We start from the raw sequence: 72,089 nt of genomic DNA, 5'->3' as shown, positions 1-72,089 counted from the left end.
CAAACGTCAAGTTCCAATACACTATCCTCGGAGGGGTGTGGTCTGCGTGCGGAGCGCCTGTGTGTCTCTCTAGCTCTGAGCAGACAAATAGACGCAAGGCATTCTGGAACTTGTATTTCTACCAACTAATGTGACGGTGGACGTAAATAATAGTATCTCTTGGCTTTAATGTAATGTAAACAATAATCGATATTAACATATAAAATATAATTCATTAATCTGGCCTATTAAGTTACAACCAATAGAAGCACAACTTTGATGGGTGGATTGATTGATTGAGTATTGACTGCTGACTTGATGAATGGGGTGTCTGATTGATAAATGGATGAGTGGGTGACAATTGAGTGACAGAAAGTAATTGAGTATATTTTTAGATCAACTGTGAGTAAGTAGTGCATTGCGAATAAGTGATTTACATCATAATTTATATATTGACGGCTTCCTGTTGTACTGATTAGATGCTGTCATTCTTTGCATAGTTACATCTCATTATGAAGTGTTCAACCTGGTTGACACGGAATGACAGCTCTGGGGGACTATTGATAAGGGATGTATGAATATGATGGACTACAATGGAAGTAGTCAGTTGTTGTCCTGCCTCTCTCTCGCTTGCCCTGCATGTTCAAACCATCTCAGGGATGGACGCGTTATGTTGTCAGACAGTACCGCTTTGGTTCAACATTTTCTTTCTACCAAAAAACGAATGTCCTTTCAAGGGAACAATTATCAAGACGTTTTGTCTGGACGAGTCCAAAAATTCAACGCAATGACTACAGTGGAGCTAGGATTTTCTGGTGAAAAGATGGCCGCCGGCAACCAAATTCAAGTTAAAGGGGCGTGTTTAGCCTCTATTCTGGCCGGAAAAGATCCAAACTAACCTACCTGTACTGGTTCATCAAAAACTCTCCTACCTATACTGGCCCATCCTAACTTACCTATACTGGTCCAATTGTTCATAAAACAACAGGGTAAAAGAGGGGTTCTGATTAGGGGGTAAATACTGTAAGTCAACATTAGCATAGGTGTTTGTGTTTAAGGCTGGTTGACAACAGCAGCTGACCAGTGTCCAGGGACCTGGTCTCCTTTAGATTAGACCATTCTGGTAGTCATGGCACAATCGATGTCACTCTCTTTTGGGGAAAAGGTATACTGCAGTTGAATTTAGGGTTTTCATGGATCGGGTAATCAATCAAAAAGTGCATCCTATCATCCTGTCCTATAATTCCATATCTTAAGACTTGGTTCCGATACAAATTAGAAGACAGATAAAATAATTGATATTACCTAATTTTGGCCAAAATTAAGTTATTTTAATTAAAACCGGTATTGCGATGCTTGGAAAGACAATACATTTAAAATAAGATAAAACCACAGGGATAATTTGGAATGAATAAATAGCTTAAGTATCTTTCATTTAGGTTTAAATAATAAGGTCATCACGAAAGGGGGGTAAACCCTGAATTACCTTATTGTGCTCCGTTTTGTCTGTCTGTTTGTTTCTTTAAGTGAGTCATTAATAAGTGTTTCAATGTGTATCTTATTTGTTTTGTTCCTTCTGCTTTTGAAAAATTGAGGAAGCTTGAAAGTAAAGAGTGTGAGGAGAGTATTGTAGGAATATAGAAACCTTTGTAGCACCTTTTTACATTTGTTTATTGATAGGTTCAAGGAGGAGAACGATTAGAATAATATTAACAATAATAATTTGACATGGTTGTTCCGTTACCGCGCAGTTTAGATTAAATTCTCGGGTTACTGTGTTCAGTGGGAGTAAATTTAAGGTAAATTTAAAGGGGGGGGGGATTCCAGGGACAGATACTAAATTAGATTAATTTAGAAAATTAAGACTATATTTACTAGACTTATAGATTGGTTTAGTACTCAACAAAATAATGAACAAGTTCAGAGGTCAATCCTGAAATGGTTCTAGAATATAATCAAATTAGCTGAGGAGCCACCTGCCCAGAGGAAAAGGACCAAGAAACGTTTGGTTGCTCCATTGCTAGTGTCATCACACATCTAGAACATTTGGCTCACCGGAGGGAGAAGAATCCGATACATGTTACAGCCACAGCCAGGCTCTCTCTCTCTCTCCCCTGTCTGGCAGCAGTCTCCACGCCCTTATATGGGCAGCTTCCTGTCCCTCCTTCTCCACGCCATCTACCTGGTCAACCTACACACCTGAGGCTCATCAGATCATCACCGAGGCTGGATATGAGGCCTGTGCCCCTGCCACTCCCCATCCGAGGGAGGCTTCACCACCGTGGATCACACAACCCCGGACTACTCTTCACTCGTGGACGTCTCCAGCCTGGACACAGCCCGGTGTCACATGGAGCGACCTCCTTGCTATACATTCAGCATGAAGCAGCGGAGAATACATGAAGGGGGAAAATATGTTGTCTCCCGCAGATTGCAGACTTGGGAAAAGAGTATGGTGTGAGTAAGAGCGGCCACAACACATGCTAGACTGTGAAAAGAACAATGTTGACCACTTTTGATATAGACAATTCATCACCAGTGACCCTTGGACCCTTCATCACCAGTGACCTTGGACCCTCAACTACATTGCAGGAGTTACATACAGTATATATGTTATCAACAGCAGCAGACATACTATAACAAGAAGGAGATCATAGGATTTATTTCATTTATAAAAATGTCTCTGCCCCTGGAATCCGATATAAGGTTTGATATGTTATATGAATTAAACTGACGCAACCAGTTATGATATGAGTTATATACGTTATATTATCAGTACATAGGTAAGCAGATGTAGTCTATTTATGCCTTTTCATTTAAATTTGGAAACAGATATCACTGTTGCATACAAAGGTTTACATCGATTGAAAGTAAGTATGAAAGTGAACCAGATGGGAAGTCAATAAAGACTCCGGAACATTTTTCCACCCCAGGCTTGCCCTACTGGTAAAATGAAAGACATTTTTGAGTGAATGAAAGTTCTCCTCATATTGATTGTCATTGCTATATTTTGATTCACCACGCAAAAGGGGGGTGGTATTTTATTTCAATACATAACTATGAGGGTCCCCGTTTTTCCATTCCCTTTTCCTTGATGATTTATAGAGCCAGTGTTTATTTCCTTGTATTATGGATGTGTTATACAACTGTACTATTGATGCTCTTATTGTGTACTATTGATGCTCTTATTGTTCAGTTCTATGCCTTATGTTCTACTGCTTATGCAGTCTCACCCTTTGTGTATTCTGAGGAATACGATCGCTAAGGCCAGTGGGATGGTGAGTAAGAGTTTCCCCTGCAAAAGTAACAACTGGTCGCAGGGGTTTTCGCGCTCATACAAAGGGTTGGAGGTTTTTTCCATATCATTATGGTTGGTGTTCTGAGAGTTTTGGTCATTTTGTTTTATATCTTTAGGTTGTTCACATCATTAATGATGTGAAAGGGGGGATTGTGGGATAAAATCAATATATTTATGTCCCTAGATACATGTATGTTATGTCTTCCTATTCTGTGGCCAAACTGAGGTGTCACAATCTATTTGTTACCGGAAGGGTCAGTGCAGCTGTTGGTAAAAAGCCACACAGCCCCCAAGAACTGATGAGGTGACGGTTTTGGCTGACCACTGACAGGGAGCATTGTCAGGATCTAGAATAATGTATAATACCTATGAATCAATCCATTTATCAATCATAATAACCATAAGATATCTACAAATGTGTGTACCATTAAAATGTGTTATTATGATATGGTATTAAAACAGGCCTATGTGTCACCATGACCCCAGCTGTCTGAAACTACCAGGAGACAGATGTAATTCTAGACCCTTGTCATTTCAACTGTTTACCTTATATAGACATTGTTTAAAGTCCAGAACCTTTCTTCATGCTATTTTGGAAGAAAGCCACCTCATTCGCTCAGAACACCAACCAGCTGACTATAAAAATGACAATGTGATTCGGATCGGGAGACTTCTGCTCGGCCTTCACCAAAGCTAAGTTGGAACTCTCCACTCTCAGCTGTTTGTGTAAATACTCTGTAATATTGAATATTCACTCTGTAATAAATATTTGATTGCTAACACCCTCTCCTCATCTTTCAAGGTCAATAAAAGAATATGCCTTATCAATAGCGAATAAAATAAATAACGATCACAACAACGACGGCAATAACGAACTACCGGTAGTTTTTGGTGCAGAAACGGTTAATTGTGGAAAAAAAATTAACATGCATTGTATGAGAACATTTTAAATATCTTATCTTAACCCGGCTGACATTTCTCCTGTTTCTAGACTTGCTTTCTCCAATCACAGAAACATCGGAAAAGCGATTATTACTTTTACGATTGACGAGGAGCACTAACTCCGAGGAGCTGGGAGCTCTCATCACAGAAATGCTCGCTTTGAAGGTTAGAAAGACATCGTTTCACTTACATTTTTCTATATTTAAAGGGTAACGTCACCAAAAAAAGAAAACTGATGATTTTCTTTTGCACATAATCTCACACACATCCAAAAACTTGAAACAGTTTTGCACACATTCATTAATTTAGTTTAGTTTGACAGCTATTGAGTGTAGATCAGTTTGAATATGGCCCCATCTTATAGGGACTGGCTACCTCATCTCATTGAGCTGTAATTAACACAACACCTTGTCTTATAGGGCCTGCTGCCTTATAATTTCACTGAGCTGTAATTAACACAACACCTTGTTTTATAGGACTGTTAGGGTTAACATCACCTCCATCAACACGGATGCATATCTAGCGGTGACGGGGCATTTCATAGATGCAAGCACCACTTTGCATTCGGTTGTTTTGGGGGTTCTGCATTTCCCTGAGACACATACTGCTGTCAACATGGCTAGAGTGAAAGCAGAAATGATGTCGGAGTGGGGCATTACTGAGAGAGTGCATTGCATTTGTGACTGATGGTGCAGCAGATATGGGTGCCTGTGTGACATTGCTTAATTTGCGTCACGGACATTGTGTGGCGCATTCTTTAAATTTAATAATTAAAAAGTCTCTTGACCAGAACCCTGTGCTGGCTGAGATCCGGGCCAAAGGAAGGAAGATGGTGGGCTATTTCAAGAGCAGCACCACTGCAGAGGTGAGCTCCTTTATTTCATTGCAATATTCTAAATTGTGCTGTTTTAAGTTGCTGCTGCAGTGACACTTGAATTATTGTTGGCTAATTTTATAGGAGAGACTGACGCAGGTGCAGAACCAAATGGGCCGGCTGACACTGAAGCTCATCCAAGAGGTGGATACCCGCTGGAACAGCACCTACCACATAACAAACAAACAAAACAGGTTAGGTGAGCTGAGAGTTGAGAGATTGCAAGATAGCATTACTTGATTATTACTTGATTATTACTTGATTATTATTATTATTATTGATAATGGCTCTGGCTGACGCTGCCATTGTTATGTTAGAAGATGGACGATATACGGTACTTGAGGTCCAGGATAAGTCTTTGCCGGGCTTCAAGATTCAGAGAATACAGGACACCACCATGGACCCCACGGACAAGTCTACGGTAAGTTTTCGGCGGTAAACGCATCATAATTTATTATCAATCATTTATCCCATTGTAATTTGATTGTATGGCGCTGAGCAGTGTTGACAAAGTTCACTTTCTACATGAACTAGTTAAGTTCACAAAGTATACTGGCACACAGACTGTCATTTCCATAACGCCTTGCTGCTGCCCATTCAGTCCACACGTTTCATGTCTAGAGTATATTTTCAAAAACATGAGGAAAAACGTGCTGCTTGAATGGATATTAAGTATAATAATCTAAATATACTTAAAGTACCAAAAGTGAAAGTAGTCATTGGGCAAATATTTATGTGCCGACATAACTCTGTACAACACGCGGTAGGAACCAGGCTGAGGTATGAAACTAATTATTACCTCAACGTTCAATATTCAAAGTGCAAAACATTTACTAACTTTAACTAAAACTCTTACTAGTAGTTACACTGCTGGACAGTATGACTACTACCATAGTGTCTTTATACCTGTACATATTAATACTACAACTCTGTACATACATCTGATTAGCACTACACTCAGTAGTACTAATTTATATTATGTTATACCCAGTTGAATCACCTGTACATTGTATATTACTATTGCACGTTACTGTTACATTTGCACTCTGGTTGGATGCCAAACTTATTTTCGTTGTACTGTACTTGTGCAGTGCTGTATGGTGACAATACATTTTAATCAAATCTAAATCAGAAAACGTGACTCCCTGGTCCCTGCAAATTAATGTGGTATCTCGTGTATAAACCAACCTATGGATTGAGCCCTAGTACCCACCGTAACCACTCATTGGACGCAGTGCATGTGATTGATTGAATTGAATTAAAACGTTATTAACAGATTGCAGAATGGGTACAATACAGTACAGCTCAATACATACAGTTGTTAAGGGGATGCAGACCAGAGAAAGACTTTCGTCTTGTTTACATCAGGGTCCCCCAGTTTCAATTCATCATTTTGAAGCCTGTTTACGGTGTGTTTTAACTGGGTTTTCGGCTGAAAGGCATATGAAATCTGGCACACGTTTGAACGCCGTTATAATATAGTGCTGAGAATGAACGCATTTTTGAACGCCGTTATACAGCGCTGAGAAAGAACGCGTTCTCAATTACGTTCATTTAGGGGGGGAAACATCCGTTCAGTTCCCGTTCGCCCAAAATACGAACTCGTTCACTGCCGCTGAGACACATCATGTCCCTTATTTTTAGATGAAAATGAGGTTGTTCAATCATAATATACTAAATGTGAAACCGATAATGTTTTCTGACTATAATAGAACTATATTAGAATATAACTTCTGAAATAAAATTTAGTATATTTATTATTATTTTATTGATTGGGGATCAATAAGGGAATCATGTCTCCTCTTAACTCTCAGCCCCTGGTCTGGAAGATCTTGGACTACTCCAAGGACGAGGATAAAAAAGCTGCGAAGAATGTGGTGGCGATCCTCAGAGAATTGAAGGACGTGAATATAGTTCAATTTCACGACGCTTTCCTATATGAGAATAACTGTTTTTTGATCATGGACTACTGTGAGGATGGCGACCTCCACGTCTTCATCAAGAAACAAAAAACGTGAGTTCTTGGTATGGTATGTATGTTACCGTTCAACCTCAATGAAGATGTTTTTAATGTGAAACTTGCTTTTGTCTTGACCGGTGGTAATAATAATAATAATAACTTTATTTGTATAGCACTTTTCATACAGAGGTTGCAGTTCAAAGTGCTAGAAAGTGGTACTCTTCCTGGCTAAATAAAGGATAAATAAAAACATTCTGATTGACTTTACAATTACATACACTTACATGAAAGAACGCACCAACATTATGGGAAATGCACTTACTGTCTTCTCCAGAATGATACCCAAAAACCACGTGGAGGAGAGCATGGTCCTGGCTATGATGGAGCAGCTCACCAAGGCTCTGCAGGCGTGCCACAAGCCAAACAAGCATACAGGCTACTACATAGTACACAGGGACCTGAAGCCGGCCAACGTGTTCCTGGACGCCCAGAAGAACAATGTAAGGCTAGGCGATTTTGGCGAGGCCAGGTTCCGCAAAGCGGACGACAAGATAAAGGGTGACGCTAAAATCGGGACGGCTAGGTACAGATCCCCGGTGAGTTATTGATCTGTTTCCCTTTGTCATTTTTAAAAGAAAACTATAATCTTCAGGGAAATTGTTTTGGTTTGCTTAAAAGAACACGTCAACATTTTGGGAAATGAGCTTACCGTCTTCTCCAGAGAGAGACCAGAAGATAGATAGATTGATTGATTGAAAACTTTATTAACAGATTGCAGAACGGGTACAATACAGTACGGCTCAATACATACAATTGTTAAGGGGATGCAGACCAGAGCAAGACTTTCGTCTTGTTTACATCAGGGTCCCCCATTTTACATTCATCAGGACATTATGACATACAGATAGACAGTCCTGCTACATCTATACATTTATGACATACCAGATTTACAAATACAGTACTGTTTGTGATACAAAAAGAGTTTAAAAAAGAGTGTATATACATTTGACGTAGAAACTGTACATTGGAGGAGGTTGGGTAGGTGGGGGGGGGGGGTACTGTACATTGGAGGTGGTTGGGTGGGTGGGTGGGGGGGAGGTTGGGTACATTGGGATATTGACAACCATACTGGGTAATTTACATTAGAGGTGGTTGGGGGGGGGGGGGTAAACACTGTATAAACAAGCAAAACTGTACATTGGGGGGGGGACACACTGTACAAACAAGCTAAACTGTACATTGGAATATTGACAAAACCATACTAGGTAAATTACTGTACATTGGGGGGGGTTGGGTTAGGACATTTACAGGGGCCAGTTTCGAATTGCAGTCTCCCGTAGGTGTCCCTTGAGAGTGGTTTTGAAAGTGGGTAGTGATTCACATTCCTTTACAGTTTTGGGTAGGGCGTTCCACATTGATGTGGCATAATTGCGAAACGTGTGTAGTCCCTTGTTTGAGCCGAATCTGGGTTTAACATGATTTGTGGAGCTCCCTCTTGTGTAGTGATCATGGTATTCACTGACCTTTGGGAAGTATTTTGACATGTACATGGGTACCTTGGTCGTGTAGTGTATCTTGTAGACCAGGCCCATTGCAAGTTGCTGTACTCTGTCGTCTACTCTAAGCCATCCTAGGTTGTCAAAGTGGGCAGGGGTGAGGTGGGTTCTAGGAGTAAGGTCAAGCAGTAGTCTGACCAGTTTGTTTTGAGATGTTTGTAATTTTGTTTTTAGCGCCTTTGAGGTGCTTTGGTACCATGAGGTGCAAGCATAGTCGTAGTACCCTTGAATGAGTGCTCCTGCCAGAGTCTTCAGGGTATTCTTGTTTACCAGAAAGGAGATCCGGTACAAGAATCTAGTTCGTTGGTTGACTTTTTTTATTACATTGGATGCCATTTTGTCACAGGAAAGATTAGCCTCTAGGATGGAACCCAGGTAGGTAATTTCATCTTTCCTTGTGACAATATTGTCACCCACTGTAACTGAGAAGCCGTCGGTCTTGCTGAGTTTGTTATTTGAACCGAAGAGAATGGACTCTGTTTTGCCCATGTGTAATGATAGTTTGTTATCAGCGAGCCATATGCAGATTTTGCCTAGTTCCGTGCTGAGGGTTTTTTCAACCTGTAACTTGTTCTTGTCAGAGACCAGCAGGGCTGAGTCGTCCGCAAACAGGAACAAGTTGCAGTCACAAGCTGACGACATGTCATTTGCATAAATTAGGAAGAGTAGTGGTCCTAGTATGCTTCCTTGTGGAACACCACAGCTCACTGTGAGGGGGGGGGATAGGGTACCGTTTACCTCCACCATCTGTTCCCTCCCCTCAAGGTAGGATTGCATCCAGCTCACTGATAGACTATCAAAACCAATTGCTTTTAGCTTGTCAATCAGAATGGAGTGATTGACAGTGTCGAAGGCCTTTTGTAGGTCCAGCATGACCATGCCGCAGTATTTGCCTGCGTCCACCTCTTGTTTGATGTGGTCGTTCAAATAGAGAAGGCATGTGTCAGTGGAGTGGGATGTTCTGAAGCCAGATTGGAATTCGTAGATTAGATTTTTTTTCCGCCAGGTACTTTTCGACCTGTTCGTAGACTATTTTTTCCATGACTTTCGAGATGGAGGTGAGAATAGAAACAGGGCGGTAGTTGCCTGGGTCTAATTTCCTGCCCTTTTTGTGCAGAGGGGTCACCCTCGCAATTTTGAAGTCCTTGGGGACGTGTCCCTGTTTTATGGAGAGGTTTATTGTGTGTGTGATGACACAGTTTCCTCTCTGTGCATTCAGTAGAAAGCTATCTGGCTGCACATTAGCCTAGCTTAGCACAATGAATGGAAGCAGACATGACCGGTTAGCCTTCGGGAGAGGTGTTAGTTGGACAATGCCTAGGCTAACCGGCCATGTCCCCTTCCATTTATTGTGCTAAGCTAGGCTAACATGCAGCCAGATAGAAAAACTCACTAAAAACCTAGCAATAGGAAAAAAGCACCACAGGCAATGTGGAGGAGAGAAACCTTAGAAGGGCCGTTCAAGGGGGGATCCCCCTTCTTGGATATCGGTGATATGATACATTTATTTATATTGCGGCCCTCAACCAATAGTTACAAGACAGGAACGATACCAAAACAGAAAAAAACACCAGTCATACTACAATACAAACTAGCTCATGGATTGTTTATGGTGAAAAGGTGGGTTTTGAGCATGTCCTTAAAGGTCCGTAGTGCTTGCAGATTTCAGGTTGAGTGGGAGCTTGTTCTGTACATCTATACATTTCACATCTATCTATACACTTCACAACATACTTCGGTTTTTTTCTTTCACTGCTCAACCCAGTCCAACCCAGCATCTTTCACTGCCCAGTTCAGCCCAACCCAGTCCAGAATAGATCCCTCTTTCATGTTAATATGTTTTATGCTAATATTGTGAAGAGTAGAGACACTGTTATTAATGTTTTATGCTAATAAATATTTTAAAGAGTAGAGACACGGTGTGATTATTACTATGATTGAAAATCAATTTAGACGAAGACATACAAAGAAGTAATTATCACAATTAGCTATTTAGTTTTTGGCTGGTAAAAAATCTGTTTGGCTGGTAAAAAAAATCAGCTACTCACTCGCCAGTTGGCTGGTAAGCCAAAAAGTTAGTTTCCTCCCCTGCATGCAGTATGCCCATCTTTACCACTCTCTGCCAGTGCTGTAAGCATATGGAGTGGCTCACCTTCTTTGCAGGGCTATAACCTTTTAAATATTATAGCTATATCGACATTACTATGGCCCATTCAACATCGGGTATCTATTGTTCCGGATGTGGGAACGTTATATTTTTCCATTCATACATTGTCGTGTTAGTACCGTCGAGAATATAAGTATGTTTTTCCAAGTGATTCTTTTTTTGTCAAGACAATCCTTAACTTTTCATTCACGGTACTCCTCTTTATCAACTGTTTTCTCCAGGAATTATACAAGAATGAATTGTTTGATGAGTCATCGGACATCTGGGCTCTGGGGTGTGTCATGCATGAACTCTGTGCACTAGAGTAAGTTTCCCTAATGTTGGTGTTTGAGTTGAATTGTCCTGCGGTCTGTGCATTTACAGTGTTATTGTTGTCTCACTGTCCTGTCCTGTCTGGCACTTTACTTTATTTTAGGGATGCACCGAATATTCGGTGGCCGAAAACTTTCGGCCGAAAATGGCAAAAAATTGCCTTTTGGCCGAAAGAGTTTTTTCACCGAAAATATATCACCGAATGTCAAAGAACATAAACAACCTGTAACCCAACGCGTGTTGTTGTGATGATGTAATCAAAACGCGGCTTCAGTCATTACATGCGCGACGTGAGCTCTTCAGTCCTGCGTTCTAGCAGCCTGTGATAACTCCTCTTGGGACTCGGGAGTTGCGCTGTTTCTATGTAAACTCTGCGCGCAACGCGTCCAATAAATGCGTCTTTAACATGCCTAATGTTAGCGTTAAGCTAGCTAACAGCGCTTCAGTTCCTCTTTCAATCGTCTTTCTTAAGCTACGTCATGAGAGTCACGGGAGATGTAGTAAATACAAGTCCTTCCATGTAGGCTAGAACGCAGTGAATTATGACAGTAGTTCAAGTTTCTTTATTAGTTGTCATACAAAAATACAGAGTACTTTTATATAAAATGCTTACTGTAGCCACTACAGTAACATCATTAAGTCTGCTATAAGCTATTCTCCCTCTTGTGTGTGCAGATCTTTATGCAGTTTTAAAGCACCTTGGCTTTGTTCTGAATGCACAAAAGAAAATGCACTTGACTTTTATTAATATTATTTAAGTTAAGTTTTGCCATAATCATGTCTTTTGTCATAATCAGGTAGCTGAACAAAAAAAAATACATTATATATATATATATTTCTATTAATCATTTTCGGCATTCGGCCAACTGTTTCCTATTTTCGGTATCGGTTTCGGCCAAGAACTTCCCATTCGGTGTATCCCTACTTTATTTATAATTATTTATTTACTGTTGTATTGTTCTTAACACAATATCTGCCACGCAATATCAGCATCTTATAGCTCTACCGCCAAAACGCTGTAAACGGTGGGAGTCGCTCACCTTGTTTGCAGGGCTATAACTTTAAATATTATAGCTATATCTGCAATACTATGGCCCATTTGACATCGGGTATCTATCGTTCAAGATGTGGGAAAGTTATATTTTTTCCATTCATACATTGTCGTTTTATACCGTGGTGAATATAAGTATAGTTTTAGAGTGGTCTGGGGTAATTCCTAGAACACTAGTAATAGAGCCGCGATGCATATTATACTTAATCCATTGGCATTTCGTCCCTATACACGCTACAATAAAAAAATTCAAATGCATATGATCGGTATTATGTTCCATCATGCATGCAGGAAATGGGGGGGGGGGGGTCGTTTATGATTAATTGATTGTCAACAACGGCTTTCTTTAGTACAACTACATACGTTGATCAGATGGATTGCAATGATAGAAATGGACAATCAAGCTGGAATTAACCTTAGATTGCTCTTACCTCCGGCCGATGACACTGAAGAAAGAATATTCCAATTATTTGATTGCCATCTGCTAGATCGTATTTCCGTTTGGCCGACGCCATATACTCCAAAAGCATATTGATTCTTGCGTCTCGAAGGCGATTCAATGCACTCGACTGTTCATCTGGATCCACGTTACAAGATAACTGCGCCCGGACGACATTCACTGACGCACAGAGCCATGCTTCCTGCAGAAAGTAAGTGCAACATCGGCCGAATACCACCAGGCGGCGGTATCGAGGCGTTGCGATCTCAGACAGAGTGCCAGAGTTTCCCAGAGCCTTGCTGGATGAATTATGAATGGAAATAGCGAATAAAATAAATAACGATCACAACAACGGCACTCAACGATTGGACGGCAATAACGAGTTAACTTGTTTTTGGTGCAGAAACGGTTAATTGTGAAAGAAAATGAACATGCATTGTATGAGAAAATGTAAAATATCTTATCTTAACCCGGCTGACATTTCTCCTGTTTCTAGACCTGCTTTCACCAATCTCGTCCTCATCGCAACAGCCAATTTTACTCCTATTGACGAGGCCAAGTACTCCAAGAAGCTGAGAGATCTCATCGACAAAGACATGCTCGCTTTGAAGGTTAGAAAGACATCGCTTCACTTAAATTTTTCTATATTTAAAGGGTAACGTCACCAAAAAAAGAAAACTGATGATTTTATTTTGCACATAATCTCACACACATCCAAAAACTTGAAACTGTTTTGCACACATTCATTAATTTAGTTTAGTTTGACAGCTATTGAGTGTAGATCAGTTTGAATATGGCCCCATCTTACAGGGCCTGTTACCTTATCATCTCACTGAGCTGTAATTAACACAACACCTTGTCTTATAGGGCCTGTTACCTTATCATCTCACTGAGCTGTAATTAACACAACACAAGAATTCAATGTCCACGACGACATCACTGGTGGCCACATTCAAACTCATTTACTCTCAAACTAGACTAAATGAATGAATGTGTGCAAAACTGTTTAGAGTTTTTGGATGCATGGTGGGATTATGTGCAAAATAAATCTGCATTGTTTTTTGGTGAAATGTACCTTTTTCCAGGGATGTGATTTTTCCGTTTTAACCGGATTTCCGGTTCTTCTGGACCTAAAATCATGATAAATAATAATTAAAAAAAATATTCATAAAAAATATATATATATATATATATATTTTTAATATGTTTTGATTATTTTCCCACCTGGTCTAAGTGGAACGCGAAAGCAACATTTATCAGACCTGCTAACAGATTTTCATATGGCTATCGATAATGTTAGCAGTTTTGTTGAGTGGCGCGAGATGCTGTAAAGGAAACACTAACACTGGATTGCTTTTGTAAAACTGACCAACCAGGGAAGGTTACTTGCAAGCAGTGCCGCAGTCTGCCACTCAACACTACTCAAGGGAGAGCAAGCATTGTCCAGTTAATGTGAAGCTCTGTAGAAACATCAAACTCTCAAGCATGAGGCACAGAAGCCAACCTAGACATAACCAAGAAGCTGAGATGGAGAAATGTCACCACCTTCATTCTCAAAATCCACCTGAGAGCAAAAGAAAAGCAAAAGAGTCCATTAGTCCAACTGCAGCCCTTCGCAGTAGGCAAGACTTCCAGAGGAGCCGGTTACAGGTGTTGCACAATCTGGTTGCAAAGAAGAAAAGATAAGGTCCTAACGTTAGTGTTTGAGCCAGGATGACCTGGGAGGGGTCAAGATGACCCCCTTCAAAATCTTTAGCGGGACACTGATATATTTGATTCATTTTCTTTGTCCCTTTCCTCTCCCACCTTCCTCTTCCCTGTGAACAGTTCAATATATACAAATAAAATGTGTTCATTCATTCAAATGGAGTGTTTATAACAATTTAAAAAAAGTAGTTTAGAAAATGTTCAGGTTTTTTCTTAAGGCGCAATCACATCCCTGTTTTTTAACTTGTTATCTGATCAGGGCAAAATGTCAGTTTATTTTTTAAACTTGCCCAACTGCCTGTGGTTTCCTTTCCTAACCCTACCCCCAACTGCCTGTTAGTATTAACCCTTAACCCTGTGTGGAGTCCATCCTTCAGCGTTTATTGTCCCTCTCTGTTGCCAGATGACTGACAGGCCCACGGCGAACACCCTCCTGTGTAAAGTACAGGATTGCCAGGTAAGACTAGAAGAGAAAAGTTAAATAAACGTGGGCCACGACAGTTTAAAGTAGGGAAGTAGAGCGGCAGTCTGGTAATCTGAAGTTTCCTGGTTCGATTCCCGCTCCTCCCGGGCAGCGTGTCAAAGTGTCCTTGAGCAACACACTTAACCCCTTAATTGCTCCTGATGAGCAGGTTGGCACATTGCCTGTGAATGTGAGGCCTAATTCAGATTCAGATTATTTTATTGTCACAGCTTTATCTTTAAAATGTACATACAGAAAAACATGAGATGCTTTTCCTCAACCGTAGTAATAGTATATACAAAGATCTATACAATACAAGGTATATGTCTTTTTTTTATTTTTACAATGTAAAAAACCCAGCGGATATAACAAAATATAAAAAAACGTTATTTAAATATTGTAAAACCGTTTTGGATAAGGGGCGGCTACGTGGCGTAGTGGGCAAGGCGCTCACCACAAATACTGGAGACGCTGGGCTCGCCTGTTCGAGCCCAGCGCTCCACATTGCTTTCAGTTTAGCTGGTCGTCCGTACTAATACACATTGGCCGTATTAGGGGGAGGGAAACTGATGGGTGGGGATCGGGCGTTGTGGACAGCGACTCCTACAGGTCGGTTGGTGCGCCTGCGCAGTAGAATCAGGAAGTGTCGGGGGCAGCGTGAGCCTCCCACGCGTTACTCCTCGCCACTGAGAGATCGAGCTGCGCAGGTGAAAAGATGCGACTGCTGTTACCTCAAGTACCGGAGGGGACTTGTGCTATGTATGACTTAGTCCACATTGCAGCCGGCTTGTGGGAGGCAAGAAACAGCGTTCGTGACAGGGGAGGGTTGAATTGGATGATACGAAATTAGGATGGGAGAAAAATATAGAAAATGGAGAAAAAGTGGATAAAAAAAAAAAAGCGTTTTGGATAAAGCACTATATATATCGGGGTTCGCACAAGGTCCTTGAAGTGCTTAAAGTGCTTGATTTTTGAAAAAAATAAGTCGAGGCCTGGAATTCCTTAAACGGCCAATTTTTTAACAAGGTGCTTAACCCTTTACCGGTCACTTCTTGAAATACCTCTAGAATGTTATTTTGGTGCTATTTCAAAAGTTATCTAAAATTTTAAAGAAAAAAAATTGATTTCCCCCCTGTAAATTAAGGTTAACCGAAGTGTCCGTGAACAGGCCCTCGACCGGTACCCTAAAAATGTGGGGGCCATGGGGCATATTTTTGCTTAGGGGGCATATCTATGAAACTTGGCAGGCTGATTCATAACATAAAATAAATAATAAAATGTATTGGGAGTTTTCTTGAATTTGCGTTGCCATGGCAACAATAGCCGATAAAGGCCCAAAGAAGAATATCGGACCAAACTAGATAACTACAGGGTACTACATGGTACTACAGGGTACTACATGGTACTACAGGGTACTACACAGGGTAATACAGGGTACTACATGGTACTACAGGGTACTACATGGTAGGGGTGGACGGTATAAACGGTATAAACGGTATTAATTTGCTCTACGGTATGGATTTTGACTATACCGTTTAACCGGTAGAGCAGCTCTAAAATAGCAATGACGTCATGTAACCACAGCGCGACTATTTCAATCGCATTTGCCCCTAAAAATAGATAGAATTAGTCATAGATAATAGATATGTGCAAACTGGAAAAAGTTATTTAGGAGGCTTCGCGCAGTGGGCGTGTCAACACGCAATTGTCATTTCATAATAAACACATATCACCGCGGCGCACAGCAAGTTTCAATTTCAGTTCTTGGCATTTTTAACCAGTGGAGAAAGGTAAGATATTTCCCTATCGTTTTTCTTATATGAATTATTCTACGTTAATAAAACATACCTGGTGATCAACTACAGTTTGCTGTAAACATTACGATATGTGTGTAGTGTTATGATAACGACGGCAGCAGCGGGAGCCGGGAGGAAGGCGTACTACACTCAGTAGTACTAATTTATATTATGTTATACCCAGTTGAATCACCTGTACATTGTATATTACTATTGCACGTTACTGTTACATTTGCACTCTGGTTGGATGCCAAACTTATTTTCGTTGTACTGTACTTGTGCAGTGCTGTATGGTGACAATACATTTTAATCGAATCTAAATCAGAAAACGTGACTCCCTGGTCCCTGCAAATTAATGTGGTATCTCGTGTATAAACCAACCTATGGATTGAGCCCTAGTACCCACCGTAACCACTCATTGGACGCAGTGCATGTGATTGATTGAATTGAATTAAAACGTTATTAACAGATTGCAGAATGGGTACAATACAGTACAGCTCAATACATACAGTTGTTAAGGGGATGCAGACCAGAGAAAGACTTTCGTCTTGTTTACATCAGGGTCCCCCAGTTTCAATTCATCATTTTGAAGCCTGTTTACGGTGTGTTTTAACTGGGTTTTCGGCTGAAAGGCATATGAAATCTGGCACACGTTTGAACGCCGTTATAATATAGTGCTGAGAATGAACGCATTTTTGAACGCCGTTATACAGCGCTGAGAAAGAACGCGTTCTCAATTACGTTCATTTAGGGGGGGAAACATCCGTTCAGTTCCCGTTCGCCCAAAATACGAACTCGTTCACTGCCGCTGAGACACATCATGTCCCTTATTTTTAGATGAAAATGAGGTTGTTCAATCATAATATACTAAATGTGAAACCGATAATGTTTTCTGACTATAATAGAACTATATTAGAATATAACTTCTGAAATAAAATTTAGTATATTTATTATTATTTTATTGATTGGGGATCAATAAGGGAATCATGTCTCCTCTTAACTCTCAGCCCCTGGTCTGGAAGATCTTGGACTACTCCAAGGACGAGGATAAAAAAGCTGCGAAGAATGTGGTGGCGATCCTCAGAGAATTGAAGGACGTGAATATAGTTCAATTTCACGACGCTTTCCTATATGAGAATAACTGTTTTTTGATCATGGACTACTGTGAGGATGGCGACCTCCACGTCTTCATCAAGAAACAAAAAACGTGAGTTCTTGGTATGGTATGTATGTTACCGTTCAACCTCAATGAAGATGTTTTTAATGTGAAACTTGCTTTTGTCTTGACCGGTGGTAATAATAATAATAATAACTTTATTTGTATAGCACTTTTCATACAGAGGTTGCAGTTCAAAGTGCTAGAAAGTGGTACTCTTCCTGGCTAAATAAAGGATAAATAAAAACATTCTGATTGACTTTACAATTACATACACTTACATGAAAGAACGCACCAACATTATGGGAAATGCACTTACTGTCTTCTCCAGAATGATACCCAAAAACCACGTGGAGGAGAGCATGGTCCTGGCTATGATGGAGCAGCTCACCAAGGCTCTGCAGGCGTGCCACAAGCCAAACAAGCATACAGGCTACTACATAGTACACAGGGACCTGAAGCCGGCCAACGTGTTCCTGGACGCCCAGAAGAACAATGTAAGGCTAGGCGATTTTGGCGAGGCCAGGTTCCGCAAAGCGGACGACAAGATAAAGGGTGACGCTAAAATCGGGACGGCTAGGTACAGATCCCCGGTGAGTTATTGATCTGTTTCCCTTTGTCGTTTTTAAAAGAAAACTATAATCTTCAGGGAAATTGTTTTGGTTTGCTTAAAAGAACACGTCAACATTTTGGGAAATGAGCTTACCGTCTTCTCCAGAGAGAGACCAGAAGATAGATAGATTGATTGATTGAAAACTTTATTAACAGATTGCAGAACGGGTACAATACAGTACGGCTCAATACATACAATTGTTAAGGGGATGCAGACCAGAGCAAGACTTTCGTCTTGTTTACATCAGGGTCCCCCATTTTACATTCATCAGGACATTATGACATACAGATAGACAGTCCTGCTACATCTATACATTTATGACATACCAGATTTACAAATACAGTACTGTTTGTGATACAAAAAGAGTTTAAAAAAGAGTGTATATACATTTGACGTAGAAACTGTACATTGGAGGAGGTTGGGTAGGTGGGGGGGGGGGGGGTACTGTACATTGGAGGTGGTTGGGTGGGTGGGTGGGGGGGAGGTTGGGTACATTGGGATATTGACAACCATACTGGGTAATTTACATTAGAGGTGGTTGGGGGGGGGGGGGGGTAAACACTGTATAAACAAGCAAAACTGTACATTGGGGGGGGGACACACTGTACAAACAAGCTAAACTGTACATTGGAATATTGACAAAACCATACTAGGTAAATTACTGTACATTGGGGGGGGTTGGGTTAGGACATTTACAGGGGCCAGTTTCGAATTGCAGTCTCCCGTAGGTGTCCCTTGAGAGTGGTTTTGAAAGTGGGTAGTGATTCACATTCCTTTACAGTTTTGGGTAGGGCGTTCCACATTGATGTGGCATAATTGCGAAACGTGTGTAGTCCCTTGTTTGAGCCGAATCTGGGTTTAACATGATTTGTGGAGCTCCCTCTTGTGTAGTGATCATGGTATTCACTGACCTTTGGGAAGTATTTTGACATGTACATGGGTACCTTGGTCGTGTAGTGTATCTTGTAGACCAGGCCCATTGCAAGTTGCTGTACTCTGTCGTCTACTCTAAGCCATCCTAGGTTGTCAAAGTGGGCAGGGGTGAGGTGGGTTCTAGGAGTAAGGTCAAGCAGTAGTCTGACCAGTTTGTTTTGAGATGTTTGTAATTTTGTTTTTAGCGCCTTTGAGGTGCTTTGGTACCATGAGGTGCAAGCATAGTCGTAGTACCCTTGAATGAGTGCTCCTGCCAGAGTCTTCAGGGTATTCTTGTTTACCAGAAAGGAGATCCGGTACAAGAATCTAGTTCGTTGGTTGACTTTTTTTATTACATTGGATGCCATTTTGTCACAGGAAAGATTAGCCTCTAGGATGGAACCCAGGTAGGTAATTTCATCTTTCCTTGTGACAATATTGTCACCCACTGTAACTGAGAAGCCGTCGGTCTTGCTGAGTTTGTTATTTGAACCGAAGAGAATGGACTCTGTTTTGCCCATGTGTAATGATAGTTTGTTATCAGCGAGCCATATGCAGATTTTGCCTAGTTCCGTGCTGAGGGTTTTTTCAACCTGTAACTTGTTCTTGTCAGAGACCAGCAGGGCTGAGTCGTCCGCAAACAGGAACAAGTTGCAGTCACAAGCTGACGACATGTCATTTGCATAAATTAGGAAGAGTAGTGGTCCTAGTATGCTTCCTTGTGGAACACCACAGCTCACTGTGAGGGGGGGGGATAGGGTACCGTTTACCTCCACCATCTGTTCCCTCCCCTCAAGGTAGGATTGCATCCAGCTCACTGATAGACTATCAAAACCAATTGCTTTTAGCTTGTCAATCAGAATGGAGTGATTGACAGTGTCGAAGGCCTTTTGTAGGTCCAGCATGACCATGCCGCAGTATTTGCCTGCGTCCACCTCTTGTTTGATGTGGTCGTTCAAATAGAGAAGGCATGTGTCAGTGGAGTGGGATGTTCTGAAGCCAGATTGGAATTCGTAGATTAGATTTTTTTTCCGCCAGGTACTTTTCGACCTGTTCGTAGACTATTTTTTCCATGACTTTCGAGATGGAGGTGAGAATAGAAACAGGGCGGTAGTTGCCTGGGTCTAATTTCCTGCCCTTTTTGTGCAGAGGGGTCACCCTCGCAATTTTGAAGTCCTTGGGGACGTGTCCCTGTTTTATGGAGAGGTTTATTGTGTGTGTGATGACACAGTTTCCTCTCTGTGCATTCAGTAGAAAGCTATCTGGCTGCACATTAGCCTAGCTTAGCACAATGAATGGAAGCAGACATGACCGGTTAGCCTTCGGGAGAGGTGTTAGTTGGACAATGCCTAGGCTAACCGGCCATGTCCCCTTCCATTTATTGTGCTAAGCTAGGCTAACATGCAGCCAGATAGAAAAACTCACTAAAAACCTAGCAATAGGAAAAAAGCACCACAGGCAATGTGGAGGAGAGAAACCTTAGAAGGGCCGTTCAAGGGGGGATCCCCCTTCTTGGATATCGGTGATATGATACATTTATTTATATTGCGGCCCTCAACCAATAGTTACAAGACAGGAACGATACCAAAACAGAAAAAAACACCAGTCATACTACAATACAAACTAGCTCATGGATTGTTTATGGTGAAAAGGTGGGTTTTGAGCATGTCCTTAAAGGTCCGTAGTGCTTGCAGATTTCAGGTTGAGTGGGAGCTTGTTCTGTACATCTATACATTTCACATCTATCTATACACTTCACAACATACTTCGGTTTTTTTCTTTCACTGCTCAACCCAGTCCAACCCAGCATCTTTCACTGCCCAGTTCAGCCCAACCCAGTCCAGAATAGATCCCTCTTTCATGTTAATATGTTTTATGCTAATATTGTGAAGAGTAGAGACACTGTTATTAATGTTTTATGCTAATAAATATTTTAAAGAGTAGAGACACGGTGTGATTATTACTATGATTGAAAATCAATTTAGACGAAGACATACAAAGAAGTAATTATCACAATTAGCTATTTAGTTTTTGGCTGGTAAAAAATCTGTTTGGCTGGTAAAAAAAATCAGCTACTCACTCGCCAGTTGGCTGGTAAGCCAAAAAGTTAGTTTCCTCCCCTGCATGCAGTATGCCCATCTTTACCACTCTCTGCCAGTGCTGTAAGCATATGGCGTGGCTCACCTTCTTTGCAGGGCTATAACCTTTTAAATATTATAGCTATATCGACATTACTATGGCCCATTCAACATCGGGTATCTATTGTTCCGGATGTGGGAACGTTATATTTTTCCATTCATACATTGTGGTGTTAGTACCGTCGAGAATATAAGTATGTTTTTCCAAGTGATTCTTTTTTTGTCAAGACAATCCTTAACTTTTCATTCACGGTACTCCTCTTTATCAACTGTTTTCTCCAGGAATTATACAAGAATGAATTGTTTGATGAGTCATCGGACATCTGGGCTCTGGGGTGTGTCATGCATGAACTCTGTGCACTAGAGTAAGTTTCCCTAATGTTGGTGTTTGAGTTGAATTGTCCTGCGGTCTGTGCATTTACAGTCTTATTGTTGTCTCACTGTCCTGTCCTGTCTGGCACTTTACTTTATTTTAGGGATGCACCGAATATTCGGTGGCCGAAAACTTTCGGCCGAAAATGGCAAAAAATTGCCTTTTGGCCGAAAGAGTTTTTTCACCGAAAATATATCACCGAATGTCAAAGAACATAAACAACCTGTAACCCAACGCGTGTTGTTGTGATGATGTAATCAAAACGCGGCTTCAGTCATTACATGCGCGACGTGAGCTCTTCAGTCCTGCGTTCTAGCAGCCTGTGATAACTCCTCTTGGGACTCGGGAGTTGCGCTGTTTCTATGTAAACTCTGCGCGCAACGCGTCCAATAAATGCATCTTTAACATGCCTAATGTTAGCGTTAAGCTAGCTAACAGCGCTTCAGTTCCTCTTTCAATCGTCTTTCTTAAGCTACGTCATGAGAGTCACGGGAGATGTAGTAAATACAAGTCCTTCCATGTAGGCTAGAACGCAGTGAATTATGACAGTAGTTCAAGTTTCTTTATTAGTTGTCATACAAAAATACAGAGTACTTTTATATAAAATGCTTACTGTAGCCACTACAGTAACATCATTAAGTCTGCTATAAGCTATTCTCCCTCTTGTGTGTGCAGATCTTTATGCAGTTTTAAAGCACCTTGGCTTTGTTCTGAATGCACAAAAGAAAATGCACTTGACTTTTATTAATATTATTTAAGTTAAGTTTTGCCATAATCATGTCTTTTGTCATAATCAGGTAGCTGAACAAAAAAAAATACATTATATATATATATATTTCTATTAATCATTTTCGGCATTCGGCCAACTGTTTCCTATTTTCGGTATCGGTTTCGGCCAAGAACTTCCCATTCGGTGTATCCCTACTTTATTTATAATTATTTATTTACTGTTGTATTGTTCTTAACACAATATCTGCCACGCAATATCAGCATCTTATAGCTCTACCGCCAAAACGCTGTAAACGGTGGGAGTCGCTCACCTTGTTTGCAGGGCTATAACTTTAAATATTATAGCTATATCTGCAATACTATGGCCCATTTGACATCGGGTATCTATCGTTCAAGATGTGGGAAAGTTATATTTTTTCCATTCATACATTGTCGTTTTATACCGTGGTGAATATAAGTATAGTTTTAGAGTGGTCTGGGGTAATTCCTAGAACACTAGTAATAGGGCCGCGATGCATATTATACTTAATCCATTGGCATTTCGTCCCTATACACGCTACAATAAAAAAATTCAAATGCATATGATCGGTATTATGTTCCATCATGCATGCAGGAAATGGGGGGGGGGGGGTCGTTTATGATTAATTGATTGTCAACAACGGCTTTCTTTAGTACAACTACATACGTTGATCAGATGGATTGCAATGATAGAAATGGACAATCAAGCTGGAATTAACCTTAGATTGCTCTTACCTCCGGCCGATGACACTGAAGAAAGAATATTCCAATTATTTGATTGCCATCTGCTAGATCGTATTTCCGTTTGGCCGACGCCATATACTCCAAAAGCATATTGATTCTTGCGTCTCGAAGGCGATTCAATGCACTCGACTGTTCATCTGGATCCACGTTACAAGATAACTGCGCCCGGACGACATTCACTGACGCACAGAGCCATGCTTCCTGCAGAAAGTAAGTGCAACATCGGCCGAATACCACCAGGCGGCGGTATCGAGGCGTTGCGATCTCAGACAGAGTGCCAGAGTTTCCCAGAGCCTTGCTGGATGAATTATGAATGGAAATAGCGAATAAAATAAATAACGATCACAACAACGGCACTCAACGATTGGACGGCAATAACGAGTTAACTTGTTTTTGGTGCAGAAACGGTTAATTGTGAAAGAAAATGAACATGCATTGTATGAGAAAATGTAAAATATCTTATCTTAACCCGGCTGACATTTCTCCTGTTTCTAGACCTGCTTTCACCAATCTCGTCCTCATCGCAACAGCCAATTTTACTCCTATTGACGAGGCCAAGTACTCCAAGAAGCTGAGAGATCTCATCGACAAAGACATGCTCGCTTTGAAGGTTAGAAAGACATCGCTTCACTTAAATTTTTCTATATTTAAAGGGTAACGTCACCAAAAAAAGAAAACTGATGATTTTATTTTGCACATAATCTCACACACATCCAAAAACTTGAAACTGTTTTGCACACATTCATTAATTTAGTTTAGTTTGACAGCTATTGAGTGTAGATCAGTTTGAATATGGCCCCATCTTACAGGGCCTGTTACCTTATCATCTCACTGAGCTGTAATTAACACAACACCTTGTCTTATAGGGCCTGTTACCTTATCATCTCACTGAGCTGTAATTAACACAACACAAGAATTCAATGTCCACGACGACATCACTGGTGGCCACATTCAAACTCATTTACTCTCAAACTAGACTAAATGAATGAATGTGTGCAAAACTGTTTAGAGTTTTTGGATGCATGGTGGGATTATGTGCAAAATAAATCTGCATTGTTTTTTGGTGAAATGTACCTTTTTCCAGGGATGTGATTTTTCCGTTTTAACCGGATTTCCGGTTCTTCTGGACCTAAAATCATGATAAATAATAATTAAAAAAAATATTCATAAAAAAAATATATATATATATTTTTAATATGTTTTGATTATTTTCCCACCTGGTCTAAGTGGAACGCGAAAGCAACATTTATCAGACCTGCTAACAGATTTTCATATGGCTATCGATAATGTTAGCAGTTTTGTTGAGTGGCGCGAGATGCTGTAAAGGAAACACTAACACTGGATTGCTTTTGTAAAACTGACCAACCAGGGAAGGTTACTTGCAAGCAGTGCCGCAGTCTGCCACTCAACACTACTCAAGGGAGAGCAAGCATTGTCCAGTTAATGTGAAGCTCTGTAGAAACATCAAACTCTCAAGCATGAGGCACAGAAGCCAACCTAGACATAACCAAGAAGCTGAGATGGAGAAATGTCACCACCTTCATTCTCAAAATCCACCTGAGAGCAAAAGAAAAGCAAAAGAGTCCATTAGTCCAACTGCAGCCCTTCGCAGTAGGCAAGACTTCCAGAGGAGCCGGTTACAGGTGTTGCACAATCTGGTTGCAAAGAAGAAAAGATAAGGTCCTAACGTTAGTGTTTGAGCCAGGATGACCTGGGAGGGGTCAAGATGACCCCCTTCAAAATCTTTAGCGGGACACTGATATATTTGATTCATTTTCTTTGTCCCTTTCCTCTCCCACCTTCCTCTTCCCTGTGAACAGTTCAATATATACAAATAAAATGTGTTCATTCATTCAAATGGAGTGTTTATAACAATTTAAAAAAAGTAGTTTAGAAAATGTTCAGGTTTTTTCTTAAGGCGCAATCACATCCCTGTTTTTTAACTTGTTATCTGATCAGGGCAAAATGTCAGTTTATTTTTTAAACTTGCCCAACTGCCTGTGGTTTCCTTTCCTAACCCTACCCCCAACTGCCTGTTAGTATTAACCCTTAACCCTGTGTGGAGTCCATCCTTCAGCGTTTATTGTCCCTCTCTGTTGCCAGATGACTGACAGGCCCACGGCGAACACCCTCCTGTGTAAAGTACAGGATTGCCAGGTAAGACTAGAAGAGAAAAGTTAAATAAACGTGGGCCACGACAGTTTAAAGTAGGGAAGTAGAGCGGCAGTCTGGTAATCTGAAGTTTCCTGGTTCGATTCCCGCTCCTCCCGGGCAGCGTGTCAAAGTGTCCTTGAGCAACACACTTAACCCCTTAATTGCTCCTGATGAGCAGGTTGGCACATTGCCTGTGAATGTGAGGCCTAATTCAGATTCAGATTATTTTATTGTCACAGCTTTATCTTTAAAATGTACATACAGAAAAACATGAGATGCTTTTCCTCAACCGTAGTAATAGTATATACAAAGATCTATACAATACAAGGTATATGTCTTTTTTTAATTTTTACAATGTAAAAAACCCAGCGGATATAACAAAATATAAAAAAACGTTATTTAAATATTGTAAAACCGTTTTGGATAAGGGGCGGCTACGTGGCGTAGTGGGCAAGGCGCTCACCACAAATACTGGAGACGCTGGGCTCGCCTGTTCGAGCCCAGCGCTCCACATTGCTTTCAGTTTAGCTGGTCGTCCGTACTAATACACATTGGCCGTATTAGGGGGAGGGAAACTGATGGGTGGGGATCGGGCGTTGTGGACAGCGACTCCTACAGGTCGGTTGGTGCGCCTGCGCAGTAGAATCAGGAAGTGTCGGGGGCAGCGTGAGCCTCCCACGCGTTACTCCTCGCCACTGAGAGATCGAGCTGCGCAGGTGAAAAGATGCGACTGCTGTTACCTCAAGTACCGGAGGGGACTTGTGCTATGTATGACTTAGTCCACATTGCAGCCGGCTTGTGGGAGGCAAGAAACAGCGTTCGTGACAGGGGAGGGTTGAATTGGATGATACGAAATTAGGATGGGAGAAAAATATAGAAAATGGAGAAAAAGTGGATAAAAAAAAAAAGCGTTTTGGATAAAGCACTATATATATCGGGGTTCGCACAAGGTCCTTGAAGTGCTTAAAGTGCTTGATTTTTGAAAAAAATAAGTCGAGGCCTGGAATTCCTTAAACGGCCAATTTTTTAACAAGGTGCTTAACCCTTTACCGGTCACTTCTTGAAATACCTCTAGAATGTTATTTTGGTGCTATTTCAAAAGTTATCTAAAATTTTTAAGAAAAAAAATAGATTTCCCCCCTGTAAATTAAGGTTAACCGAAGTGTCCGTGAACAGGCCCTCGACCGGTACCCTAAAAATGTGGGGGCCATGGGGCATATTTTTGCTTAGGGGGCATATCTATGAAACTTGGCAGGCTGATTCATAACATAAAATAAATAATAAAATGTATTGGGAGTTTTCTTGAATTTGCGTTGCCATGGCAACAATAGCCGATAAAGGCCCAAAGAAGAATATCGGACCAAACTAGATAACTACAGGGTACTACATGGTACTACAGGGTACTACATGGTACTACAGGGTACTACACAGGGTAATACAGGGTACTACATGGTACTACAGGGTACTACACAGGGTAATACAGGGTACTACATGGTACTACAGGGTACTACATGGTAGGGGTGGACGGTATAAACGGTATAAACGGTATTAATTTGCTCTACGGTATGGATTTTGACTATACCGTTTAACCGGTAGAGCAGCTCTAAAATAGCAATGACGTCATGTAACCACAGCGCGACTATTTCAATCGCATTTGCCCCTAAAAATAGATAGAATTAGTCATAGATAATAGATATGTGCAAACTGGAAAAAGTTATTTAGGAGGCTTCGCGCAGTGGGCGTGTCAACACGCAATTGTCATTTCATAATAAACACATATCACCGCGGCGCACAGCAAGTTTCAATTTCAGTTCTTGGCATTTTTAACCAGTGGAGAAAGGTAAGATATTTCCCTATCGTTTTTCTTATATGAATTATTCTACGTTAATAAAACATACCTGGTGATCAACTACAGTTTGCTGTAAACATTACGATATGTGTGTAGTGTTATGATAACGACGGCAGCAGCGGGAGCCGGGAGGAAGGCGTGCAGCAGTGGATTTGCGAATAGCATGCAGCTGCAGAGCCGCAGAGCCTGTGGCTCTTTCAGGTCTGGTCACAGGCCCGTCAAACAGCGCCCCCCCACCCTTGCGCCGTTCTGACCCCCATCGTCTCTAAGCATTTTGTGTGTCAATTTGTTGACACATGTGTCAATTTGTTGACACAATTGTCAATTCTTAAAGCTGAGGATGAGTGGCACCTTTGTCTCAATTCTTATTCAATTCAATTCGCTCTGCGGCTCTGCAGCTACATATGCTTCTAGCAAAATCCAGCCCCGCTGTTTGCAATGGGAGCAGGAGTCTCGACTCGGGACTTATTTTATTTGGAATATAATGACTTTATACGCAAAAGTAGCCTAGTTTTAAGTTAAAATATTATAAATCTACATGCCTTGAGGATGTCATTCTTTATAGCCTGCCTATCAGGCAAAAAAAATTATTCTAACAGAAACACTGATACCGTGATATATACCGTTACCGTCTATGCTTCAAATTATACCGTGATATAAATTTTAGACCATACCGTCCACCCCTACTACATGGTACTACAGGGTACTACACAGGGTAATACAGGGTACTACATGGTACTACAGGGTACTACATGGTACTACAGGGTACTACAGGGTACTACAGGGTACTACATGGTACTACAGGGTACTACACAGGGTAATACAGGGTACTACATGGTACTACAGGGTACTACATGGTAATACAGGGTACTACACAGGGTACTACAGGGTACTACACAGGGTAATACAGGGTACTACATGGTACTACAGGGTACTACATGGTACTACAGGGTACTACACAGGGTAATACAGGGTACTACAGGGTACTACAGGGTACTACAGGGTACTACATGGTACTACATGGTACTACAGGGTACTACACAGGGTAATACAGGGTACTACAGGGTACTACAGGGTACTACATGGTACTACAGGGTACTACACAGGGTAATACAGGGTACTACATAGTACTACATGGTACTACAGGGTACTACATGGTACTACAGGGTACTACATGGTACTACAGGGTACTACATGGCACTACAGGGTACTACATGGCACTACAGGGTACTACAGGGTACTACAGGGTACTACATGGTACTACAGGGTACTACATGGCACTACATGGTACTACAGGGTACTACAGGGTACTACATGGTACTACATGGTACTACACAGGGTACTACAGGGTACTACATGGTACTACAGGGTACTACATGGTACTACAGGGTACTACATGGCACTACATGGTACTACACAGGGTACTACAGGGTACTACATGGTACTACAGGGTACTACATGGTACTACAGGGTACTACATGGTACTACAGGGTACTACACAGGGTAATACAGGGTACTACATGGTACTACAGGGTACTACATGGTACTACAGGGTACTACACAGGGTAATACAGGGTACTACAGGGTACTACAGGGTACTACAGGGTACTACATGGTACTACATGGTACTACAGGGTACTACACAGGGTAATACAGGGTACTACAGGGTACTACAGGGTACTACATGGTACTACAGGGTACTACACAGGGTAATACAGGGTACTACATAGTACTACATGGTACTACAGGGTACTACATGGTACTACAGGGTACTACATGGTACTACAGGGTACTACATGGCACTACAGGGTACTACATGGCACTACAGGGTACTACAGGGTACTACATGGTACTACAGGGTACTACATGGTACTACAGGGTACTACATGGCACTACATGGTACTACAGGGTACTACAGGGTACTACATGGTACTACAGGGTACTACACAGGGTACTACAGGGTACTACATGGTACTACAGGGTACTACATGGTACTACAGGGTACTACATGGTACTACAGGGTACTACATGGTACTACATGGTACTACAGGGTACTACATGGTACTACATGGTACTACACAGGGTAATACAGGGTACTACAGGGTACTACATGGTACTACAGGGTACTACACAGGGTAATACAGGGTACTACAGGGTACTACAGGGTACTACATGGTACTACAGGGTACTACATGGTACTACATGGTACTACACAGGGTAATACAGGGTAATACAGGGTACTACATGGTACTACAGGGTACTACATGGTACTACAGGGTACTACATGGTACTACAGGGTACTACATGGTACTACATGGTACTACACAGGGTAATACAGGGTAATACAGGGTACTACATGGTACTACAGGGTACTACGTGGTACTACAGGGTACTACAGGGTACTACATGGTACTACAGGGTACTACAAGGTACTACAAGGTACTACATGGTACTACAGGGTACTACATGGTACTACAGGGTACTACACAGGGTACTACATGGTACTACAGGGTACTACACAGGGTAATACAGGGTACTACATGGTACTACATGGCACTACAGGGTAATACAGGGTACTACAGGGTACTACAGGGTACTACATGGTACTACATGGGGTACTACATGGTACTACAGGGTACTACACAGGGTACTACAGGGTACTACATGGTACTACAGGGTACTACACAGGGTAATACAGGATACTACATGGTACTACAGGGTACTACACAGGGTAATACAGGGTACTACACAGGGTACTACAGGGTACTACATGGTACTACAGGGTACTACACAGGGTAATACAGGGTACTACATGGTACTACAGGGTACTACATGGTACTACATGGTACTACATGGTACTACAGGGTAATACAGGGTACTACATGGTACTACATGGTACTACATGGCACTACATGGTACTACAGGGTAATACAGGGTACTACATGGTACTACAGGGTACTACGCAGGGTACTACATGGTACTGTAACTACAGGGTACTACATGGTACTACAGGGTACTACACAGGGTAATACAGGGTACTACATGGTACTACATGGCACTACATGGTACTACAGGGTAATACAGGGTACTACATGGTACTACAGGGTACTACACAGGGTAATACAGGGTACTACATGGTACTACAGGGTACTACATGGTACTACAGGGTACTACACAGGGTAATACAGGGTACTACATGGTACTACATGGCACTACATGGTACTACAGGGTACTACATGGTACTACAGGGTACTACATGGTACTACAGGGTACTACAGGGTACTACATGGTACTACAGGGTACTACACAGGGTACTACATGGTAGAGCTGCCGCGGTATTGATATTTTCCTTACCTCACGAATTTGCGAAATATTTCCTACCGCCGCGGTTATTACCGCACAGTGCGCACAAAAAAAAAAAAAGTTTGAATGTATTTTTTTTTTTTTTAGTAGTCTACTCTTATAGCCTGCCTCTAGTCTAATGGCGCTTTTCCACTGCATAGTACCTACTCGACTCGACCCGCTTTAGGCACCTGGTACTTCGTTCCTTTTCCACTGCAGCCAGGTACTACTCCGTTTGTCTCCGTGTGGGGATGCAGGCGGGGCCGCTCGCTTGTGTACACTGAAAGCTCCGTGGGCATAGATGTCCGAGGGCTTGCAGCAAGCCAGAGTTTAACACAGTTTCAATCAATCAATCAATCAATCAATAACAACATTAACCAGACTCTCGTTGCGTCTATTCTGCCAAAGCTAACGTTACCTCTCATTGTGTATTCTACCAAGCAAACCCGGGTTTAACGTTACCTCTCGTGTATATCGGCTGACGGTAGAATTAGGCTAATAACAACAACGAACTTAACACATCAGCGATCTTGTTGTGACACTAAACTCTCCGCTCGGTGGTAAATTGGGTTGATGTCGGTTTTGTTTCATCAATAAATAAGGCAGAATACACAGTGAATCCATTATTTTTTGTTTATTGCACTTGGTTCTGTCGCAAACAAATCCTGAATGAAATGCATCCTTAGCGAGGCAGTAAAGATGGCGGCGTTCTGTTTTTGTTCAGAGGCTACAAAGTGTGACGCGTCTCTCTTCTGACCAGTCAGTGGTCTGCAATGTTTCACATGACTTTTCTGGTACCACTTCTACCCAATAGGGTCGCTTGGAACCGAGTAGGGTATATCTGCAGAGCCGCAAGCCGCAAGCCAACTTTATTATTATGATAAAAAACAGCGGTGTTCAGCGGTATTCAGCCTAACTCTGCGGTGAGCGTGATGCAACAGCGATACCGCGGTAATGCGGTTATCGCGGCAGCTCTACTACATGGTACTACATGGCACTACATGGTACTACAGGGTACTACATGGTACTACAGGGTACTACAGGGTACTACATGGTACTACAGGGTACTACATGGGTACTACATGGTACTACATGGTACTACAGGGTACTACACAGGGTAATACAGGGTACTACATGGTACTACATGGCACTACATGGTACTACATGGTACTACAGGGTACTACATGGTACTACAGGGTACTACATGGTACTACAGGGTACTACACAGGGTAATACAGGGTACTACATGGTACTACATGGCACTACATGGTTGGTGTCAGTGGCACTGCACTAGCATGGTTCTCCTCCTATCTCACAAATAGAAGCTTTGCTGTCAACATCGCCAACTGCTCCTCCCCCTCAACCTCCCTCTCCTGTGGGGTCCCACAAGGAGATCCTGTTCTCTCTTTATATGCTAACCCTTGGTTCAATCATTCAGAAGCACAACATCTCTTTTCACTGTTATGCTGACGGCACACAGCTTTACGTTTCCCTGAAACCTAACTACCAGTCTCTACTTAACAGTCTCATGTCCTGCCTGGATGACGTTAAATGTTGGATGGCACAAAACATTCTACAACTAAATCGAAACAAATGCGAAATAATCCTCTTCGGTCCCCCAGACGCTGTCACCACCCTTACCAACAGTCTTGTCAAACCTGTCCTCCCTGGTCAAGCCCTATGTCAAGAACCTAGGTGTCATTTTGTATCCACAATTTAAATTCGACAGACAAGTGAACTCAGTGGTAAAGGCATGTTTTTTCCAACTACGCACCATTGCCAAACTCAAAGCCCTTCTCTCCCCTGCAGACCTTCAGAGAGTCATCCACGCAGAATTACACAAAAACGCTGTTTGTCTTGTTTCATGTAAAAAAAGGAAATGAACCGATTAAAAAACAATCCGTAAAAATGAACCGATTAAAAAACAATCCGTTTTGACAATGTTGACTGCAAACAAGTCATTGATAAGCGACGGCCATATTAGACACATGCATTCGCAAATATGAGAGCTCTGTCAACAAGACGGTAGTCGTGTAGCGCGGAAACAGCTGTTCGCGCGTCGCGTCACTCATAGCGAGCGGGGCGTACGCGTGTGCGTCAGTGGCCAATCACGGGAACCCGGAAACACAACTGGGTTGGTAAAAGCATACACGTGGAGGGGACACGTGATGCAAGGCTTTGTCCACATTGCAGCCGGCTTGTGGGAGGCATGGCCTACCAACGTTCGAGACAGGGGAGGGTAGAATTGGACAATACGAAATTGGGGAAGGGAGAACAATAGAAAATGGGGAGAAAAGGTAGATAAAAAAAATAAAAAGTAACTGTACTTACAGTAGATTTCATTCACGGTTTTTGCTGCCCTGTCAGGGGCACCTGGTGGTCCTAAATCCAGATTGAACTCTGCCATTGGAAAGGGGAGATTTGGCCCGATCCATAGATGTATGACTTGGCCATAATAAGGTCATTTATTTGGTCATGTGTCCGGATGGCAAAATTCAGTACTGTATCTACAAAAACCCCTGTAGATCATATGCCCTTTATTAATTTGCTTAGATTGTTTGTACACCTGATCTCATGAAGGTGCTGAATTTTTCATGTCTGGTCAATGTTAGCATGGTGTTATTCACCATCAAAGATAAAAAATATATATAATATATATTATCCTTTTGGTTCATTACGATTTACTCAAGCCTAGTAACAGACACAATATTTCTAACACTGGGAATACATTCCCCGAGATCCATGGATGTCCCTAGATACCAAGAACATGCAAATTGACCTTGTAGATGTGGAGCAATCTTCCATTTACCTAGGTATGTATTTTTAGGCTAATTTTCTTTAAAATAGAATTGTCCCTTGCATTATCCTTTACCTATACCGCATGGCATAATACTAGGCTTAGGTTCTTTAAAAGCTTTACTAAATCTTTGTCACTCACTCACTCACTCACTCACTCACTCACTCACTCACTCACTCACTCACTCACTCACTCACCTCAATGGACACACACACACACACACTCTAATGAACACATTGGATAAACACTGTTGCTAGTCCGTCCTCTGTCATTTCGCACATGGTGTGTGTGTGTGTGTGTGTGTGTGTGTGTGTGTGTGTGTGTGTGTGTAGGGCCGTGCAGCAGGACAATGAAGATGAGCTGAAAGAGGCAGAGAGAGAGGTACTAGATACAACACACGCACGCACACAGCCGAGAGCATTGTTCATCCAAATTTCACACTATTGAATGGGTATAATAAATTATTAAACATGCTTCAATAGGGAATGGCCAACAACGATCCTAAATCAACATACCGGTAATATGGATTTCTATCATAACCATTGCCAACCACTTTTAAATGTCTAATTTCCATGCAGTGATGGGTAAAGCATGATATTATTGTGACTTGTTTACAAGATCCAGTAATAAGACATCATATTATATATATATCATATATCAACACATGGCAACTGTTGTTTTGCACATAGCAACTAGGGGTGTGAAAATGTGTCGACCAAACGACAGACTTTTGACGGGTTCTCCGTGTCGACAGTAAAAGTAGTAATCATTTTACATTTATTTTGTAATAGCCTGCCCTATTCAAAGCATTCAAAATTAAATAAAAGCTAACGGTACTGTTTTCAAAATGGGAGAGTGTAGTGTAGGGTTGTGATTTTGTAAACCATTGAAATAACGAGGCGCTGGTTTAGACTCATTTTATGCAGCACCATGGATGTTGCTGCTGTTCCGCCTGTTACCACTAGGTGCTCCCCTACAATAAGGAATGGAAAAGCCTGTACCTTGTACATTGAAGATTGCGCTGCATACAATGAAGTGAGTGTCAGTCTAAACTGCCTCCTTGTACGGTATGCTACTAGGCTCCGGCTACGTTGACCCGTCAATGAATGGATAGAAATGTGATGGAAGTAGCGTCAGTTTGTTTATTTTAAAATTCCAACCTTATCGTGCCTTTGCAGAAATAACAGCTTTGTGGATGGTAACATATCCGTCAGTTCCGAAAGTTCATCCTCTTCTGACTTTTCTGTCCATCTAAACTCAACTTTCATACTCACGCAGCATAGCTGTATGTTCTGTTAATCGATGATCAGAGCTGCAGACAAACCGGATCAATGTAGCTGGACGCTTATACAGCCGATGCGGTGCCTCTCCGCTCTCTCTGTCTCTCCCTTTAACCCGTGTGTGTGTGTGCATAGTTTCCCTCCCACTAACTAAGTGGATGTTGCATGCATATTCAAACAGACATCACTAAATCATATCAAATGATCCAATATGTATGGCTTAAAACCAATTTCCGACAATTACACTTTAGACAATTTTATATTTCTTGATTCAGAACTATTTTATCATGGATGAACAAAACTTCCCCCTCCATTTTCCTCCGATTTTCTCCCATCCCAATGTTAGTCGTATGCCAATTCCCAATCCCTTCCTGGTCGCTGTGCACTTACCCCCCACAGTCAGATCATCTGGGAGAGTGGAGGCTACCACGTGCTTCCTCCGACACACGTCCAGCCAATCACCGCTTCTTTTCACCTGGCAGCGCGGATTCTCATTGAGAGGGCGTAGCGTGTGGGAGGATCACACTATCCCTCTCAGGTCCTATCCGCGCTTAGCAGGCGCCCCGACCGAGGAGTCGCTGTTTACAACGACCCGGACCCACCCCGCCAGCTTCTCCCACCCTCTAATACAGCCAATTGTATTAGTGTGAAAGGCCAGCCAAGCTGGTGACAACCCCGGTGACGAACGCAATCTCCGCTACGCCACCTAACCGCCCCGATGAACAAAACTTTTAATGCAAATGGTTGATTATCATTTCAATTACCTTTTAACCCTTTACCGGCCAAGTAACCATTTTTGGCCACTTCCCCATACAATATATTTAGCCAGGTGGGAGAGGGGGGGATCTTTAATCTATGAAAAAAACGTCTTCCAGCCAATCAGCACAGGTCACCGTCGGGCTACAGATGAAGCTTTTAGTATTCCTGGGCGCTTTGCCGCGACGTGCGCACGGTTATATCACGTCGTTGAAATGAATTAGGAACCCAGGCTGCTGTTCTATTTTATGCCGCCAGGAGGCGCAAAGTCATTAGACGGACGCTACAACGTCCTACACAGTATACTGTATAACGATCTGTATGTTTTGTTGTCTAAAATAAATACCATACCATATGTCTAAAGCAATGTTGCTGAATTAAAGAATGAATAAGTTAAACGTGTCAATTCAGCAGTCAAAGTGTATATATTAAAATGTGTCAAATCTAACTTCATTAGATGGCCGACGTACGGCTCTCTTGTCCATTCATTTCATCAAAAGAAAGCGTTAGTGTAATGCTTCTTGGTAACAATAAGTTTGTGTACGCAATGTTGCTGAATAAAATAATTAAACCGTTAACACGGTACTAGACAAAATATATCCATTATAAAGAGAGCCCACCTGGCACCTCCACTAGCTATCTACACAAAATATACACATTGACTGCTAATTCGACAGGTCTTAACGGTTTAATTATTTTATTCAGCAACATTGCGTACACAAACGTATTGTTACCAAGAAGCATTACACTAACGCTTTCTTTTGATGAAATGAATGGACAAGAGAGCCGTACGTCGGCCATCTAATGAAGTTAGATTTGACACGTTTTAATATATACACTTTGACTGCTGAATTGACACGTTTAACTTATTCATTCTTTAATTCAGCAACATTCATTCATGCAGTCTGTAGACATACTGTAGGACGTTGTAGCATCCTATGAATGAAGTCACCAGCTGTAATGGAACTGAATGGAACTCGAGCTTAGTCCAGCGCGGAGCTCCTCCAATGAATGAACAAAAAGCTGGCGCGTCGGGCAGTTGTCACCAGCTGTATGAGAGCGCCCCCGCTGGTCATTGTTAACATTAACCATGCCAAACGGCGTCATAACGGCCGGCAAACAGCTGTTCCAGGACTTTTCCCGGCTGTATCTGTATGACACAGATATTGTCACCATTCCATCTGACCAATCAGGATAGACCCTGGGGATCTGCAACTAGAGCTGCCGCGGTATTGATATTTTCCTTACCGCACGAATTTGCGAAATATTTTCTACCGCCGCGGTATTACCACACAGTGCGCACAAAAAAAAAAAAAATTTGAATGCATTTTTTTTTTTTTAGTAGTCTACTCTTATAGCCTGCCTCTAGTCTAATGGCGCTTTTCCACTGCATAGTACCTACTCGACTCGACCCGCTTTAGGCACCTGGTACTTCGTTCCTTTTCCACTGCAGCCAGGTACTACTCCGTGTGGGGACGCAGGCGGCGCCGCTTGTGTACACTGAAAGCTCCGTGGGCATAGATGTCCGAGGGCTTGCAGCAAGCCAGAGTTTAACACAGTTTCAATCAATCAATAACAACATTAACCAGACTCTCGTTGCGTCTATTCTGCCAAAGCTAACGTTACATCTCATTGTGTATTCTACCAAGCAAACCCGGGTTTAACGTTACCTCTCTCGTGTATATCGGCTGACGGTAGCATTAGGCTAATAACAACAACAAACTTAACACATCAGCGATCTTGTTGTGACACTAAACTCTCCGCTCGGTGGTAAATTGGGTTGATGTCGGTTTTGTTTCATCAATAAATAAGGCAGAATACACAGTGAATCCATTCTTTTTTGTTTATTGCACTTGGTTCTGTCGCAAACAAATCCTGAATGAAATGCATCCTTAGCGAGGCAGTAAAGATGGCGGCGCGGCGTTCTGTTTTCGTTCAGAGGCTACAAAGTGTGACGCGTCTCTCTTCTGACCAGTCAGTGGTCTGCAATGTTTCACATGCCTTTTCTGGTACCACTTCTACCCAATAGGGTCGCTTGGAACCGAGTAGGGTATATCTGCAGAGCCGCAAGCCGCAAGCCAACTTTATTATTATGATAAAAAACAGCGGTGACGCGGTATTCAGCCTAACTCTGCGGTGAGCGTGATGCAACAGCGTTACCGCGGTAATGCGGTTATCGCGGCAGCTCTATCTGCAACTTCCTTCTTTTCACCACAGCAAACAAATGCACATTTTTGCACCTGCTTCTACTCTTCAAAATCCATTATTTCCTCAACAAGTCATGGTGAATTGATAACATTTACAAATTTTTGCAGTTGAACAATCATTGTAAAGGATGGGATAGGTGTTTTTTGCATAGGATTAGTGAAATCAGGATTTGTTGTTAGCTAAAAAGTGGTGAAGCCATAAACGGTCATATGCCCCTTCAGGTGAAGTGACATAGTGTCCATTTTTAGACATATGCCCGATGCATCTAGTCAGTCACACTTACTGTAGGGTATTACTTCTTCTACCATGTAGTGCCATGTAGTACCCTGTAGTACCATGTAGTGCCATGTAGTGCCCTGTATTGCCATGTACCCTGTCTTACCATGTATTGCCATGTAGTACCCTGTATTGCCATGTAGTCAATCAATCAATCAGATTTATTATTTCCAATGTACTAACTATCACCCTAAAATACTCCGTTTCGCCCCAATACATTGCAACGACGTCCACCGCGGCGCAGCATAGCCCACACTACTCTAACCGTTACCCTCAGAATTCACGCCACACACCCACCCCGCACGTAAACTATAAAATAGCGGCGTGAAAGCTAATGATCCTAGCCAGCCTTGTTTACTACCTCACCGCGGGTCTACTTCGCTGTCGCCATCTCCTTCACTGATTGGTTGTTAGTGCGCGTGTGCTGATATCCAAGCTTGGAAAATCGATGTATCGAAACTTTGCGACCACGTTTCATGTTTATTTCGAGGAAATAATTTATCGCGATAGTTATCGCTTTATCGCCCAGCCCTACATCCAGCCTGATGTTATCATTGGGAATGGGTCTGAGCTCGCAAAGGGCAAATACCGCCCCCTTCCAGCCGGTATTGCACTCCATTAGAAACGATGTTGTTTCTTTTCTGGGCCGATCTGAGCCGTGTGTCCGGGGTTTAAATACTCCGGCAGGACGAGCATTTACAACGATACATCTACGAGGCTGCCCCCCCCCCCCCCCCCCCCCCCTTCATATGCAATGCCGGACAACGTGGGACGGACCTCCGCAAGCAGTATTTGGAATGGTGATCAGATAATTGGATTCTTTTTTTTGCATTACATCATGGGTGCATGAGGAAGGATAATAACGATAATCTAGCGTTGATTTCAGGAAGATTCGATAACAAGGTGCTCAAAAAGTCCTTGACATTTAAATCAACCATTCGTATTGAACGTTTTGTTCATCCATGATAACATTTTTCAGAATCAAGAAATTGATTTTTTTTATTTAAAGTCTAACTAATTGTCGGAAATTGGTTTTAAGTCATAAATATTGGATCCGATTTTTTTCCTATAAAAAACAGCATTTAAAAGTTAATTGAATAACATTTTTAAATGAAAAATAGTGCTTGGAAAAGTACTTGAAAGTCCTTGAATTTAATTTTGCAATGTCTGGGAACCCTGTCTTCTAAAGACACATCATCACATCCTAGTATCTTCTAAAGACACACGACATTCCCAACGGGTGACATTCCACTTTTTAATCCTCGTTTCATAATCTCATCAAACCTAATCAACATAATTTGTAGGAATCCCGGTAGCCTTCTTTCACAACCAAAACATCTCTGGAAAATCACCAGACTGTATCACTAGCTGTGTGTTGGCTGTGATTAAATGAATATCAAAGGATGAACAAATAGGCTTATTATCCACGCAGCTATTTCTCTCCTCTGGGCCATAGGAACACACCAACATTACGGGAAAGGTGCTTACCGTCTTCTCCAGAGAGAGACAAGAAGATAGATACCAATTTCTTCTCTGTGCGTTCAGTAGAAAGCTATCCGGCTGCAAGCTAGCCTAGCTTAGCACAAATTAATAGAAGCACATACTGACCATTAGCCTAGCATAAAACTAAAATAGTTGGTCCGTATCCGCTTCCATTTATTTGTGCTAAGCTAGGCTAGCTTGCAGCCGGATAGCTTTCTAGTATATCTATCTTCTTGTCTGACTCTGGAGAAGACGGTAAGCGCATTTCCTATGATGTTGGCGTGTTCTTTTAACACTTTGGATGTTAGTTCATGCCGCAAGTTGAGTGCCTGCCAACGACATATATCGTTTGTTTGCCGTATTTTTTTTATTGGCGATTTGAATTCATATTTCATCAATCGAGCCTCGGGTTAGTGCTGCAGAGTCTCTCTGAGCTCAATTGGTAAGATACCGCCCCCTATCGTCTCTCCCTGTGTAACTGCACCTAGGGCTGGGCGATATGACGATATTATATAAATATCGGGTACAGTTCATTAACGATACACTTTTTAAACGTATCGTGGATATCGTGATGTTTTGCCCAATAGGATTGTGTCGCGTCAATCTGGTCCACACGTTGAAACTTTTGAACAGCGCCGCCCCACACACACACTACTGCATCAAAGTTACTACTTATGATAACAAAGGCATTCGTTTTGTGGCATTAACGTTATATAGTTACACGTTCAATAACATCAGCGTATTTACATAGCAACGTCGGAGGTCGACCTAGATATAGCAAGCATTAGTCGTTCATATCTCAGCCCGTGCTGACTCAGTTGTGCCCATTCTGCGGTCTGTTAATAAAGTTTTCAATCAGACAGATGTATGGAAAGGCTTTTATTATAACATCCGTTGCAGTAAAATCATTATGCCTCCAGTCGTTTAGTCATCCTGCGGAGCTAAAAGCTAAACGTCGGCCGCGGGGAGCTACCGCTACCATTGTTGTTGTCATTGAGCTCTCCAATGGCGGAAGTAAAAAATGAATACGCGCTTGCCGATTGGTGCTAAGAACAGCAGGGCGGGTGCAAGCGGTGTGACGTAATTGGCAGACTCGACTGTCAATCAAAATGATTCTGTTTGCCGTCTGAATGAATGAAAACGTTATTAACAGATTGCAGCATGGGTACAATACAGTACAGCTCAATACAACAACAGTGGACTGGAGGATGCAGACCAGAGAAAGACTTTCGTCTTGTTTACATCAGGGTCCCCCATTTTCAATTCATCATATTTCATATCTAAATCATATAATATCTCATTGCTAAATATATGCAATATATAATCTAATAATCCAATAATCTAAATCTAATATATAATATAAAAATGCTAAATGCATGGGTATTTTATTTTGTCTTTAATGTTAGCTTCAAACTCAAATACTGTCTTGGTAAGCCTCATAATGAATTGTTTGGGGAAAAAAATAAAAACATCGTGATGCGTATCGTGTATCGCCGAAAGGTCAGAAAATATCGTGATATCATATTTAGGCCATATCGCCCAGCCCTAACTGCACCCCATTACATTACACTGCTGAAGGGGGGGTGGTCAGTTTCCTCATTAAATTTTTCCCTCAAGGCATCTGATTGTGCTCACCGGCCCGGAAAACACGTGGATTATGTATTTACAGGACTCAACACTGTACATTACATTACATTTCATTTAGTCATTTAGCTGACGCTTTTATCCAAAGCGACTTACAAGTTCTGTACGACAAGCCATCAGGAAGGGCACAACTCTTATCAGCTGAGCAACGATGTTCATCAAAGTGTTGAGTGCTACAGTGTAGGTTAGTTTATTAGGACAAGTGCATGACAGTACGGTTAGTTAGTGTTACGAAGGATCAGATTAAACCGAATATATATATTTATTACTTGATATATATTGTATAATATTTGTATATCGTCTGATATCCTTTGTATATTCTTTGTACATATACACAGAATATCCCTTTACCTAGTACAGACCATAATATTTCGTTCTCTTATTGGACAGCGATCCCCTAGGCGCCACGGCCATACCCCCCAATGTCTAGTTCAAAGTCACCGCCAAAGACATGCCTGGACATGACCGGCTCTGCGCAAGAATACGAGACAGAAATAAGGCTGGTACCTAACGTATAAATACGGCGCAGGTGAATACAGAAGTTAGAGTTACCCAATAAGTGAAGCCTCACACCACGATACAACGTGCTTTGAAGTAGGGCCCGTTTGGCCCCAAAATAGAGCCTTGAGACCGCGTGCGAATTGATAGCTGAAGTATCAGAGTTTAACGCTGTACCGTCGAGTTCGACCTATTCTATTATTTCAGTAATAGTCTATTTATGTATAGTGTATCGTGCGGCTACCGTTCTACAGTGACCAGCATTACCAACGCTTCCTCGTACCAGCTAGTGTGCTTATCCAGGCTGGGCGGCTTAACCTGGTGCCGTCATCCGAGGAGCCCTAGACGAGGACCGTGTGGATATGTACACTGGATAACCTACCCGACGACTACATAGCCCTTTTCGGCTGGATTATATTTGCTTTGGTTCTGTAGCTGATGGAGCGGAGAATCGTCTACACCCACAATTGTGTGGGATTTACCCTGTGAGGAGCAACGTCGAGCCCGCCTCTAGGACGCCTGAGGCTGGCTAGCTTTCTTCCATGCGGAGCTGCATACCGGAGAATAGCTGTTATTCGTCTGCGGATCAAGAGATTATTGCACTGTCTCCTGTACCTGGAGTCTCCTTATTCTTCGTTGACCCAGACTTTCCTTACCGACAAATCCTCCCCCCTGCTGGCCTACAACCGGAGGGACCGGTTGTAGTATCTCCCGCTGCCCTACTAGTGTACCATAGATATAATTCCTAAGATACAGGTGGTATTCATTATCTCCTGCGTAATATTCGAATGGACTTACACTCTTGACTTACTCACGCACATGCTTCGCCTTACAAGCGCGACTCTAAGTAAAGTAATGTAATATACTAGTATTGCTGCTAATAAATATTATTCTAACCAAGATTTGTGTGGAACCGTGTCATTGTGGAGGTGTTCATCTCATATACCTGTGTACTGTATGGCCAGTAGTAATGTACATAAGACAGTAGTGGTTTAATGATACCATACTTATTTAATACAGTCAGGGAATTGTACCCCTCAGTTACAGTTAGGGTTAGATATATATATATATATATATATATATTTTTTTTTTTTTTTTATTCAGATAGTGGTTGAAGAAGTGCGTCTTTAGTCGACGGCGAAAGATTGGACGTGTTTCGGCTGTCCTAACTGGGGTGGGTAGTTCATTCCACCATTGTGGGGCAAGGACTGAGAATAGGCGACTTCTCTTTGATGACCCTCCCGGAGCTTGGATAGGAGTAGGTCTGAGGCGGCCAGAAGATGCAGAGTGTAGGGGTCTTGAGGGTGTGTAGTTAGAGACCATTGACCGGAGGTAGGCGGGAGCGGTTCCCTTTGCCGCACGGTATGCCAGGTCGAGCCAGTGCAGGTCCCTAAGAAGTGGGGTGACATGGGCCGACTTCGGTAGGTTTGAGATCAGGCGGGCCGCTGCGTTCTGCATGAGTTGAAGAGGCTTGGTGGCAGTGGCCGGGAGGCCAGCGAGCAGTGCGTTGCAGTAGTCGAGGCGGGAGATGACTGTTGATTGGACGAGGAGTTGGGTGGCTTCTTTTGTCAGGAAGGGGCGGATCCTTCTGATGTTGCTCAGGAGGAATCGGCAGGTTCTGGTTGTCGCTGCGATGTGAGCAGAGAAGTTCAACTGGTCGTCGAGGACAACACCAAGGTTCTTGGCGGTCGGGGACGCGGTCACAGCTGCATTCTCGACTGTGATGGAAAGGTCGGTCAGGGGGGAGGATTTGGCCGGCAGGTGGAGCAATTCTGTTTTGCTTAGGTTCAGTTTGAGGTGGTTGGTCGTCATCCAGGCGGAGATGTCGGACAGACAGGCCGAGATCCGCTCAGAGACGTGGATATCTGAGGGAGGGAAGGAGAGGAAGAGTTGAGTATCATCGGCATAACAATGGTAGGAGAAGCCATGAGACGTGATAATGTCACTGTAATCAATAAGCGTGATCGATATTTGGAATGGCGATCCAAACCTGTTTTCACAGAGATATAAGCTTTTTCCCCATGCGTGCGTGTGTGTGTGTGTGGCTGTGATCGCTGATGAGGAAAAAATTAGAGAATATATTTTTCAGCCCGCCTCTATAGCGTGCGTAAGTACACATATACTATCGATAATCTAGCGTTTATTTGAAAACGATTCATAAATAGGCTGAAAAATGACAACGTTTTTGTGTATTCTAGAATATTCCAGTAAATGCCCTTTTTTTTATTAATTTTTTTGCGTTTTTATTGCTACTGGGCAGTCCAGTAGAGAGAGACAGAGGAGGAATGGGAGACAGAGTGGGGGGAAGACATTCGGCAAATAACGACGGGTTCGGGAGTCGAACCCGGGTCGGCCGTGTCGCGGCTGGTTCGCCACTGGGGCGCCCCAGTAAATGCCTTTTATCACGGAATCTTTATATTTTCCTTGAAAACAGGGCTTTTCAAAATGCTATAAAATGAAAATGAACTGATAAAAAAACAATCCGTTTTGACAATGTTGACTGCAAACAAGTCATTGATAAACGACAGGCAGATTAGACACAGCCATAATTTAAGAGAGGGAATATGTGTTCACAACGCTATCATTGAAGTCGGTGGTGGCATTTAACAGGGTTTTACCATGTTCACCAGCCGGCACTGAAAGTGTTAATATGCATGACATGTAGCCTATTATCCATTCAAAGGGCATTTCCTGTTTCATGTCTACTAAAATGGTAAATGGCTGAATTTTATCCAAAGCGCTTTACGATTTGTTCCTCACATTTGACCCATTCACTCACACATTCACACACCGATGGCGGAGGCGACCATGCAAGGCGCCAACCTGCTCATGGGGTTAGTTAGGGGTTAAGTGTCTTGCTCAAGGACACTTCAACACACTGCCCGGGAGGTGCGGGAATCGAACCGTGAACCTCCGGATCTACCTCCTGAGTCACTGTCGCTCACTCACCTGGCTTCTGTGTGTTTGTGTTTGTGTTTGTGCGTCCAGGACGTGGACCTGAGGAAGACGGTGGACCAAGAGCGACTTTCTGGGATTAGACAGGATCACTTTAAAACTATACTTATATTCACCACGGTATAACATGCGAACGTATTGATGAACATTTTTATTCTTTTTCACATATTGAACGATAGATGGTTGATGTCAAATGGGCCATAGTATTGTATCCATAGCTATAATATAGAATATATATATAGCCCTGCAAACACCACCACTTATTCCTGTTAGAGCGTGGTAGGAACAAATGATGCTCAAGTCAGTGGCGTCCAAAGAGTTAAACCAGAGGAGGGGAGACTGGAGGGGGGGGGGGGGGGGGGTGTGTCATCGGATATAAAAGAATAGAAAAGGAAGGACAACTGCTCTCATCCCTCTTTCTCTCTCCTTGGGCCAGCGCTGTTTCTACTCTAAGGGAAAGAGTGTTTATTTATTTTATGAAAGATATTTCTATTCATACACCAATGTGAATTTTGACGAGGAGGAAAAAAGAAAGAAAAAAAACACCTCGGCCAAACGCTGTGGCCATAGTATTTTTTTAATTTATTTGTTGCTGTCGTTGTGTTTTTGATTTTGTAGTTGTCCCCCCCCCCCCCCCCCCTTCTTGAGACCGAATACTAAACCGAATAAAATAAAATAAATTAAATATGTGTGATTTAATAAAGCCCTGAATCTGAATTGGTCTGTTTGCTCTTATTGTTAATCTAGTTAGTACAGGTTTGATGAGCAGTTTTTGATCAAGACCTGGTCTGATGTGGTCTGTAAGGAGGAACATTTCTGTCTGCCATGTGTTTTCAAAAGCGCTTATGTGCCAGTTATACTATTTCTGTACCGGACACTGACATTTTCGAGGTTTCCTGAATGTATCCTCAGTTTTTGACAGCTGAAGGCGAATCGGAAGCTCTGAATGGGATGTGGACTTCAGCTTCGTACATCACCGTCATGTCATAGGAAGTGGAAATCATTTACCAACATAACATCTAACTTCCACCATCCCAACCCCCATCTCCTTGCTCTGCCTGAACACGTCCACATTGTGTTCAGTGTTACAGATACACAGTAGAACTTGGTCATTGCCGCAAGTAATCAGGGAACTTTGTACACATTTTATTCATGGCCACTTTGCAGAATATATCACCCCAGTCTCCCCCTCAGTGGGTCCAACGTAAAGGGTACATAGCCCATGTGATCATATGACTGTATGCCATGTGTTTCAGTATGTGGCGTAAAACTATAGAATCATCTACATAATGATTTGAAGAGTTGTACAAATATCTTTCAGTTCAAGAAAATGTATAAAGAAAGAACATTTCGACTGTATGAAGTTGAGGGTAATAGCTTTCCATATGACTATTTTTATTGTTATTATAATAATATTTTTATTTTGTTCTCATGTTATTGTAAGCATTGCTTGTTAAATATTCGTAATTGACAGACCATCTATAATTTATATGGTTTATTTTTTGTTTTGAGTAAGGGGCAGGCAAAACAAGATTGGATTTGTCCTGCTCCTTTTCGCGCATGGAATGTACAAATTGAGAGGTGTTTCTTTTATTATTATGAAATTATGCTGTTGGGCTTTTTTTGTGTGGAGCTGTGCATTATTGCCATGGTGATGAAGGGAACCAATCAAAATGAAATGAAATATTATATTATCGCCGACAGGGGGCGTGAGAGGGAGGAGCTGCTGCTGGGTCCACTGACGACCTGCAGACTGGTGATAGTCTTCATCCATAGTGTTGCTATCAACTGGATTCTAGGAGGCGAGGACTGGACTGTTGGTGTCATCCACGCGGGGGCGTCTCTGCGACCAAGTAACGCGTTCCTATGATCCACGCTGTGGTTTCATTTAGTAAACAAGAGCAGCGATGTTGGTACAGTTCATGATCTAACCGGCTGACGAGGATTCTCCACACGCAGTCCTTCCTTTACCGAAGGGCGACGGAACGGTGGGGGGGGGGAACTGTGCATTGGAGGTGGGTGGGGGGAGGTTTGGTAGGCGGGGGGGGGGGGGGGGAACTACAACTGTACAAGCAAAACTGTACATTGGAATATCGACGAAACCTTACTTGGTCCCAAGAAGAGGGTCTCGTGTATTAGTGGGTTAGGACACATGACATACAGATAGACAGTACTGCTACATCTTTTCTTTGTGATCAAATCTTTTTATTTTATTTTTTCCACATGAAACAAGACACAATACAATAATAATACATAAAAAGACATCACAGGATTGTGGACTGTTCTCTGCTCCATTTGGATTAGCCTGCAGAGGACAGGGATTAAAGACAGGCCGTGTCCACATTACAATAGACTACACACACACACACACACATAACTTATTACAATAATAAGGTCCTGCAAGAAGGTCCAGGGTTCGAATCCCGCTTGGGGACCAGGTTTCCATGATGCCAGTTACCCAGGTGGGGTATCTCCCAGGCCTTTCTGTGTGGAGTTTGCATGTTCTCCCCGTGCTCGCAAGGGTTTCCCCCCCCGATAAGATAAACCCAATGGAAAAACATGCACAACAACAAGATCGCTAACGCTGTGGCGTCCTTGACGAAGACGGACAGGAGCACTTGGATTGGTCCCCTGGCGCGGCTCACGTGGCGCCTGTCTGCTCCCGGCTGCCCTTGGGGGGGAAGGACGACGGGATGGGTTAATCGCAGATACGCATTGTATGCATGGTTCGCATGTGTGCCAAATGGTGACCTCGGAGCAGGTCCTAAATTATAATTATTATTATTATAATAGAGACAGCCTGTATAGTGACCACCTTGAGCCCCTTCCATCCCCAGACAACGCAGCCACGATCCCCAGACAACGCAGCCACGATCCCCATCCCTCGAGGACCCCGAGTCCGGCGCCCCAGCGAATCAAAGCATCACGCCTCTTTAACACCACGACTTGCTACTATGAACAAAACAAAGCCAAGAGAACAGTTTTGACTAAATAAAGTGACTATATTTATTTTTCCAAATAAATATAATTTGAGTCAATCACAAAATTCACAATCCGTCAATGTCATTAACAATGTGTTTCCCTGAACAATGAGTGAACTAAAAACCAACAGGTATTGTGCTTTGTCAGCAGATAAAACATTTGACGCTATAGGAGAGGAGACTGTTGTGGTCTTGGTCCATGAAACAACTATTACTTGGCATTTATAGGACAGCACGCCTCAAAAAGAATTAAATAAACCAAACAAACATCACAGGTCCATATGTTCGTGGTGAAACTTACGTGCTGTGATTGCTGGCTGCTTTGTCACTATGAATTGAAAATGGGGGACCCTGATGTAAACAATGAATGAATTAATGAAAATGTTATTTAAATTGCAGAATGGGTACAATACAGTACAGCTCAATACACACAATTTTATAAGGTTATGCAGACCAGAGAAAGACGTTTGTCTTGTTTACATCAGGGTCCCCCATTCATAGTGACATTTATGACATACAAGACATACATGACATCATGACATTTATGGCATAGGGACATACACAATATACATGACATTTATGGCATAGGGACATACATGACATACAGGTATTTAGTACTGTTACATTTGTGACATATACGATATTCAATACAGTACTGTTACCCATAGATCCTGACAGAGTATATACATTATGATGGGGAGGGGACTGTACATTAGGAGGGGGTGGGTGGGTGGGAGAGTTTTGATTGATTGATTGAAAAGTTTATTAACAGATTGCAGAATGGGTACAGTACAGTACAGCTCAATACAGAAATATACATATGGTGGGGAGAGAATATACATGCGGTGGGGAGGAGACTGTCTATTAGACAAACGTCTAGACAAACAAGACAAGACGAAAGTCTTTCTCTGGTCTGCATCCCCTTAACAATTGTGTGTATTGAGCCGTACTGTATTGTACCCATCAGAGCATGTGAGCGGATCGGAGCGTGAGCGGAGCGGAGCGGGTGGTTTTGACGTGAGCGACGGAGTGGGTTTTAAAATGGGTCGGCGCCACGTCCGGAGCAGCTCCAATCCACTCCGGGCCGCTTCATTACTTCAGGCAACCAACTTGCGCCTAGCCACGCCCCCGCGGCGACGCGGCAGAGCGCGTGGCATTATGCAGCCGTAATCCCCCCTGTTTTAACATCGACAGTTAGCTCAACTCGTTCGCCGCCTTGCTGTGGAGCCTGCGGTGCCTTGGTGACAAGTTCGAATCACTTACATTTTTCTTTTACGTTTAATTCATTTATCGCCTCTTTCGCCGGTTAAGTTTAGGCATTCTTTCGGAGTTGGTTAAGGTTAGGGTTAAGTTTAGGCATTCTTTCGGAGTTGGTTAAGGTTAGGGTTAAGTTTAGGCATTCTTTCAGAGTTGGTTAAGGTTAGGGTTAAGTTTAGGCATTCTTTCGGAGTTGGTTAAGGTTAGGGTTAAGTTTAGGCATTCTTTCGGAGTTGGTTAAGGTTAGGGTTAAGTTTAGGCATTCTTTCGGAGTTGGTTAAGGTTAGAGTTTGTCTTAGAGCATGGCAATATTTCTTTCGCCGGTTAAGTTTAGGCATTCTTTCGGAGTTGGTTAAGGTTAGGGTTAAGTTTAGGCATTCTTTCGGAGTTGGTTAAGGTTAGGGTTAAGTTTAGGCATTCTTTCGGAGTTGGTTAAGGTTAGGGTTAAGTTTAGGCATTCTTTCGGAGTTGGTTAAGGTTAGGGTTAAGTTTAGGCATTCTTTCGGAGTTGGTTAAGGTTAGATTTTGTCGCAGAGCATGGCAATAGAATGCAGCCTATTCCCGCACTGCCGCTCTCTCGCGCTGCCGCGGTCACATGGGCGTCGTGGCCAATCAGAGAAACGCTGAACGCAAGTTGGTTGCCTAAAGTATTGACGCCTCCGGGCCGCTCACAGTGGTTTAACACTGATGTAATATACATGTAGTACAATGCCAAAGCAACAGATGGCGATGTACAAACATGAAGGCCATTTTCACCAATGAGAAGGGTGAACCGTCACTCACATCCTGTTAGAAAAAGTATATGACGCCATTGTTGTTGTCGTTAGCTTACATGCTAACGTTAATGGCAGCGACCATAGCATTGTGGCTAGGCTAACTATCATCGCTTAGTAGAGCTAGTGAATGGATAAACAACGTTATTTAACATTGCAGAATGGGTACAATTACAATATGGCTCAATACAAACAATTGTTAAGGGGCCCAGGGGGTGTAGACTGTTGTAGTTTGGTCAAATCAAGCAAATTTACATCATGCTCCAAAAAAAAAAAAAAAATCTGCCGAGCGATGTGGAGCGGGGAGCGGGGAGTGCTCGATTCAAGGTGAGCGGTGAGCGAGCGGAGAGCGACTTGGGGGCGGGGTCAACATGAGCGATTAGCGGAGCGGAACTTCATGGTGTTTTTGTTTTGTTATTGACTTATTGTGATGTTTCTTCTCGACGTTTAAAGAAGCCGTGTCCAGCCCCCCTCCGACAGACGGAATCATCGACGGGGGAAAGTCGTCCTTCGCGGTGCCAAGCGGGCATTAATCAGGCCAACTACGCGTGCTGGCTCAACGAATACTCCCATAAGGAGCGCGTCCACGTGAGGCCGGTGGAGTCCACCAGGATGGGGCCCAGTAACGCCACCCAGTAAGCGAGCTTCACTCTTTATTTGACCGATGTTTCCGCAGGGATGTATATTAGCCCCTTTCGTGACTGTGATGCACCGAGTGAATACACAGTCCCTTATCCCACCATGTAAAATTCCTACAATTAAGTCTGTCTCGCTTTTCTCTTAATCAAAATGCTCCTCGTACAAGTATCGCAAAGAAATTTCACAGGTACTCACGGTTGCACGAGGGTTTCGGACAGGCCGACAAACGCTAGGGTTTGAAAGCTCGGCGTTGCTAATAAACATTTTAAATAATCTTTTAGAAACTGGTCAACACGGCTCAAAACGGCTTTATTTCAGGCTTTGGGTGCCTGATGCGCCTGCGCTGTGATCACGCTTTGAGCCGCTGTGATCACGTTTTGAGCCGTGTTGACCAGTTTCAAATTTTCTTTATTAAATGTTTATTAGCAACGCCGAGCTTTCAAACCCTAGCGTTAATGTCCGAAACCCTTGTGCAAAAAGAGTAAAAGAGGAATAACAAATATACAATAATACAATATACAAACAAAAGTACAGTGAAAGTACAATGAAGTAAACATGCAGACAATGAGGTACAAAAATGCAAACTTTGGTACCGGTATCGGTTCAAATGTGAACTGTACCCAACCCTAAACAACATGACTGTTTGTTTTTGCATTAGATGCTGTTATTTTGTGATTGGAGATAAGGAGTACCCTGCGGGCTTTGGGAAAGACAAGAAAGACGCAAAGGAGGAAGCCGCTAAGCTCGTCTACCATGCGATATATGGAAATCAGACTTCAGAGGTAAGCGATGTGCATTTACCAATATATACATGGTATCTGTAGTTATCCCTTGTGCCTCGTCGTGGGCCTGTAACGGTTTAAAGGAGCAATAGGTGGCCGTTGGTTTTGGGCAGAACTTTTAAATATTTTCAAATCCTTAAACCGAATTTGACCCTGCCCTTCCCAATCAGAAGGCAGCTATGTGTTAGCAGCAGGTAGCTAGCAGGCAGCTATGTGTTAGCAGCAGGTAGCTATGTGTTAGCAGCAGGTAGCTAGCAGGCAGCTATGTGTTAGCAGCAGGTAGCTAGCAGGCAGCTATGTGTTAGCAGCAGGTAGCTAGCAGGCAGCTATGTGTTAGCAGCAGGTAGCTAGCAGGCAGCTATGTGTTAGCAGCAGGTAGCTATGTGTTAGCAGCAGGTAGCTAGCAGGCAGCTATGTGTTAGCAGCAGGTAGCTAGCAGGCAGCTATGTGTTAGCAGCAGGTAGCTAGCAGGCAGCTATGTGTTAGCAGCAGGTAGCTAGCAGGCAGCTATGTGTTAGCAGCAGGTAGCTAGCAGGCAGCTATGTGTTAGCAGCAGGTAGCTAGCAGGCAGCTATGTGTTAGCAGCAAGTAGCTAGGTAGCTATGTGTTAGCAGCAGGTAGCTATGTGTTAGCAGCAGGTAGCTAGCAGGCAGCTATGTGTTAGCAGCAGGTAGCTAGCAGGCAGCTATGTGTTAGCAGCAGGTAGCTAGGTAGCTATGTGTTAGCAGCAGGTAGCTATGTGTTAGCAGCAGGTAGCTAGCAGGCAGCTATGTGTTAGCAGCAGGTAGCTAGCAGGCAGCTATGTGTTAGCAGCAGGTAGCTAGCAGGCAGCTATGTGTTAGCAGCAGGTAGCTAGGTAGCTATGTGTTAGCAGCAGGTAGCTAGCAGGCAGCTATGTGTTAGCAGCAGGTAGCTAGCAGGCAGCTATGTGTTAGCAGCAGGTAGTTAGCAGGCAGCTATGTGTTAGCAGCAGGTAGCTAGGCAGCTATGTGTTAGCAGCAGGTAGCTAGCAGGCAGATATGTGTTAGCAGCAGGTAGCTAGCAGGCAGCTATGTGTTAGCAGCAGGTAGCTAGCAGGCAGCTATGTGTTAGCAGCAGGTAGCTAGGTAGCTATGTGTTAGCAGCAGGTAGCTAGCAGGCAGATATGTGTTAGCAGCAGGTAGCTAGCAGGCAGCTATGTGTTAGCAGCAGGTAGCTAGCAGGCAGCTATGTGTTAGCAGCAGGTAGCTAGCAGGCAGCTATGTGTTAGCAGCAGGCAGCTATGTGTTAGCAGCAGGTAGCTAGCAGGCAGCTATGTGTTAGCAGCAGGCAGCTAGGTAGCTATGTGTTAGCAGCAGGTAGCTAGCAGGCAGCTATGTGTTAGCAGCAGGTAGCTAGCAGGCAGCTATGTGTTAGCAGCAGGTAGCTAGCAGGCAGCTATGTGTTAGCAGCAGGTAGCTAGCAGGCAGCTATGTGTTAGCAGCAGGTAGCTAGCAGGCAGCGATGTGTTAGCAGCAGGTAGCTAGCAGGCAGCTATGTGTTAGCAGCAGGTAGCTATGTGTTAGCAGCAGGTAGCTAGCAGGTAGCTATGTGTTAGCAGCAGGTAGCTAGCAGGCAGCTATGTGTTAGCAGCAGGTAGCTAGCAGGCAGCTATGTGTTAGCAGCAGGTAGCTAGCAGGCAGCTATGTGTTAGCAGCAGGTAGCTAGGTAGCTATGTGTTAGCAGCAGGTAGCTATGTGTTAGCAGCAGGTAGCTAGCAGGCAGCTATGTGTTAGCAGCAGGTAGCTAGCAGGCAGCTATGTGTTAGCAGCAGGTAGATAGCAGGCAGCTATGTGTTAGCAGCAGGTAGCTAGGTAGCTATGTGTTAGCAGCAGGTAGCTATGTGTTAGCAGCAGGTAGCTAGCAGGCAGCTATGTGTTAGCAGCAGGTAGCTAGCAGGCAGCTATGTGTTAGCAGCAGGTAGCTAGCAGGCAGCTATGTGTTAGCAGCAGGTAGCTAGGTAGCTATGTGTTAGCAGCAGGTAGCTAGCAGGCAGCTATGTGTTAGCAGCAGGTAGCTAGCAGGCAGCTATGTGTTAGCAGCAGGTAGCTAGCAGGCAGATATGTGTTAGCAGCAGGTAGCTAGCAGGCAGCTATGTGTTAGCAGCAGGTAGCTAGCAGGCAGCTATGTGTTAGCAGCAGGTAGCTAGGTAGCTATGTGTTAGCAGCAGGTAGCTAGCAGGCAGCTATGTGTTAGCAGCAGGTAGCTAGCAGGCAGCTATGTGTTAGCAGCAGGTAGCTAGCAGGCAGCTATGTGTTAGCAGCAGGTAGCTAGCAGGCAGCTATGTGTTAGCAGCAGGCAGCTATGTGTTAGTGTAACCGAGGCAACTCGCCCCTGCCACGAATTCGACCATGCCTTGAGTGGGAGTCGAACCCCAGGCGTCCGCACTGCGGGCGACATAACAAACCGCTGCGCCAAGAAAGGAATTCCCTTCTAAGCGCTCAGTTTGTATGCCTCTGGGGAGTGAGTTTTACACCCGTTACATTAGCAGCAGGTAGCTAGCAGGCAGCTATGTGTTAGCAGCAGGCAGCTAGGTAGCTATGTGTTAGCAGCAGGTAGCTAGCAGGCAGCTATGTGTTAGCAGCAGGTAGCTAGCAGGCAGCTATGTGTTAGCAGCAGGCAGCTAGGTAGCTATGTGTTAGCAGCAGGTAGCTAGCAGGCAGCTATGTGTTAGCAGCAGGTAGCTAGCAGGCAGCTATGTGTTTGCAGCAGGTAGCTAGCAGGCAGCTATGTGTTAGCAGTAGGTAGCTAGCAGGCAGCTATGTGTTAGCAGCAGGTAGCTAGCAGGCAGCTATGTGTTAGCAGCAGGTAGCTAGCAGGCAGCTATGTGTTAGCAGCAGGTAGCTAGGTAGCTAGCAGGCAACTATGTGTTAGCACAATGGGGGACCCTGATGTAAACAAGACGAAAGTCTTTCTCTGGTCTGCATTCCCTTAACAATTGTATGTATTGAGCTGTGCTGTGCGCGTCTATATTAATCCCAGCCGAAGAGTGCAAGAGCGCTTCCGCATTCTTCGCCATACGCCAGTACGGTAATGCGCATGAGGTCCCTGCTTGGTTCGACGCGCATGCGCATAAGTTCCTTGCTTGGTTCGACGCGGTTCAGACCATAGATATATATAGAACACTAGATAGTGTGGGATATTTGTGGATATCCTGATGAAGAATGTTCTCAGTCAACCGAGGTTTGGATAATAACAAGGTTTATTAACCAAACAGATAGAATATATAGAGAGAATGGCTGAGGGCTTCCCCCAGGTAATCAGCTGAAATGACCCAGGTAAAAGACCCCGGTTGGTCTCGGGAGGAGACCTATATAGTTTATAAGGGGGGGGATGTGGTCCCATTTGATAGGTCAAATGGGGGGGGGGGGGATACAGGTTTGGGGAGAAAGGGGAGGGGAATGTCTTATTCCACAGAGAGGGGGGGGGGCACAGGTAAGGGGATACAGGGGAGGGGAATATATTTACATGAGAACATTATATTATACCACAATAGCTTAAGGCGGAGTCACCAGCATCACTGAACCGCCGCCATCTTGCGTAGGTCAGCCTTGAGTGAGAGTGAGTGAGCTGCACAGACAAAAATACTCATAACTCGCTGAAATATTGACGGATTTACAAATGGGTTGGTTTGCTATAAACATCAAAGATGTAGCTATGATACTGCATACTTATAAAAAAATAATTAAAGCTGTTTTTTTTTACAAACCACTTGAATCATAGCCACGTTAATAATGCTTGTAATAAACCAAACCGTTTGTAAATCCGTCAATATTTCAGCGAGTTATGAGTATCTTTGTCTGTGCAGCTCACTCACTCTCACTCAAGGCTGACCTACGCAAGATGGCGGCGGTTCAGTGACGTCGCTCTCCATTGGCCGGCAGCGCGGGCAAGCTATCTAGTGTTCTATATATATCTATGGTTCAGACCCCCATTCAACACTAATCACAGATGCCATATTAAAGCCATATTAGCACACATTAACGCTGGTCAATCACATTAATACTATATGCTATTGCTATTGATATATTGCTATTGCTATATGCTATTAATACTAATACGGTATATATATACACGCGATGGACGCAGCAGGCGATCACTGCTACTGTTATTCAGCCACGCCAGCCGCCGCGCCGCAGCCGTGCAAGAGGTACATGATTGCCGCCGCGCCGCAGCCGTGCAAGAGGTACATGATTGATTGATTGATTGTGTAGTGACTGTACATAATTCACACAGAACTGTTGTTGGGAATAGTAGTTCCCCCCGGACGATATTGTGTGTAGCACTTCCTGTCTCGAGCATTCATTCTACCTATCGATTCGACTACGTTGACATTGTTGTTATGCTGCTGTTGAATAAAGGAATTAGGTTCAACTTCGATACACCGCCTCCGACTCCTTTATCCCAGCGCTACAATTGATTGATAACTACTGAGCTAACATGAAGCTAACTACTGAGGTAACATGAAGCTAACTGCTGAGCTAACTGAGCTAACTACTGAGCTAACATGGAGCTAACTACTGAGCTAACTGAGCTAACATGAGCTAACTGCTGAGCTAACATGGAGCTAACATGAAGCTAACTACTGAGCTAACATGAGCTAACTGCTGAGCTAACATGAGCTAACTGAGCTAACATGCAGCTAACTGAGCTAACTAAGAGGTACGCGATTGATTGATTGACATGTATTCCATAATATGTAAAGTACATGTGGTCCTCGTTTGGATAATATGTAAAGTACAGTTGACAGCTGCGTTGTGTTAACGTTGCAATGTACAGGGAAAACGTTATGGCGTTGCGAGTGAATCGCGTCGCGATAATATACATGTATTCCATTTCGGCGTCTGAGCGGGGGAAAAGAAAATGAGCATTTGGAGGGCGTTACCGGGGCCAATCAGGGAAAAATGCGGAAGCGCTCTTGCACTCTTCGGCTGGGATTAATATAGATGCGTACTGTACTGTACCCATTCTGCAATCTGTTAATAAAGTTTTCAATCAATCAATCAAGCAGGCATGATTGATTGAACATGTTATTAAGAGATTGCAGAATGGGTACAATACAGTACGGCTCAATACACACAATTGTTAAGGGGATGCAGACCAGAGAAAGACTTTCGTCTTGTTTACATCAGGGTCCCCCATTTTCACTTCATGATAAGCTGTATGTGTTAGCAGCAGGTAGCTAGGTAGCTAGCAGGCAGCTGTGTTAGCAGCAGGCCTTTGTGTCACACGCAACTGTTATGCACATATTATTACAGACGTTTTTCGGCTTGATTTAGTCATTTTTTAATCTTGGTTGGGCGAACCTGTCCAAAGAAGTCTTCAGTCCCATGTGCAAGACCCACCCCAGTGATAATATAAGATATTTCTTTATTGATCCCCTTGGGAAAATTGGGGCGTCATAGCAGCATGAGGAGGGTTACAGGTATGGGCAGGGTAATAGTAGGCAATATAATTTTATTTCAATATAAAAATATGAGAGAGATATAACAGTGTAAACAAAAGTGCAGATGAGGGTCTGTATGTCCTAGCGGTTATATTATACGTTACAATACATTTAGGCAGTAAAGAATTTGAATCTTGATGCATACAGTACTATATGAGTAAGGGTAAAAGTACACCACAAGGTGAGTATACACAAGGTACCCTAACTGGCATGATATATGTCATACGTTGGTTGTGGTCTGTGCAGGTTTTTGATTGATTGATTGATTTTTATTGTGGAGTAAAGACAGCATCCAAGGGATAAAAACATGAGAAAGTGCAAGCACTTATTTCCATCATGGTCCCTGATTTTGGACATGGACAGACATCATAAAACATAGAGCATCATAATAAAACATACTAAAACAGAGCATCATAATAAAACATAGAGCATCATAATAAAACATAGATCATCATAATAAAAAACAGAGCATCATAATAAAACATAATAGCAACCCCATACAAAAACACTCCCTACCCTCTCCTTCCTAGACGTGGCTATTCTATACTTCACTGGCTAGCCATTTCTTTGTGGCACGTCTAAAACTTCCCCCCTCTTCGATGTTTTTCAGGGCCACTGGAAGCTTGTTCCACTCCAGTGCTGCAGAATATAAAAAAGTATCTGTGCCCATTAGGGAGTTACATTTTTGCAGAATAAAATCCGTACTGCTCCCTTTTTTTTTTTTATCCACTTTTTCTCCCATATTTCTATATTTTCTCCCATCCGAATTTCGTATCATCCAATTCAACCCTCCCCTGTCACGGACGCTGTTTCTTGCCTCCCACAAGCCGGCTGCAATGTGGACTAAGTCATACATAGCACAAGTCCCCTCCGGTACTTGAGGTAACAGCAGTCGCATCTTTTCACCTGCGCAGCTTGATCTCTCAGTGGCGAGGAGTAACGCGTGGGAGGCTCACGCTGCCCCCGACACTTCCTGATTCTACTGCGCAGGCGCACCAACCGACCTGTAGGAGTCGCTGTCCACAACGCCCGATCCCCACCCTTCAGTTTCCCTCCCCGTAATACGGCCAATGTGTATTACTGTGGACGACCAGCTAAACTGAAAGCATCGAACAGGCGATCCCAGCGTCTCCGCATTCGTGGCGAGCGTCTTGCCCACTACGCCACGTAGCCGCCCACAAATCCGTACTGCTCCTTCTAGTGGAGTATGAATGATTGTCACGGAATCGATTAAAATAATTAGATAGATATTTCGGACCTGTATTTTGAACTATCTTGTGTGTGAGACCTAATTTGATGTGAATTACCCTTTTATTGACCGGAAGCCAGTTTAGTTGCCTAAAGAACTAAACTTTAGGTCGTTAAGAGTCACACTTATTGGTCAGTCCAATGCCGACAATGAACCCTTTCCCAGGGAAACTCACCGTGCCACACTCCAGTTTCAGTTTATTTAAAAAGGACAGTACACATTAATAAACATTACTGTAAATGTGCCAGTTTTAGCCAGCTGGCTAATTCGCAACTGTAGTCCTTTTGGCAAGATACACCTAAAATAGAAGCATTAAAAGTAAAACACAATATTTACAACACAATCCAACATGATAATAGTAAAAGCAATAATAAAAAAATACACAATGAACTGATGTTTACCATTCAGCCATTAGATTTATCACCGGTGATAGTTATGGTACTCACCATTGCATCCTATATAATAAGGTCGGGTGGGCCTCTGACAGAGATATGTAAGTTGCATTGGAATCTTTTTCTTTATAAAGCCATAATTAGAGATTGTCCAAATTATATAAATTATGTATTGGAATGGACCCTGTCGTACACGATCCAGTGATTGTCTTACACTTAGCGTGCCTAGAGTTTGTACTGAACTTGGTAGATGTGCTTTTGGCTTCTCTGCCCCCGCCTCATGGAATACCCTGCAGGAAACTCGGAAACTAGACACTCTAGTGTCTATGGATTGGTTTAGAACCTTAATGACCAATCGGGTCACCCCAATATGTAATTGTTTTGAAATTATTACCTCTGTTTTAATTTTTTGCTTTTTTTTTTTTTTTGAATATCTTATTCTTAATTATTCTGATTGTCTGATGTCTTTATATTTATGAACGCACTGTGACACTTGTGAATGTAACATCTCGACGACTGTAAATGAGTTTAAGTAAATAAAGATTGAATGAGTGAATATCCCCAGGCCATCAGGATGCTCAATGACTCTATGTAACGCTAACCCACCCATCTACATTCATTGCACACACATCCACATGCACATAATTCACTTTAAACATTCACTTTTAACATTCACTTTAGACACTATGAACACTTTTGAACACTACACCATATTTTATCTATTTATTTCTAAAAGATTTGCTCTACATCTCTACCTCATTTTAGCATTTTGTACTTTGTATATATACAGTTTTGTATATTGTATATTTTGTATAGTGTTTGGTCTTTATTCTTTTACTTTTTACTGTATGAAGCACAATCTCAGGAGGGTCATACAGAACCAGGGCCCTCATTCATCAACGTGATTTACGCACAGATATGTGCTTAAGCTGTGCGTACGACCATTTCTAAGCAGAGTGTGGGATTCATCAATTTCAACTTGAACTTGACTTTGTGCTTATATTTACGCACAGCTCGGACCATGCGTACCTGGCGCCCGTTGGTAGAATATATTATTACAACAAGGAAATGAGCTTCTGTGCATTAGTTTCAACACTGGCATGTTCTGTATGAACCGTAATTCATTATAGTTCATTGTAAAATAGCAACAGTAGTGTAATTATGGTCAAAACCCTATAAATAGCATTTGGAATAATAGATCTTTCTCTCAGAATGAATGCAGCATGGTTTATATAGCGTTATCGGAATATACGGGGTGTACTGACTGACTGCGCTCCGCGTAGCTCAACTCGTTATTATTTTGCGCACAGACCGCAGAAACACGGGAACGTTTTGATTATATTTAAAAGGCTTTACGTTAAACGAAACAAGTGGAATTTCGAAGCTGTAAGCAGAATACAAGTCATATGAACACCCACGATATAGTGTTCTTCCCCCTTTTTACTGTATAAGAAAGAATAAAAAACACATTGCAATGACACCAGATAGTGGACAGACTATGTAAATATGATGATGGGATTCAAGTTCGCGTTTTTGTTGATCATAGGCATGCTGTCAGAGTATGATATCTTAATCAAACATTCTAGAACATTTGTCGTCACAGATCATGTCATAATAGAACATGGCATGGTCCATCGTGATATTGTGTAGACTGTTAACTTATTACTGTACCGGTACCACCCATTGTGACAACAGCCTTGTGAGTCCCGCACACAAACATGATGGAATTCAAGTTCATGTATTGAAAGGCAGGCTACATCATACAGTGAGATTCATTGTTCTTGTATATGCTCTCGTATTATTGTTTATATAGGCTACCCAATACTGACATCAAAATAGATTGTATGCCTCTAGAAATCATATGCAGCATGTAGGAAATTGACGGAAAATCCGTCGCGATTTGGAATAAAATTGAGGAGAACTTTAATCCCTGGGTATTAATCAAACAAAACGGGAAAAGGCAGTCATATTCCAGCACGGTCTTTATTAGTGTTTGCGCTGCCCAGGCAGCAATGGTTAATAGATATCATATCCGACATCACCGTACGTGTACACGTCTGTCAGCCTGTCACATAACACGCTTCCCTCGGCTTAGTCCATTTTTCCACATTTCATGGGGGTATTCCATTACCGTATATGGTTAATCGGGGCGGTTCTGGTATGCAAATACTTAAAACAGTGCACGAGCTCAAACGTAGGATCAAAGTCATATTTATCAAGACAGGTGTGCGTAGAACCTGTGTACGCACGTGTGATAAATCCCGTTTTTTTTGTGCGTGCACAGATTCTAAATTCTGTGCTTAAGTATGTAAATAGAACATTTTCCACGTCACGTTGATGAATGAGGGCCCAGGCATTTCACTGTAATGCACACATGCACCTTATATGTGACAAATAAAACAAAACTTGAACTTGAATCTGAAGTGTTCTCTTTTACCTTCAAGACCGTAGATGAGAATTGCAACGATACTTGGACTCAGCGAAGGGAGGAGGAACTGAACCAAAGCGGCTCTGCCCTCCGGTAGGTGGAAGACATTATTACCCAGTGGGATGCAGTTGCTTGTCTCGTCGTCCCAAAAACATTATCCAGTCATCGACCTCCGTGTGTCTTCTTCTGTTTGATCCAAAAAAGGGCCATAACTAAGGATATTTCACATTGCAGGTTATCGAGATCACACAAACATATTATTTTTTAAAGTCAAAAACATTAAAGTTAAATGATCTTGTGGAATTTAAAAACGGCACAATTAATGTATAAAGCAAAAGGTTATGTACTTCCAGGAAACAGTCAATAACTGTTCTTTGATAGAGAGGGGGGGTTATAATCTGAGGGGAGAACTCAAATTCAAAGTTCTTAAGTGTACGCACTACCATGAGAAGACACTGCATTTCAATATGTGGAGTGAAACTGTGGAACAGTCTAAATGTGGTGCTAAAGCAATGTCCAAACATGAGACAATTCAAACTGAATTATAAGGAAATTATGTTCACAAGGTACAGGGATGAGGAAGGGACTTTACATTCACGGGTGTTTACATTTTACTTTTTTTTTTGTATTTTTATTTTATTTATTATTTTGTATACATAACATCAAATTAGACACACAAGCATTAACAGTAAACATCCAATGAAATCACCATTTGAATCATTATAAATGTAGTATACGAGATATATACCTAATACTTGCTATCTAATACCCTACATACATATGCTCTTGCTCGCTCACCCCCCCCCGGACCCCCACTTGGATAATCCATCCATTTTCATTTGTTTCTAACCAGGCACTACACTTCATATGCTAGCTTTTATTCTCTCCACCACTTCTAACCAGATTGCAATGTTGGTTTCACTGACACCTAAAATTCTTGCTGTAGAAATTTCTAGATAAATCACATCGAGATAGGTAAGAACCCATACCTTCCGGCAATTTTTTTCCGGTTGAAACCATCGTGATGCTATCAGCTTTTTAGCCGCTGTGAGACCAGATAAAACTAGTCTCTTTAGCTGTATAGGGGCTGCAAACTGAAAAACATCATTCAACAACAATACAGAGGGGTGTACAGGTATGTTCAGAAATAAGAGTTCTGATAATTGCTGGGACACTTCTTTCCAGAATATCTTAACCGGTGGGCAATCCCAATACATGTGCATAAATGTACCCTCATCCCCATTTGTACATAAGGAACATCTGGAGTCTTGTTTAAGTCCCATTCTATTCAATCTTATAGGGGTCAGGTATGTCCTATGAATATAATTAAGATTAATTTGTTGATGGTCCGGGTTACGTGACGCAATTCGAACGCCAATCAAAATCTATTTCCAGGTCTGGTACAGTATATCCCTCCTCCAGACTAAGTCTAGGGGGAGGGTTCCATACGAGGACGTTAGTAAGTGATGATAAAAATCAGATACGAAGCCTCTCGATGTCTCTCTTTCATAGAAGAATTTGTGATATCTGTGGTGCTCAATTGGTATACTTAATGGGACTCCATGAGCCTTCAAACAATCCAATAACTGTGCGTAAAAATAATATGTGGAACTGGTGAGGTTACATTTTTTATGTATGTCCTGATAGCTACAAAAACCCTGTTTGTTGAAAACATCTCCCAATGTGTGTATGCCCTGCTTTTCCCATTTGGGGTATCTTATAGGTTGTTTTCCAATAAGGAGTGCATTGTTATTGAATAGGGGAGTATGACTATGCCATTTATGTTGGTTAGAATATTTTTTTTGTGTTTCACGCCATATCCGGATCACATGAGTAATAAGGGGGCCAAATTTCTATTCGCATTGCTTAATTGATAATATGGTGTATACTATGTCCTGCAGTCTATGTGGTGCTACTATATTTTCTTCTAAGTTTCTCCAGGATACAGATGCTTGGGAATCAAACCAGGTTGTCAGTGGTCTTAAAGAGTACGCTTTAAAATAGTGGTAAAAGTCTGGAAATGCCATACCTCCGTCGGCTTTGTTTCTCTGTGCGGTGGATCTTTTTATTCATGGAGGTTTGTTATTCCAAATAAATTTGTATGCGGTGGAGTGTAATTTTTTCCAGTAACCATCAGGAGGGGGTAACGGTAACATTGAGCTAATGAAGTTGATTCTAGGTAAAACATCCATCTTAACTATTGATACTCGTGCCTGTACTGAATTTTTAAGTTTGGACCACCTGTCAAAGTCGTATTACATTATATATATATACATTTTACTTTTATTTCTTTCATTTTTTACATAATATATAGTTTTTGTTTTGCATAGATATATATATTTTTTGTAAGGTTTTAAATGAGTACACTCATTTGAGTAGTGGACAATGGGTAGGATTAAATAAGTGTATACTTCTTCCTACTCCTTTTCGAACATGTAAATTGAGTTATGTTTTGCTTTTTGTTTATTTAAAAAAAAATCATTTAATTTCTTGATCAATGATTTGTTTTGATTTTATATTGTTTGTATTTATTTACATGTTCGAAATAAAGATTTCAAATCAAATCTTGAATTGTTTGTATCACACATTTTAATTGATTCTTTGTGATTCGTCTCCCGTTATCCACAGTGAGAAGATGGGGAACATGAACATGAGCGGCAGTAGCCCCGTACCTAAACGGAACATCTTAGCCGAGATCAATTACATTGGCATTCTCAACCACTACTGTCAGAAAACCAAGCGCTTCCATGACTTCATACTGGTGGAAAGACGAGGCCCAGCACATAACCCTGAGTAAGTCTACTGAGGGCCAAATACATTTACATTTTACATTTAGTCATTTAGCTGACGCTTTTATCCAAAGCGACTTACAAGTTTTGTACAACAAGACAGCAGGAAGGGTACAACTCTATCAGCTGAGTAACAATGTTCATCAAAGTGTTGAGTGCTACAGTGTAGGTTAGTATATTAGGACAAATGCATGACAGTAAGGTTAGTCAGGGTTAGAAAAATTAAAGTGCGTCTTTAGTCGACGGCAAAAAGCATCTATACATACCGGTATAAACATAACATACATATATATATTTATCGCATATATATATCCATATCTCTCTGAATATACCTGCATATAATCCTTCTATATGCCTACACCTGCATATAACCCATATAAAACTCTGTGTGATAGCATATGTACAATAATGCTGCAAACATCAAGTCCGATTTCTCACAAAATTATTTCTGAATTCCCGTTTCAGTTTGATAGTGTATGACACCTCCCATTAACACGCATTCTAATATGATCTAACGTGATCTTCCATACTTGAGTAGATCAACATCGATATCAGAAAGTCCCTCTTAATATAAATTGTTTACCACATTGCTGAGGCCTACTCTCTTGTATCAGTTGAGCTACAGTCTGTCTGCAGTATTAGATTAGATTAAAATGTATATTGTCATCATGCAGCATGAGTACAGTACAACGAAGAATATATATAAAATATAAATGAGTGCTCCTGAGTAATAGTGCTAATCAGATGTATGTACAGAGTTGTAGTATTAATATATATACAGTGATACAGTTATAAAAACACTATGGTTTACAATGTATATGTACAGATATAGATGTAGTATCTACAGATATGTAAAAAGGATTATATGCAGGTATGTACAGAAAGATGTGGATATATATATATATATACGGTAAGAATAAATATATGTATACGGTATATACACCATTATTACATGGCGTTTTCACATTCGCCGAAATGCTTGCTTGTGATTGGTCAATAGCGCTCGTCAGAGGTCCGTTATTACTCGATAACGGACCTCTGCCGAACAATAATGACCGCTGTGCGCAGCTGTTCGCAATCAAGCCCACTGACACACTGCATCAGTGCAGCCAATCAGACACACCTGCCGGCTGCACTGACAGCGGAGTGTGTGTGACGATGACAGCGGAGCCAGAACAGAACTGCGTCTGCATTTGATCTCGTCTTGTCGATGTAAAATGAATTAGGTATATTGTTAGTAAGTTAGCCATGTAATAAGCGGGATAATGTATAGCTATACTCGATCATTGTCGCAAAATAATTGACCTTCACTGACGTTTAAAACACCTCGGCGAGGCGCCTCGGTATTTTAAACTCTGTGTCGGTCAATTATTTTGCGACAATGACCTCGTAGCTATACATTATCCCTTACTTATTGTACATGCTATCATACAGAGTTATATGGGTTATATTCAGGTGTATAAGTAGTATGGGTGTAACGGTACACAGAAGCCACGGTTCGGTACGTACCTCGGTATTGGTGTCACGGTTCGGTATGATTTCGGTACAACAGGAAAAAAATATTTATAAATATTATATATTTATAATTATTATTATAAAATATAATGATATTCTATAGCAGGGGTCAGCAACCTTTTTGACATGGAGTGCCTGTTTGAAATATAGTTGTAACTAGTGTGCCTCAACAATATTCCATGCATCGTAATTTTTTTTTCTCATAATCAGGTGTTTTTAATGATAATTTTTACATTATTACATCATTATTGTTATTATTAACAATATTATTATGATGGTTGTATCAACCCTAAATCTGAGTTGGGGGGGGGGAATGCAATGCAGACAAACAGCTGCATACAGTGCGACCATTTCACTCACATTTGCCCATTCATTTTTGGACACATCACACACCATTGGTGTGTGTACTGTACGTGTGCTGTCATAGCTCCACCTACAGGCCTAATGGAGAACACCAGGAGAACACCAGGATGTGAATGGAGGGTGAATGTGAGGTATATCGTGTAAATAAGTTTTGATTGATCGCAAGACTACACTGTAAAAAAATTTATAATAATAAGTTACCAGAACTTAAAAATATTGAGTTCAGTTACTGTGCATTAAGGTTTTCAGTTTGCAATCCATAATAAGTTAACAGAAAAATAAGTACACAACCACATTATTTCAACCTAATAAAACTATGTTTATTGTCATTGTTTTAAGAACACAAGTTGACTTGGTAATACTCACATTTTGAGTAAAGAAATGGCTTTTAACATGTGCAATGTTCAATGAAATAGAAAAATAAATAATAAAATTTGTTGATTAATCCCACTGGTCACAATGGTGACCGTAATAATGTTTTTGTTATAAGGCTCTGCAAATGTTACTGAATGATGTAGCAATGTATTTCCAGCTAAATTGAAATAATAAACAAATAAAGGGTCTCAATTAAATATGTGGTAGTAAAAAGAACCTGTGGGAGGATTTCAACAAAATAAATGCGACAACAGTGCAAAATATTTCACTATAATATTTCAAAGCAAAAGGAAAATATATATAAAAAATATTATATATATATATCTTTTTTTAATGCTGCCCCCTGTGCCTATGAAAATGCCCCGCGTGCCTATGCAGGCACGCGTGCCTAGGGTTGCCTACCCCTGTTCTATAGGCTTGCCGTGGTAGTCAGTGATACCTGTGTCATTCTGTGTTCAGGCATCCAATGAGTAAATTAATTGCCTACTGCCCCCTTAACACCTTCAGTGCCAGCAGGGGGCTCACGATTTAGCGCTTGAGTGCCGGCGCTCTATTCAATGAGAGGGCGAGCACATTTGCGAACGCATAAACTATATCTTAAATTATGTGTCTAATACGCCTGTCGCTTATCAATGACTTGTTTGCAGTCAACATTGGCGAATGGATTGTTTTTTAATCGGTACATTTCATACACACGCACACACACTTATGGGACACGCTGTGATTTAGGTGAAAAAAACTCTGATAGACTGGTAAAATAGATTCCTTACCTCAGATCAGATGTTCTCCAAAAAGATTATTCCAATTCCTGATCGCCATTCCAAATATCGATCGTGTTTATTGATCCAATGCTGGGTACTGGAAACACATATTCCACGCTGTTCTGAGGCTCGACAATGAATGCAATCGGCTCGGGTTACATGCCTGATAAGTAAAATGTGGATTCCGGATTCTTTTTTTCCCATCCATTTCATTCAGTCCAATCCAATGGGTGCAATACCATCCGGAGAGACGATAGGGGGCGATATTTTCCCTGTTCGAGCTCAGAGAGAGCCCCAATGGTAACGTGAGGCTAGATTGATGAAAAATGAATGGAAATCGCTAATAAAAAAAATAACGATTAAATAACGAGATTTCTCGTCGTTGGCACTCAACGCATGGCATGAAATAACGAGATTTCTCGTGGCTGGCACTCAAAGTGTTAACTTATGCAACAACTTAATTTCAGTTTCACTTGTAGAGAGGATTTAACTTCATGTGAAGCCGAGACTGAAGAAGACTAGAGAACAGATGACATGTTACACAACAATGGCAGAGGATTTATCAACATTTTGGATTTAAAGTAGCACAGTAGCAGCAACTGGAGAGGAGCTCAGATGATCAGTCCAAAAGTATGTAGTGCTTTTTCTTTTTTTTCTCGATCAGCTGTGACTGAGAAAGTCTGTGGAGAAAGTTGGCGTGTGTGTTCGCGACGCGTGCGTGTGCGTGTGTCTTTCCATTGGTTACCATTATTGGGCGAACAAGAAAACGACTAAAGAAAACTGTAAAACTCATCTACTTTTGGCAATACAAGATTAATATTCAACGTTAAAGATCAATATAAGCCAGTGTAAAGTAAAGTAAAGATATTGAGCATAGATTTGTAAAATGTGGAACCCTAGTTTCACCTAGTGGTATGAGACGTATTCTTCGTATGGCTGCGACGCTGCGTGTACCGCACCGTGAAGCCCGTACCGTAAATTCGCGGGACGAATACATGTACCGTTACACCCCTAATAAGTAGGTATATAGAAGGATTGTATGCAGGATTATATGAAGGATTATATCAACAGTCATTGCCCAGTCATACAAGAGAGAGCAACCATATAAAAATATAAGCCCTTTGATCTCAAACCCTCTACCCCCCCCCCCCCCCCCCCCCCCCCCTCTACACACGCACACACACACAGATTTGTTTATAAGGTTATCCTGGACAAGAAGGAGTACCCTGAAGGCGTGGGCAAGAATGCGATGGAAGCCAAGCAGCAAGCAGCTAAGATGGCCTGGTCCGCCTTCCAGGAGCAGTCAGACTGGGACAGCCAGGTACTAACTAGGGATGTTCGATATTATCGGCCGATATTGGCATTCAAATGTAATATCGGAAATGATCGGTATCGGTTTAAAAACGTTTTATTTATTTTTTATTTTTAGGGCTGTCAGTTTATCGCGTTAATTACATTAATTAATTACACAGCAAATTATCGCGTTATGAAAATTAACTCAAAATTTATTTAATCCTTTTTTTTTTTTTTTTTTAAATCTCATTCCATACCATAAGAACGTAGAATACACATTTACAGGCTTTTTTTTAATATAGTCCATTTGCATGTTCTTGGTATCTGATTTTAGGGACATCTATGGATCTCAGGGAATGTATTCCCAGTGTCAGAAATACTGTGTCTGTTACTAGGCTTGAGTAAATTGTAATGAACCAAATGAGAATATCAATACAAATTGTTTTATCTTTGACTGTGAATAACGCCATGCAAAAATTTACCAGACCTGACAAATCTAAGCAAATGAATAAATGGAAGATGATTAAACAGAAGGTTTTGTAGATACAGTACTGAATTCTGCCATCCGGACACATGCATTTTGAAATATGAATATAGAATATCAGGCCTAAAATGGTTATGCGATTAAAATGCGATTAATTAGATTAATTAATTACAAATCCTGTAATTAATTAGATTTATTTTTTATCGCCTGACAGCATACATTTTTTTACATTTATTCAATCTTTATTTACCCAGGCTTGCAAGTAAGAACAAATTCGTATTTTATGTATTGTCAAAAGTATGCATAATGTTGTGTTAATTCCACGACAAGAGTTAATTACCTGAAATTATTCAGTTTTTTTGGGGGGCAAACCCCACATATATCGGTATCGGTTGATATCGGTATCGGAAATTAAGAGTTGGACAATATCGGTATATCGGTAAAAAAGCCAATATCGAACATCCCTAGTACTAACGTCTGTTCTATTTCTACCATCAAAAGTGTGGTACAAGGGTTCGAAACTGAAACATGAAAAAGTCACGGCGATCCCGGAGAGGTTCTGGGACTGGGGGGGGGGGGGGGGGGGATATACTGTCCAAACATGGGGGCAACAGAGGCTCAGGAGGTAGAACGGTCGTCTGGTAATCGTAAGGTTCCTGGTTCGATTCCTGCTCCTCCCGGGGCAGTGCGTCGAAGTGTCCTCTTGAGCAAGACACTTAACCCCCTAACTGCTCCCGATGAGCAGGTCGGCACCTCGCATGGTCGCCTCCGCCGTCGGTGTGTGAATGTGTAAGTGAGCGGGTAAAATGTGAAGCATAGGTTGTGAAGCACTTTGGATAAAAGCTGTTGCTTTGGATATAAATGCAGTCCATTTAACACAAACACGAACACCACACGGTGGTACACAAGGGTTAATAAAATAAACATCTGGGTTACATTAACACATTGACTGCCACGCTTCTATCCATCAATGTTTGATCACTGCCACCAGTCTAAGCCTATGGAGATGTTCACCTTCTTTGCAGGGCTATAACTTTTTAAATTGTATTGCTAAATTGACATTACTATGGCCCATTCAACATCGATTATCTATCGTTCAGGATGTAGGAGCGTTTTACTTTTTAATTCATAGATTCTTCCAAAAATTGCTTCTAGAATATTTTTATCGTTTTATGCAGTAATTCATAGAACGTGAGTTATAGGCATAAACGCATAATATAGATTATCAACTGCCGTTTATTGCAGATACACGCTATATAAAAAAATTCAACGGTACATGATCGTATACATTATGATTTATAATGCGCGGATGAAAGGGGGGGGGGGGTTGTTTATAATTCCGTGATCGTCAGTAAATGCTTTATGTAGTATGGGTGATATATTGATCAGAGCGGTTTGCATTGAAAAGAATAAACAATCAAGCTGAAAGTAACGTTACTGTCCTCTTACCGTTCGCCGATGAGACTGGAGGAAAAAGATCCCACTTATTTGATGTTGATCGACTAGATCCATTTCCGGTGTGTATGGCGCAATAAATGCCCAAATCATATTGATTATTGAGTTATGGCAGCGATCCATATACACGGATGTGTGTCTAGAGTCCCGCAACGATATGTGACTGCCGGACGGATTTCCCAGATGCACCGAGATCACCAGATCCATTTCCGGTTATAACTTGCCCGATCATCCACCAGGCGGCGGTATTGAAGCGTTGCACTGTTGTGCAGGCTCCCACTGTATCAGCAGAGGCTGGGTGGCGGAATTATGAATGCCATGGCGAAAATATGATCTCAATAACGTCGTACAGCGTGGTTTGGCAGAATTCGCATTACCAGCAAACCCGTCGTACGCCGTTTATGGTGGTCAATGTGTTAAGGATCGATTGTTGTCTTTGCTGTTGTTCTCAGATATCCTGCAAATCAACTCTGTCTGAAGAAGGAGCCTCATCTAGTCCATCAAGTACTTGGTAAGTAACCAACTGAGGCTCCTTTTCACACTGCCTTAGTGCTCAATTCTGATTTATTGCTCCGATCTGATTTGATTTTGTTTGGGTGTTCACATTATTTTTTAAATGACTAAATTGTAAATGTGGCCAATATCAGATTCCAGACATTTTTGGCAAATGTCAATCTAGGGTGTGATGTAAAAGTAGCATGAAAGTCACATGACTGACTTAGGTCGCATTGCAAAAAATCCGACCTGTATCTGATTTAGGACCACATACTGTATGAAAGTGGCCCCAAATCATAATTGAAAAGACCAGATTCCATGTGATTTGTGCTGTTGACAATATTCAAAAGAGATCCCAGTCACATACTGTATGAGCAGAGAAATCAGATTTGGGGCACTTTCGTCTGCAGTGTGAACGAAGCCTAAGACACTGGGATTTACTTTCTCTACAGTCACGACTTCTTGATTTTGAACTTGGCTGCCTACGATGTTCGGTGACGTGAAATTAAACATCTTAGTTCTACCCTCCTTTTTTTTTTGATCCACTTTTTCTCCCATTTTTCTATATTTTCTCCCATCCCAATTTCGTATCATCCAATTCAACCCTCCCCTGTCACGAACGCTGTTTCTTGCCTCCCACAAGCCGGCTGCAATGTGGACTAAGTCATACATAGCACAAGTCCCCTCCGGTACTTGAGGTAACAGCAGTCGCATCTTTTCACCTGCGCAGCTCGATCTCTCAGTGCGCGTGGGAGGCTCACGCTGCCCCCGACACTTCCTGATTCTACTGCGCAGGCGCACCAACCGACTTGTAGGAGTCGCTTGTTCACAACGCTCGATCCCCACCCTTCAGTTTCCCTCCCCCTAATACGGCCAATGTGTATTACTGCGGACGACCAGCTAAACTGAAAACAATGTGGAGAGCTGGATTCGAACACGCGAACCCAGCGTCTCCACATTGGTGGCGAGTGCCTTGCCCACTACACCACCTAGCCGCCCTAGTTCTACCCTCCTTATTGTCAGTCAGTCTGGATAAAGACGGCCTCCTCAGCTGTTTGTCTTAAACTTATAAAGTTTATAAAGTCTTAAAGCCGTAAGAGTTTGAGAAACATTCTAACGTTGCTTTTTCTTTTGTGCATCAACAAGGGGTTCCCTTGATTCGTCATCACAAAGCAAGATGATCACTGCGAGTGACTCAACGCTCTCGAATGGGTCTTCGCCCAAGGTAACCCATATACTGTATACTATATATTAGGGGTGTAACGGTACATGTATTCGTCCTGCGACTTCACGGTACGGACGTCACGGTACGGTACGTCCAGCCATACGAAGAATACGTCTCATACCACTAGGTCAGGGGTCAGCAACCTTTACTATCAAAAGAGCCAATTTTCCCCCGTCCCACAAAATAAAATGCTCAGGGAGCCGCACAACATATTTACCCTTAAAATGAAGATAACACAGTGTATAACGTTTTATATATCCCCAAGCATACCCCACATTTAGCATAAAACGCCTGACAATTGCATACCCAAAGTAATTTGCGATTTATTATACTTTATACTTATAGCACACAGTTTGTTGCATTACTGGGATTATAAAGCAACAACAAGAAAAAAATTTACTTTTTAATTGCTGTTTTTACCTGTTTTTACCAAAGGAAAACCTCAAACTCTTATGAAGAGGAGAAAAACAACTGGCTGTGTAGACCTATTTTTTTATAAAACAGAAGAGGAGACAAAACACTGGTGTCTGTAGACCAACTTTGAAATAAAACCCTGAACTATTCAGGTATATTTGAGTCCTTCCCTTATTTGTGGAACATTTATAAAATAGAAATTGTCCACTTTGAAAAAAGAATACCATGTGTAGACCTACTTTGAAATAACACACAGAAAAGGAGAAAAAACACTGGCATCTGTAGACATTGCATTACTGGGATTATAAAGCAACAAAAAGAAAAAATTTGACTTTTTAATTGCTGTTTTTACCTGTTTTTACCAAAGGAAAACCTCAAACTCTTATGAAGAGGAGAAAAACAACTGGCTGTGTAGACCTATTTTTTAATAAAACACAGAAGAGGAGACAAAACACTGGTGTCTGTAGACCGACTTTGAAATAAAACC

The sequence above is a fragment of the Notolepis coatsorum genome (genome assembly GCF_963971535.1).
Source record: "Notolepis coatsorum genome assembly, chromosome: 17".
Taxonomy (NCBI): Eukaryota; Metazoa; Chordata; class Actinopteri; order Aulopiformes; family Paralepididae; genus Notolepis; species Notolepis coatsorum.
The sequence above is the reverse complement of the archived record's forward strand: the minus strand, read 5'-3'. Positions refer to the sequence as shown.